Source organism: Hibiscus syriacus, unplaced genomic scaffold (assembly GCF_006381635.1).
Source record: "Hibiscus syriacus cultivar Baekdansim isolate YM2019G1 unplaced genomic scaffold, ASM638163v2 tig00110384_pilon, whole genome shotgun sequence".
NCBI classification, from domain to species: Eukaryota; Viridiplantae; Streptophyta; class Magnoliopsida; order Malvales; family Malvaceae; genus Hibiscus; species Hibiscus syriacus.
The window spans coordinates 2,741,964-2,814,052 of record NW_024062715.1 but is presented as its reverse complement, the minus strand read 5'-3'; the positions used below and the strand labels follow the sequence as shown (position 1 = coordinate 2,814,052).

Here is a 72,089-nt window from a genome sequence, read left to right as displayed (position 1 = left end):
AAATGCATCTCCATTTATATCATTTCATCCATTGCATCAGTGAACTTTTTCATGTATGTTGCCCTTGCAACCTTCCATAAAATGACTTTTAATGTCTTTCTCTGGTTGCTCCTTTTAGACTTGAAGTTATAATACAAAATGCCATACACAAGTCCTACCCTCAGCATGGGAAACATTTTCGCAATTGCCTTACTAAGCCCTAAACCAAATAATTAGTCAGTACTAACATATAAACATAAATCATAATTTAAGCCAAGAGATAATGATCGTTTACCTTCTGTTTGTCTGACATGAAGGTATAATGATGAGAGTTTGTAAGCTTCAAGTCTACTTTAAGAATTTGTAAAAATCAAGACCAAGAAAAATGATTTTCGCTCTCAATTCCAGCATAAGTCAAGGGATAAATGCAATCATTTGCATCCACCCCAACTGTTGCAAAAAGATAACCTTTAAGAAAACACCTACCAATGCTAATGATTGGCCAACCTGCCTTGAAGCCATCCTTACAAGCTTGGAGGCAAACATACATTCTGACAAATAACATATTATTTAGAAGACAAATGGTTGTTGTTTCATGATTTGTTTATCTCAATTCAACATGGTAATCATATATCCTTGAATGTTGACCATCTTGATTTGTTGAGATTTTTAAGGCTTGAATAACAAACAAATTACTAAGAAGGGGTGAATTGACATTTTGAAAAATTTTGGGTGTGGAAGGAAAAAGGATAAGAAAATAGGTACAAAGATTTAGAGTGATTCGACTTTATCAACCAAAGTTTACTTCCACTATCTTATCTTCACATCAAGGATTTCTAACAAAATCACTAATTTTCTCTTTCTTTTTCTAGGCTCAAGAGTAATCTTTTACAATTCCCTAGTTTTTCAATAGTTAAATTAGAATCACTTCCTTTTTATAGAAGGATAAATTTGTGTAAACAATAAAATCTTTATAGGTAGGTGTTTACAAATTTGAGCTTACAAGAATTGATACAAAAGATATACAATTAAGCTCAAAACACTATGTACAAGAGAAAATAAAAAAATAAAGAGTGAAAATGATTTTTCTCTTGAACTAGATTGCTTGGATAGGTGTTATAATCATCTACAAGAGTCCTTAACTTGTTTTTATATGTTGAAATGAGTTTGCAACTGTTTCTAATCGTTGGAGATGTTTTGAAGTCGTTGGGCATTAAATTTTTGCAAAACAAAACAAACTAGAACAAGATACTCAGGCTAGGAGTATCAATACTTCCTTTATAATTTTTAAATAAACTAGCTATTATCGACCACTGGGATTGATTAGTATCGATAATAGGGTTTCATGTAAAGTAGTATCGATACTCTATGTAACACCCCAATTTAGGGGCTAAATTTAAGAAATTATAAATTGGTGAATTTAATTGGTAATTTGGAAGAAAATTGAGTATTAAATTGTAAGATTTCAAAGTTGGCAGATCGTTTTAAGAAATACAGGAAATTCAGTGGCTGAACTCATGATTTGATCATTTTTCTTTAGGAGATAATATAAACCCCATTTTCCCCGTGTATTTCTGCAGAAAAATGTTCATATTTCCTCTCTCGGTCAACAACTTTCAACTCTGATCTACTCGCCGTCCGGCCTCCGATCGACGAACCGAGACCACCATTGTGTTCGTTGTCGACTGAGGAACAAAACCCCTCAAACCTTTCGTCGTGAATCGTCGCCGTTAATTTCAGTCGGAAGTATCGTCGGTAATAACTCAGTTTCAGTTTGTTTTTCGCCGATTCACGATGATCGTGACATCTGTTTACGACACCTCCCGGACCATCATGTTCCTTGCATCGTTCCGAGTCCACCAGTGTTCTCCGTTTCTCCTTCGTCATCGGCGCGTGGAGGAGTGAGACCGTCAAAGTTTCCGACGTTTTGGAATCGAGCTCTCCGTCGTTCAAAATTATGAACCGAGCTTTGTAAGTGCCTCAAAATCGCTTAAAATAATTGTTAGGAATTTTTTCGGGAATTTTCCGACACCGGGTTACTGTTCACGCGCCGAACACGCCACCCCCGAGAGTGGGCATCGTCTGGGTGTTAATTTTGTAATTAATTTCTGTTTGGGTGCTATTTCTGTAAAATTCGGATGTTAGTTTAGTAAATATTTGCAAAATGTGGCTAAGTTGGTAATTAATTTCTGTTAGGGTGATAATTCTGTAAAATGGTCGACTGTTGACCTTTGACCGGCATTGATCACAGTTGACCAGAACTTTGACCGACTTTGACCGGGCATTAAACGACCTTTGACTTCGACGTTCCGAATCTGATTCCGCAGTCCGTTTTTCGAAATTCAGACCCGCAGGCCTCGAAATTGCTAGTCAAACCCGTTGACTTTGATTTTGACCAAAAAATCTAAATTTTTGAAAAGTCATATTTTATGTTTTTGATGTCCCGAATCCATTTTTGGGGTCCGTTTTGCCAAACTCGAACCGGTAAGCTGTTTTTGACTGATTTATCACCCGATTCGATTTATTTATCGTAATTAAGCTCCATTTTTTTATATAATTTATGTTGATATGTATCTGAGAAATTATTGGAAGATGATTTCAAGATCGAGGGCGTTCGAATGGAATTTATATGGTCGATCAGTATTGCACAAAAATCGAGGTAATACTTTACTACCTCTTTATGCTTTATGGAACATGTGAATATTGGTAAATGCATGAATAAGATAATATTGGTCTCATATGTGTAGTTAATTAATTTATACACTCGATCCGAATACGATAAAAATTCGGTAACTGATTATGGTTCATATGACTTTTATAAGAAATTGATGGATTGTTAGAATTAAAATCACAAGTTCTGTGTATAGTGATAAAGGAATCAACTTGGATCTGTATCATATAATTTATTTCATCAAAGGTACTTGGATGGGAAATTATGAGAATATTCTGATAAGGTACAATTACGGAAATACCCTTATATTGTAAGGTGACAAGAATTGTCCCTGGAAGTTGATTAATAACTCTGAAAGGATACATTGATATGATAAAACTATAGATATGCATAAGAAATGCTAGTTTGCTTAGAAACTTTGGATAACCGGTTTTTAACCCAATAGGGTTTATGTAAGATACTAGAAGTCTGTTAATCAATCATTTCAAGATCTGAGAATGTTCGGGTAAGCAATTAAGAATAGAATCTCTGAACTATATTTATTTTCATTAAGAGATCATACTGAAATCATATGGTTAAGAAATTACGAAAATACCCTTGAAAGGTAAAAATAGCTCAAGTTGATCCTGAATGAGAAAGTACTTTGATGATTTGTACTTAACTCAATGAATTACATATTTAATTGTTAAGATCCTGTCTTTCTACAAAAAATTTCTGAAAATTCGGTAGTAACATTTGAAAAGACAATTAACCTGGAAATTACCAAATTGAGTAAATACCTGAAGAATGAGTTATCGAAGGTGCTCTTTGGTCAGAATTGTTTGAAAAGACTGAAGTAAGTGATAAGATTAAATTAAATAATAAGATGGGACGTAAGGAAATTATGGAAATACATTAGATCTGTAAAATGACCAAAATACCCTGAAATGGAAATGACTCAAGAATGTCACCAAGTTCAGGAATGAATGGATATACTCAAGCTTTGAAATAAATAGAAAAACGTTGAGCACCAAAATGACCAAAATGTTCGTATGACCTACAATAAGTAAATGTCTTATATTAATTAAGAAATACAATTAAACATGGATGTTGTGCTATTAGTAAAAGTTATGGAACGCATCTTAAGTGATCAACCAATGCTAGTGCTATATCATTACCCGAATGATATAGGTACCACTTGAATGTTTGTTCATCTTCTCAAATTTGGATCGATGATAATTCTGGAAGTACTTGGCTCAGCTAAACTCTAGAGTGCATACAATACTAATAAGTGGGTATTCGTGAGTCAAATCAACCACGAATACCAGAATAACTTTATTATATGAATAAATTGAACTGAAAGGAAGTACAACATGTATTTGAAATTCAGAAATGTCTGAATTATTCTAGAAAACTCTAAAGTAACCGGTATAGACTTGCTTACTAAATGAACTATGTAACCTCAATGACTGAGGATTAAATAGGTGATTGGATGAGTTTGGAAACACTGTTGAACTTACATGTTGAATTATCCTTATGGGTCATAAAACATGAATCAAGTACGTATGTATTTCCTGATATTGTTGAAATATGGAAATGAAATAAAGACTATTGGAAGATCTATTCAACGATGATTACGAAGATGATTTATGGACAAGAATTGTTGGTATTAAAGAGTAAATACTCTGAAAAGGCAGTAAATTGACGGGTCGACATGAATTAGTTATGAGAGATTGTTCAGTTCGAATTGTTCAATAAACCGATCGATTAACATGGATTATAAATGTCTTGAATCTTCGTTTCTCCTTTATTAGCTCAAATCACTCTAGGCATTCTGGAACACTTTCCTGATGCACCCGAAAATATAGTGGGATTCTAAAGTATCAACCTTAAATATCTGGCTAGATCGGTTAGTAATCAATTCTCCTCAATAGAACCTTGTTCTTGGAATCTGATCAAATTGCTTGAGTTTCATGTTGTCCTTACTGATAACGATAAATGCCTCTGAAAAATATACGTGGATACTCTAGTGTGTTCCAAATGAATAACATGACGGTTTTATATGTTTTGAAATGAGTTTAGTACAAGTATTGATTTACTGGTTTATGAACCATGGCAACATGGTAAGTGATTTATGATTATGGTTTTATTGAAAATATAAATTGTTTCTGATTTATGGAATCACAGAAACTACTGGTTTATGAATTATGGTTTTATGTTTCACTGGTTATACTCGAACCGTTTTACTGGTATATTATATGGGTAGACTGGAGATACATCTCTAATCAAGCTGGAAATTTCTTATGGATCTAAGGGGATCTTTGGGTAGGCTTTCAAGCCCAAGGTACTCCCTTGGGTTAATCATTTACTACTTATGGTGTACAGGTGGAAATTTGATATACGATTTATTCCATGATCACATATATGGTATATTACTGGATCACGATCCAAGTATTACGATTTATGGATATAACTGATTTCTACTGGATTTTTATATGGATAGGAATCTGGAGTATGGAGGCACAGCCCTAATCCGACTATAGGTCCTTACGGACCTAAGGATATCTTGGGTAGGCCCCAAGGCATATCCTTAGGTTGGTTCTCTTTGTTGTGTGCATAAGGTAACCCTACAGCCCTAAGGATATCTTGGGTAGGTCCCAAGGCATATCCTTAGGTTGGTTCCCTTTGCTGTGTGCATAAGGTAACCCTACGGACCTAAGGATATCTTGGGTAGGTCCCAAGGTATATCCTTAGGTTGGTTCCCTTTGTTGTGTGCATAAGGTAACCCTACGGACCTAAGGATATCTTGGGTAGGTCCCAAGGTATATCCTTAGGTTGGTTCCATGTGCTGTGTGCATAAGGTAACCCTACAAACCTAAGGATGTCTTGGGTAGGCCCAAGGTATATCCTTAGGTTGGTTGTAACCCCCTAGACCCGGCCTATACGTTTCGACTAAGTCTAGTGGATCACAAAGACATTTTCTAAAACCGTTATCCAATCAATGTAAAATCACATTATTCATGACATGAAATTATAATAAATTATACTATTAAAACTCATCTCTTAAATATAAAACCAATCAGTAATAAATTAATTTAAAACATATCTTAAAAAAATCAAAACCATGATAAACTGAATAGTAATAGCAAAAGTATCATCATTATAAAATCCAATACTTTAAAATAGGTCCATGTCACCAGAATAAAGTCAACTTGCAAGATTAAAATATTACAATCAGTTATACTTCAAGAGATATGTTGATTCTCCAAGTGCTCGTACCGAGGTATCTAACCAACAGTATCTGAAAGGGGAAAAACATTTTCGAAAGGTGAGCTAGGCTCAGTGTGTCCCAACATTTCCATAAAATCACAATAGGTACATTAAACAAATCATAGTCCAGTAAATCTCACAAATTCATAAAAGAGTTTAACTTTTGAAAATCATAGTTTAAACCCTTTTCTGGTACACCATCAGTAGTTCCCAAAATTATTTTCCATATAGCTTACTTTATGCACATAGCAAAAAGAAAGCCAACTTAAGGATAGGCTATGAAGCTTGTATCCTTAAGCCCAAGTCAATAAGTCCATATAGCTTACCCTAAGCACACAGCAAAGGAAAGCCGACCTAATGAAACATCTTGGGGCCCTCAAGAGTCACATTAGGCCCATTTAGCTTGATCAGAGCTATTCCATCGAAATTCAATTCCAAAATTCAATTGCACCGTGACATAAATTCCATAAATCCAAAAAACATGGTAATCATATACCATTTCAAAACAAAAATTAGATAGCAGCCATATTCCATAAATTGTCACATTAAATTGGTGCATCCATAAAACAATAACCAATGAATTCGGTGTACCACATATTAAAACCAATAAAACAGTTCAGTAATAAGTAGGGAACACACCTCGACAATAGGTTCAAATAGCAAATCTACTGATTGTTGGTTTCACCACGCTCTGCTACAGTTTTCGAACCTATTTTACAATAACACTATAATTCTTATGAGTAATATAAATAGATCTCTAAAATCATAAAATTTACGGATCTTACGGGTGAATAATGGCACACGTGGTTTAACTGATCTAGAAGAGCTGGGTCGAGCTGTCAAACGATCCGGAGAGTCTCTTGTACCTTCAAACAATAATAATTTATCAGTCCCAAATCCTATTTAATTGTTCAAAGCTAAACTTCTTAAGTATATAAGCATTTTTCGGGTTTGACTATCAATTTGGGGTATTTTGAGTCTGAATTTGGATAAACGGATTACAGAATCGGAATCAGGACGTCAAAAACCATAAAGTATGACTTTCCGAAAATTCAAATTCTTGGTCAAAGTCAAAGTCAACCACTTTGACCGTCGATTTGGAGACCTTCGGGTTCGAATTTGGCGAAACGAACCACGGAAACGGATTCGGCACGTCGAAAACTATCAGGATAGGTATACTCGGAAAAGATTAACGATCGTTTAATAGCCGGTCAAAGTTATGGTCAAAGGAGGTCAACAAACTGTTGAACATTTTACACAAATAGCACCCTTTTTAAAATAATTACCAAAATAGCACCCATTTCGAATTAATTACCAGAATAGCACCAAAACCGAATTATTTACTAGATTAGCACCAAAACTGAATTATTTACCAGAATAGCACTGGTCAACGGTCAACGATCGGGTCTGGTCAACGGGTCGGGTCGGGTCGTGACCGGTCAAACCCTTAAGAAAACCGGTTGAACCAGTCACTCACTCGCCCTACGGCGGCGCGTGTAGCGCGTGAGGTGTCATCCGGGGCTCTAAAAATTACGAAAAAATTTCTAAAAATTATTTTGAGCGTTTTCGAGATACTTATAAAGCTCGGTTTAAATTTTTGAACATCAGAGAGCTCGAATTCATCAAATCGGGAAGTTTGACCGGTTCACCTCCCCACGCGCCGTCGCCGCCGGAGAAAAAGAACACCGGTGGACTCGGAACGGCACAAGGAACACGATGGTGCGGGAGGTGTCGTAAACGGAGCAACGATCAGCGGTGAATTTAAGATTTTCTCGGCGATAGAGCTAATAAAAACGATGATACTTTGACTGTAAATTCCCGACGTTTGGCCGCGTTTTGCTTCAATTAATTTGAAGGGTTTGTTTCTCGCTCGATGATGAACACAACGGTGGTTTCAAAACAACGATCAGAATTCGGACGGCGTCGGAATCGAGTTTGGAAGTTGTGTGCGTGAGGAAGGATTTGTGAAATTGATTTCTGTTTTTCAAAACAGAAATCACGCATAAATAACAATTGCCTTCCTCATTTGATCTGCATAAGATTTCTGCCTATCAAATGCCTCTTTCAGACGGTCACACGGATTAATCTGACTGTGTCCTCCGTCTCTCGCACTATCTCAGGTCCCAACGTTTTCCTATCACGCAACTCAGTCCAACAGATCGGAGTGCGACATTTACGCCCATAGAGTGCTTCATAGGGTGCCATACGAATGCTGGTCTGATAACTGTTATTGTAAGCAAATTCAGCCAACGGCAAAAAGTTCTCCCAATTACCATGAAAATCGATTACGCAACCCCGCAATATATCCTCCAGAATCTGAATCACTCTCTCAGATTGACCATCAGTTTGTGGATGAAAGGATGTACTATAATCCAATCTTGTTCCCAAAGCCGTATGTAGCGCCTTCCAAAATCTCGAAGTAAATCTTGGATCTCGATCATAAATAATAGACAATGGAACACCATGTAATCGTACAATCTCTGAAATATACAATCTCGCTAGCTTGTCCAAAGTATAATATACCCGCACAGGAATGAAGTGAGCTGACTTTGTAAGTCTGTTAACAATCACCCAAACTGAATCCTTTTTCGAAGGAGTCATAGGTAAGCCGGTAACAAAATCCATAGTAATACGCTCCCATTTCAATTCCGGAATCTTGATAGATTGTAACAAACCTGATGGATGTTGATGTTCTGCCTTAACTTGCTGACAAGTCAAACACCTAGCCACATAATTCGAAATGTCCTTCTTCATGCCGACCCAATGATACCTCTCTCTCAAATTCCGATACATCTTATCTCCACCGGGGTGCATAGCATATGGACTACTATGAGCCTCAGTAAGGATAGTCTGCCTCAACTCAGCATCATTAGGCACACAATACCGACCTTTGAAGCATAAAACTTCATCCTGATCAAGGGTGTAATCTGAGTTTGTCCCTTTCTCTACTTGCTCTAAAATGGAAAGCAAGGAGCTATCAAAGGGCTGCTTAGCCTTGATCTCATCAACCAAGGTCGGCTTAACTTACAATTCTGCTAACAAAGTGCCATCGTCATATAAATTCATCTTGGCCATTAAAGACCTCAACTCCGATATCATCTTTCGACTCAAAGCATCCGCTACAATGTTAGCTTTACCAGGGTGATAATCAATCACGCAATCATAATCCTTTAGAAGCTCTAACCAGTGACGTTGTCTCAAATTAAGCTCCTTCAGGGTCAGAAGATACTTTAAGCTCTTATGATCCGTGAAAATGTAACACTTCTCTCCATAAAGATAGTGTCTCCAAATCTTCAAGGCAAAAATTACTGCTGCCAACTCCAAATCGTGAGTATGATAGTTACACTCATGCGGTCGCAGCTGACGGGATGCATAAGCCACCACCTTACTTTCCTGCATTAAAACACAACCAAGTCCTGAGTGTGACGCATCACTATACACTGTAAAATCCTTCCCGGACTCTGGTTGAATCAACACCAGTGCTTGAGTCAAAATCGCCTTTAATTTCTCAAAGCTCTCCTGTTGTGCCTCGCCCCAGTCAAACGGCACATTCTTCCTTAACAACTTTGTCAAAGGAGAAGCAATGATCGAGAAGCCCTCAACAAAACGTCGATAATAACCAGCCAAGCCCAAGAAACTGTGGATCTCAGATACGTTCTTAGGTCGTTTCCAATTCATAATAGCCTCTATCTTGCTGGGATCGACCTGAACACCTCTCGTAGAAATAATATGCCCCAGAAACGACACTTCTTGAAGCCAAAACTCACACTTGCTTAGTTTGGCATATAGACGATGCTCTCTCAAAGTCCGCAGAACGATCTTCAAATGCTCGTCATGCTCTGCCTCAGTACGAGAATAGATCAGAATATCGTCAATGAAGACCACCACAAATTGATCCAAATATGGTCGGAACACCCGATTCATCAAATCCATGAAAGCTGCAGGAGCGTTCATCAAACCAAAAGGCATCACTAAAAATTCATAATGACCATATCTAGTGCGAATGACCGTTTTTGCAACATCATTTCCTTTAACTTTCAATTGATAATACCCCGAACGAAGATCAATCTTAGAGAATACAGTAGCTCCTCGCAATTGATCAAATAAGTCATCAATCCTGGGTAGTGGGTATTTATTCTTGACCGTCATCTTGTTCAATTTCCGATAGTCAATACATAATCTTAGCGACCCATCCTTCTTTTTCACGAACAGAACTGGAGCTCCCCATGGTGAAGTACTATGTTGGATAAATCCTCGATCGAATAATTCTTGCAATTGGACTTTCAACTCCTTAAGTTCCTTTGGAGCCATACGATAAGGTGCCATAGAAATAGGTGAAGATCCCGGATAAGTCTCAATCTCGAACTCTACCTCTCTATCAGGAGGTAACCCAGGCAACTCCTCCGGAAAAACATCAGGAAACTCGCTAACTGTACGAATCTCCTCGATCGTGGACAATGCACCTTTGGTGTTCAAAATACAAGCAATGAAGGTCTCATATCCCTTCCGGATCATACGATCAATTTCCATCACTGAAACTATATTGGAGAGATAACCACGCCGTTCACCAATTAACACAACAGTCCGACCATCTGAAGTCTTCAGAGTAGCCCGCTTGTATTCGTAATCCAGCTTTACCTTGTGTTTATTCAACCAATCCATTCCAAGAATTAGATCGAACTCCTCTAAAGGAAGCTCCATAAGATCAGCGAGAAAAATTTCTCCCTGAACCTCGAGAGGACAACGCCGGAATACTTTATTCACTAATACCGCTTGTCCTACTGGACTTGTAACTGTAACAGTATTTTCAGTGTTCTCGATCGGAATCTGAAGGTTTCGAGATACTGAGCTCAATACATAGGAGTGGGTGGAGCCATTTTCCAATAGTGCAAAGTATGGAATGGAATAAATAGTAAATGTACCTGCAATAACCTCAGGCTCATCTCTGTCATCACGACGTCTAGTGGCATAAACCAAGGCTGGTTGTCTAGCCTCAGAAACTGTTGGCCCTCTACTTTGCTGAGGTCGGGCTCTACTGTCTGTCCTGGACGCTGATCCTCGAGTCTTTCCTTGACTATGATATCTAATTGGAGTCTGTACTGTAGTCTGCAAACGCACAGGAGTCTGGGTAGCAGTCTGCTCAAACGAAGCTAGCTGAGGACAATCCCTCCGAAAATGACCACTAGATCCACACTGATAGCAAAGACCCATCTTCTTACGACACTCTCCTGTGTGTTGTATACCACAAAACTCACAGAGGAACCCATGATAATACGACGAGGAACCGCCTCGACTGCCAACTAACGGTGAGGATGCTGCTGGCCTGAAACTTGTATTGCTTCTCTGAGGGGCTGAAGTACGAGTCCTCTTCCCGGACTGTGATGATGACTCCATCGGGCCTGAAAATTTCTTAGATCGTTCCTGATCAACACGCTCTCTACCAGAAGCTAAAACCTCTACCTCTTCAGCATCTTTGGCTCTGCCCACTAGCACATCAAATATTTCATCCTGATGGGTTACAACTTGCCTACGCAGCTCGTATCTGAGTCCAAGGGCAAATTTACGACATCAATCTCTCTCAGTAGGTACCATACTGAATCCATACTTCAGCAACTTTAAGAACTCGATCTCATACTCATAAACAGTCATGTCTCTCTGAACCAAGTCTTGAAACTGTTGTCGTCTCTGAGCTAAGTAGCGCTCTCCCAGAAAATGACTCCGAAAGCGATCCTTAAAGAAATTCCAGGTCAAACGATCGGTAGGAACACTACTGGTCACTGACTCCCACCAAGTGTAGGCATTACCATCTAACATTGCTACAGCACCCAGATATCTCTTAGTTGAGTCCAAACCCAACTGATCCATGCGTCTCTCTGTATCCTGGAGCCAATCCTCAGCTTCAGTAGGAGCTCCACCAATCTGTCCCCCAAAAGTTCTAACTCCATTGGCAATCAACGTCTGTGAAATAGGAACCTCAGATACAACACCAGTAGCTCTAACTGCTCCCTGTATTAACTGCAGAAACTGTCTACTAAAATTCTCATCCAATGCAACTCCAGTAGACTCTGACTCAATATCGGTCGCTCCTATGATCGGTGTAGCCATGCCAATACCATCGGTAGGTGGCATATTCGTTGGGGTCGTAGGAGCAGGATCACCTATCGGAGGTGGGGGATCTACTCGTATCTCATCAATCGGATCTGCAAATCTAGCCACTCGACCTCGTCCACGGCTAGTTCGACGACCACGTCTAGCACTCATTTTGGTAGATCTCGAGATTACTACAGAAGATAAACTTAAGGTTAGATAAGCACTTGGAGTCTCGAACATAGTTAAAATCTTAATAACTTTGTGACATGGCCTTAGTAACTCGTTTTGTAAAATATTTCAAAACCGTATTTTCAATGTGGACTCATACACAGTCCGAGGGTTAAAAACCAAAAGCTCTGATACCAATAAATGTAACCCCCTAGACCCGGCCTATGCGTTTCGACTAAGTCTAGTGGATCACAAAGACATTTTCTAAAACCGTTATCCAATCAATGTAAAATCACATTATTCATGACATGAAATTATAATAAATTATACTATTAAAACTCATCTCTTAAATATAAAACTAATCAATAATAAATTAATTTAAAACATATATTAAAAAAATCAAAACCATGATAAACTGAATAGTAATAGCAAAAGTATCATCATTATAAAATCCAATACTTTAAAATAGGTCCATGTCACCAGAATAAAGTCAACTTGCAAGATTAAAATATTACAATCAGTTATACTTCAAGAGATATGTTGATTCTCCAAGTGCTCGTACCGAGGTATCTAACCAACAGTATCTGAAAGGGGAAAAACATTTTCGAAAGGTGAGCTAGGCTCAGTGTGTACCAACATTTCCATAAAATCACAATAGGTACATTAAACAAATCATAGTCCAGTAAATCTCACAAATTCATAAAAGAGTTTAACTTTTGAAAATCATAGTTTAAACCCTTTTCTGGTACACCATCAGTAGTTCCCAAAATTATTTTCCATATAGCTTACTTTATGCACATATCAAAAAGAAAGCCGACTTAAGGATAGGCTATGAAGCTTGTATTCTTAAGCCCAAGTCAATAAGTCCATATAGCTTACCCTAAGCACACAACAAAGGAAAGCCGACCTAATGAAACATCTTGGGGCCCTCAAGAGTCACATTAGGCCCATTTAGCTTGATCAGAGCTATTCCATCGAAATTCAATTCCAAAATTCAATTGCACCGTGACAAAAATTCCATAAATCCAAAAACATGGTAATCATATACCATTTCAAAACAAAAATTAGATAGCAGCCATATTCCATAAATTGTCACATTAAATTGGTGCATCCATAAAACAATAACCAATGAATTCAGTGTACCAGATATTAAAACCAATAAAACAGTTCAGTAATAAGTAGGGAACACACTTCTACAATAGGTTCAAATAGCAAATCTACTGATTGTTGGTTTCACCACGCTCTGCTACAGTTTTCGAACCTATTTTACAATAACACTATATTACTTATGAGTAATATAAATAGATCTCTAAAATCATAAAATTTACGGGTCTTACGGGTGAATACTGGCACACGTGGTTTAACTGATCTAGAAGAGTTGGGTCGAGCTGTCAAACGATCCGGAGAGTCTCTTGTACCTTCAAACAATAATAATTTATCAGTCTCAAATCCTATTTAATTGTTCAAAGGTAAACTTCTTAAGTATATAAGCATTTTTCGGGTTTGACTATCAATTTGGGGTATTTCGAGTCTGAATTTGGCCAAACGGATTGCAGACTCAGTATCAGGACGTCGAAAAACATAAAGTATGACTTTCCGAAAATTTAAATTCTTGGTCAAAGTCAAAGTCAACCACTTTGACCGTCGATTTGGAGGCCTTCGGGTTCGAATGTGACAAAACGAACCACGGAAACGGATTCGGCACGTCGAAAACTATCAGGATAGGTATACTCGGAAAAGATTAACGATCGTTTAATAGCCGCCGGTCAAAGTTCTGGTCAAAGGAGGTCAAAAAACTGTTGAACATTTTACACAAATAGCACCCTTTTTAAAAATAATTACCAAAATAGCACCCATTTTGAATTAATTACCAGAATAGCACCAAAACCTAATTATTTACCAGATTAGCACCAAAACTGAATTATTTACCAAAATAGCACCGGTCAACGGTCAACGATCGGGTCGGGTCAACGGGTCGGGTCGTGACCGGTCAAACCGGTCAAACCCTTAAGAAAACCGGTTGAACCGGTCACTCACTCGCCCTACAGCGGTGCGTGTGGCGCGTGAGGTGTCCTCCGGGGCTCTAAAAATTACGAAAAAATTTCTAAAAATTATTTTGAGCGTTTTCGAGATACTTACAAAGCTCGGTTCAAATTTTTTGAACGGCGGAGAGCTCGAATTCATCAAATCGGGAAGTTTGACCGATTCACCTCCCCACACGCCGTTGCCGCCGGAGAAAAAGGAGAACACCGGTGGACTCGGAATAGCACAAGGAACACGATGGTGCGGGAGGTGTCGTAAACGGAGCAACGATCAGCGGTGAATTTAAGATTTTCTCGACGATAGAGCTAATAAAAACGACGATACTTTGACTGTAAATTCCCGACGTTTGGCCGCGTTTTGCTTCAATTAATTTGAAGGGTTTGTTCCTGGCTCGATGATGAACACAACAGTGGTTTTAAAACAACGATCAGAATTCGGACGGCGTCGGAATCGAGTTTGGAAGTTGTGTGCGTGAGGGAGGATTTGTGAAATTGATTTCTGTTTTTCAAAACAGAAATCACGCATAAATAACAATTGCCTGCCGACACTCCAAGGTTAAATTTAGGGCTTGGTCCCTGAATTTTCTTTAACTCTAAAACAAGCTCCAAGTTTTAAAATCTTTCAATTTAGTTCCAATTTTTGCCAAATTTTCACAATTAAACCCTCCAATTTTAATTAAATATTATTTTGAAAATTGGGTTCTTACATTGGTTCCCTTAGCTGTATGCTTAAGGTAACCCTACGGATCTCAGGATGTCCTTGGGTAGATCCAAGGTATATCCTTAGGTTGGCTCCCCTTTTTGCTGTGTGCTGAGAGCAAGCCCTAAGGATGCAGTTCTGGGGAACTGCATAATGGAGTTTGGTTGGAGGTTCAACTATGGTTTTAAAAGATTTATATCTTTTCATTGGTTTTGATTGGAGCACACTAGACATCCTATTCGATCTCCTAAAAAAGTCATACTATGAATGCTTCCTATGAACTATGATCTTCATGGTTTCTACTCGATGAACTATTAATGGAATCCCAGATTATCTTGCAAAATGTATACGTTTGATTCAATAAGGAAATTATGGCTTCACATTTATCTGCATGTCCTTTAGCATCACTTGGTAGTTCTGTATTACTGAGCTTTCCGAAGCTCACTCTATTACTCACCATTACAGGTTAAAAGAATTGTACCAGTGCATCTATCGAATTCAGTAAGGGAGCTCTTTTGACGTTGCTTGCAGAGTATTGTACATGTGATTATGGGGCATGTAATTGTATTTTGTTTTATATATGAGTTTGAAAAACATGTTTTATTTCTGAATAATAATAAATTTATGATTTGACATGTTTTAAGTAAAGTTTTAAAATTTCTTCTATTTTTATGGTGGGTCGCTCCGATGGCCCTAATGTAACACTCCAGATCGGATCGGGCTATCCGCATCGGTCTGAGGGGGTTATATTTAGTGGTATCAAAGCTATGGTTTGAGTCAAAATTTTTAAGTTAGACCGGCCGATCGAATCTCAAAATATGTCTGATAAGTACATGCCCCCATACTGCAATCGTACCTCTCTGAGCCGAAACTCATGGGCTGAGTCCCTACCTATAACGAGTAAACCGAAGTTTCTATCCATTAAGGCTATACTTGTACAAAAAGGAATACCAGAAACATATGTCTAAACGCTGTAAAGTACCCCGAGCCATGTGAGAATTATTCATCTGAGAAATTCTGACCTGACTTCGGAAATGAAATTGGGATATGCTACTGTTTATGAGTCTATTCTTGTGACCAATACTGAATTGATTACTCAATGAGATTTTCGTTCAGATTCTTTTATTGAAATGAGAGAAAATTCTGATAACAATGTATGCTCAGCTGATTAAGGATTAGTGGAGGATCCGTACTTTTGTAAAAGCCACTTAAAGATATGAAAGAACTGATGGAAGTTTCATTTATGTAATTATGTGACATGAATGAATTTCGAGGACGAAATTCTTTTAAGGAGGGAAGAATTGTAACACCCCAATTTAGGGGCTAAATTTAAGAAATTATAAATTGGTAAATTTAATTGGTAATTTGGGAGAAAATTGAGTATTAAATTGTAAGATTACAAAGTTGGCAGACAATTTTAAGAAATATAGGAAATTCAGTGGCTAAACTCATGATTTGACCATTTTTCTTTAGGAGATAATATAAACCCCCATTTCCCCGTGTATTTCTGCAGAAAAATATTCATATTTCTTCTCCCGATCAACAACTTTCAACTCCGATCTACTCGTCGTCCGACCTCCGATCGACAAACCGAGACCACCATTGTGTTCGTTGTCGACCGACAAACCTTTCGTCGTGAATCATCGTCGTTTGTCGTTAATTTAAGTCGGAAGTATCATCGGTAATAACTCAGTTTCAGTTGGTTTTTCGTCGATTCACGACGATCGGGACATCCGTTTATGACACCTCCCGCACCATCGTGTTCCTTGCATCGTTCCGAGTCCACCGGTGTTCTCCGTTTCTCCGTTGTCATCGGCGCGTGGAGGGGTAAGACCGTCAAAGTTTCTGACATTTTGGAATCGAGCTCTCCACCGTTCAAAATTGTGAACCGAGCTTTGTAAGTGCCTCAAAATTGCTTAAAATAGTTTTTAGTAATTTTTCCTGGAATTTTCCGACACCAGGTTACCGTTCACGCACCGCACGCGCCACCCCCGAGAGTGGGCATCGTCTGGGTGTTAATTTTGTAATTAATTTCTGTTTGGGTGCTTTTTGTGTAAAATTCGGGTGCTAGTTTAGTAAATATTTGCAGAATGTGGCTAATTTGATAATTAATTTCTTTTAGGGTGATAATTGTGTAAAATGGTCGACTGTTGACCGTTGACTATTGACCGGCTTTGACCACAGTTGACCAGAACTTTGACCGACTTTGACCGGGCATTAAACGACCTTTGACTTTGACCGAGTATACATATCCTGACGTTTTTTGACATTCTGAATCCGATTCCGCAGTTCGTTTTTTGAAATTCAAACCCGAAGGCCTCGAAATTGCCAGTCAAACCCGTTGACTTTGATTTTGACCGAAAATTCCAAATTTTTGAAAAGTCATATTTTATGTTTTCGATGTCCCGAATTCGTTTTTGGGGTCTGTTTCACCAAACTCGAATCCGGTAAGCTGTTTTTGACTTATTTATCACCCGATTCGATTTATTTATCGTAATTAAGCTCCATATTTTTATATAATTTATGTTGATATGTATCTGAGGAATTATTGGAAGATGATTTCAAGATCGAGGGCGTTCGAATGGAATTTATATGGTCGATCAGTATTACACGAAAATCGAGGTAATACTTTACTACCTCTTTATGCTTTATGGAACATGTGAATATTGGTAAATGCATGAATAAGATAATATCGGTCTCATATGTGTAGTTAATTAATTTCTACACTCGATCCGAATACGATAAAAAATCGGTAACTGATTATGGTTCAGATGACTTTTATAAGAAATTGATGGATTGTTAGAATTAAAATTACAAGTTCTGTGTATAGTGATAAAGGAATCAACTTGAATCTGTATCATATAATTTATTTCATCAAAGGTACTTGGATGGGAAATTATGAGAATATTCTGGTAGGGTAAAATTATGGAAATACCCTTATATTGTAAGGTGACAAGAATTGTCCCTGGAAGTTGATTAATAACTCTGAAAGGATATATTGATCTGATAAAACTAAAGATATGCATAAGAAATGCTAGTTTGCTTAGAAATTTTGGATAATCGGTTTTTAACCCAATAGGGTTTATGTAAGATACTAGAAGTCTGTTAATCAATCATTTCATGATCCGAGAATGTTCGGGTAAGCAATTAAGCATAAAATCTCTGAACTATATTTATTTTCATTAAGAGTTAATATTGAAATCATCTGGTTAAGAAATTACAAAAATGCCCTTGAAAGGTAAAAATAACTCGAGTTGATCCTGAATGAGAAAGTACTTTGAGGATTTGTACTTAACTAAATGAATTACGGATTTAATTGTTAAGATCCTGTCTTTTTACAAAAAATTTCTGAAAATTCGTTAGCAACATTTGAAAAGACAATTAACCTGGAAATTACCGAATTAAGTAAATACCTGAAGAATGAGTTATCGAAGGTGCTCTTTGGTCAGAATTGTTTGAAAAGACTGAAGTAAGTGATAAGATTAAATTAAATAATAAGATTGGACGTAAGGAAATTATGGAAATACATTGGATCTATAAAATGACCAAAATACCCTGGAATGGAAATGACTCAAGAATGTCACCAAGCTCAGGAATGAATGGATATACTCAAGCTTTGAAATGAATAGAAAAACGTTGAGCACCAAAATGACCAAAATGTCCGTATGACCTAGAATAAGTAAATGTCTTGGATTAATTAAGAAATACAATTAAACATGGTTGTTGTGCTACTAGTAAAAGTTATGGAACGCAACTTAAGTGATCAACCAATACTAGTGCTATATCATTACCTGAATGATATAGGTACCACTTGAATGTTTGTTCATCTTCTCAAATTTGGATCGATGATAATTCTGGAAGTACTTGGCTCAGCTCAACTCTAGAGCACATACAGTACTAATAAGTGGGTATTCGTGAGTCAAATCAACCACGAATACCAGAATAACTTTATTATATGAATAAATTGAACTGAAAGGAAGTACAACATGTATTTGAAATTCAGAAATGTATGAATTATTCTGGAAAACTCTAAAGTAACTGGGATAGACTTGCTTACTAAACGAACTAAGTAACCTCAATGACTGAGGATTAAATAGGTGATTGGATGAGTTTGGAAACACTGTTGAACTTACATGTTGAATTATCCTTATGGGTCATAAAGCATGAATCAAGTACGTATGTATTTTTTGATATCGTTGAAATATGGAAATGAAATAAAGACTACTGGAAGATCTATTCAGCGATGATTACGCAGATGATTTATGAACAAGAATTGTTGGTATTAAAGAGTAAATACTCTAAAAAGGTAGTAAATTGACGGGTTGACATGCATTAGTTCTGAGAGATTGTTCAGTTCGAATTGTTCAATAAACCGATCGATTAACATGGATTGTAAATGTCTTGAAGCTTCGTTTCTCCTTTATTAGCTCAAATCACTCTAGGCATTCTGAAACATTTTCCTGATGTACCCGAAAATATAGTGGGATTCTAAAGTATCAACCTTAAATGTTTGGCTAGATCGGTTAGTAATCGATTCTCCTCAATAGAACCTTGTTCTTGGAATCTGATCAAATTGCTCGAGTTTCATGTTGTCCTTATTGATAACGATAAATGCCTCTGAAAAATATACGTGGATACTCTAGTGTGTTCCAAATGAATTACATGACGGTTTTATATGTTTTGAAATGAGTTTAGTACAAGTATTGATTTACTAGTTTATGAACCATGGCAACATGGTAAGTGATTTATGATTATGGTTTTATCGAAAATATAAATTGTTTCTGATTTATGGAATCACATAAATTACATGTTTATGAATTATGGTTTTATGTTTCACTGGTTATACTCGAACTGTTTTACTAGGATATTATATGGGTAGACTGGAGGTATAACTCTGATCAAGCTGGAAATTTTTTACGGACCTAAGGGGATCTTTGGGTAAGCTTTCAGGCCCAAGGTACTCCCTTGGGTTAATCATTTGATTACTTATGGTGTACATGTGGAAATTTGATATATGATTTATTTCATGATCACGGATATGGCATATTATTGGATCACGAACTAGATATTATGATTTACAGATAAAATTGATTTCTACTGGATTTTTATATGGATAGGAATCTTGAGTATGGAGGCACAACCCTGATTCGAATATAAGTCCTTACAGACCTAAGGATATCTTGGGTAGGCCCCAAGGTATATCCTTAGGTTGGTTCCCTTTGATGTGTGCATAAGGTAACCCTACGGACCTAAGGATATCTTGGGTAGGTCCCAAGGTATATCCTTAGGTTGGTTCCCTTTGTTGTGTGCATAAGGTAACCCTACGGACCTAAGAATATCCTGGGTAGGTCCCAAGGTATATCCTTAGGTTGGTTCCCTTTGCTGTGTGCATAAGGTAACCCTACGGACCTAAGGATATCTTGGGTAGGTCCTAAGGTATATCCTTATGTTGGTTCCCTTTGATGTGTGCATAAGGTAACCTTACGGACCTAAGGATGTCTTAGGTAGGCCCAAGGTATATCCTTAGGTTGGTTCCCTTAGCTGTGTGCTTAAGGTAACCCTACGGATCTAAGGATGTCCTTGGGTAGATCCAAGGTATATCCTTAGGTTGGCTCCCCTTTTTGCTGTGTGCTGAGGGCAAGCCCTATGGATGCAGTTTTAGGGAACTACATAATGGAGTTTGGTTGGGGGTTCAACTATGGTTTTAAAAGATTTATATCTTTTCACTGGTTTTGATTGGAACACACTAGACATCCTATTCGATCTCCTGAAAAAGTCATACTATGAACGCTTCCTATGAACTGTGATCTTCATGGTTTCTACTCGATGAACTACTAATGGAATCCCAGATTATCTTGCAAACTGGTATACGTTTGATTCAATAAGAAAATTATGGCTTCACATTTATCTGCATGTCCTTTAGCATCACTTCGTAGTTCTGTATTACTGAGCTTTCCGAAGCCCACTCTATTACTCACCATTGCAGGTTAAAATAATTGTACCGGTGCATCTATCGAATTCAATAAGAGAGCTCTTTCGGCGTTGCTTGCAGAGTATTGTACATGTGATTAGGGGACATGTAATTGTATTTTATTTTATGTCTGAGTTTGAAAAACCTGTTTTATTTCTAAATAATAATAAATCATTTTATGATTTGACATGTTTTAAGTAAAGTTTTAAAATTTTCGCTATTTTTATGGTGGGTCGCTCTGTGGCCCTAATGTGACACTCCAGATCGGATCGGGCTATCCGCATCGGTCTGAGGGGGTTACACTCTAGGAGTATCGGTACCAATTTCACTTACTGGAATTTGAACACCTTAGAAAACAACAGGTAGTATCAGTACTATCATGGGAGTATCAATACTTCTCTTACCTTTGCATCGGTACTCCAAGAACAGTATCAGTATTGTTCATGCAATATTGATACTATAAGAACAATATTCATACTACTTACCCATAAAATTGTTTTGTGTTCAAATTCATTTTTAATGAACTTTGAATTATTTTTGAAAAAATTTGAATAAATTCAATCAAGTCCAAAAACATTTTGCCCTGGATTTGTTATATCAAAATAAGTTCAACAATCTCCCCATTTTTGATATAACAAAACATTTGAAAAATAGTTTTTTGGCAAAAACTCTTAGTAAAATATTCCATGAAAAAGAGAAATATTTTGGAAAATATTTAAGTTTCACCTTTTCATTTTTAAAATTGAATTTTTTTAATCCATACTTCCCAAACTTTTTGTTATATAAAAAACAATTCAACTTTTATGTTCAAAATAATAATGGAGAGTAAGAAAAAAACATAAATAAAATCATTTGAAAAATCTAAAAGCTCCCATCAACAGAGGCATTCTATAAAAAAGTTTTGACACGGAAACTTTAACAATTAAAGCCTATTGAATTTCAACAAAGATGAGTAAACATGTTAGAAACACATGAAATTCAATATATATTCAAGTCTATTATACTTTATGCAATATAAAAAATTGAAGCATATAACTCTCATGCATAAAGCATTCTACCAATGTTATGCATTCAACATAGATATCAATTGTTAGAGAGAGTCATACAGAATGAAGAACATATGTATAAACATCCAAATTAAGGTCAAGAAAAAATATTTGAAAACATAAAAACATAAATTTATCAAATATCATTATGATGAACTAAAACATTGATAAAAACATTTAACTTTAAAAATATGTTCTTCACAACACTTTTTCAACATACATGAGATAACAATCAACAAGTAATCATTCATGCTCAAATTCATGCATGCATAAAACAAATAGGCAGTTAATATTCAAAATAAAAAAGGTTTAAGGTTAGATGTTACCCACCCTTGTTTTTAGTGTGACTAGAGCATTTTAAAATTTTTACCTTTATCACAATTGCTCTAACACACCTTCAAGAGATATTAATTTGGAATTTGGTTCCCAAATTGCTTTGGGTTCTTGAGGGTTAGTACTAATGTTGTAGTTCTCAAGGGAATCCATATTTTTCCTCAATTTGAAATGTTTTGTTTTCTTTATAGGACAAGTGTGAACATTGTGACAATTAAAATGCAATCTAAGCATTTAGACAATTTTGATTCAGATGAATTATTTTTAGAAATGATTTCTTTTTCTTTTGTTTAGCATTCTAGCTTAACTTTCAAATAAAGATTTTCTATTTCTAAATCTTCAATTTTTGATTTTTGAAAGGTCAAAATTATTTTTCAAAACTTTATTTTTTTTCAAAATCTAATTTTGCTTTAAAAGAAAATCCTTTCAACTTTAAATTTTGAAATCAATTTCTTATATTTGGAATTTATGATCTTAAACTCCAAACATAATACATCATAGGAATCTTGTAACTCATCAAAAGAATAAGAATTTAATTCACTAGAGTTAGAAAATACCATTGATTTTGAGTTCGAATCGAGCTTAACAATTTTGATTTCGAGTTTGAATCGAGCTTAACATATTTGGAGTTCATGGTCTCAAACTCTAAAATTTTGATTTAGAGTTTGAATCGAGCTTAACAATTTTAATCTTGTGAGCTTTTGGGTCGACTTGAGTTCAATTTTAAAATTTTTGAGTCGAATTGAGTTTAGCAATACTTAAACTCTACCCAGCTCGTTTACAGCCATAACTATGTTATATTCAAGCATGTTAGCATATATAATTGATATGTGAAAATCATTATTTTTTAAATTATGTAACCTCTATGAATGGATCCAAATTATATGATTAGATCTCGTTAATCACATATATTAACCCTTAAAATATTTGGAGATTTAAAAATTGTTTAAATCGTATTATCCTAAGAATTTATTTATCAATTGAATAATATAGTATCCAACGTCCATTAAATAAAGTACTCTATAATATAAATGTATCTGTAACTGTAGAAATTCTTATAAACATCTCGTATTATATAATATCAATAATTTCACACACACATGTCTAAAGTAATACAATGAAGAACAATAGTAGCAAGAGTTCAATCATCCATATGTCGACTCTAAAAAGTCTACAATCTAAAAAGTCTTCAATCATCCATATGTCGAATCTCTATAATATAAATATTTATTTTTATGATTGGTTTTTGGTCAAAAGTCATATATTTCCTCGTATAAATTTTTTAATTGTGTATTATACGTTCAAATTATTCCGTCGCAAATGTAAAAAATTTGTATTTAAATAAGGTCATAAATAAATATATAAATATATGTTAAGTACAAATATTAATTTATTGAATGCCCTAACATTAATTAGAGATTCGATTATGACATAAATTACATATTATTTTTATTCTTATTAGATGGATTTTCCAATATCAAGGGAGAGAATAATCAAATGAATAAAAAAGTTAAATAAATTATTATTTTATATAGATTCTCAAATGTAGTGATGTAAATCAGAAATTCATAAGATAATGGGAAAACTGTGCGGATAATATCCTATGTTTTCGCTATGATCGAAATTGGTCACCGAAAAAATTATAGGGGAATGGTACCTAGCACTAAAAATCAGTTCGATTTTAGTCTCTAAAATTATCGATTCGTTCAATTTAAGTCCCTTCTCCATTAATTTCCGCTAACCCATTAACAAAATTATTACGTGGAAATTAAAAAATAATAAAAAATCACGTGGTCCTCACTGCCCTTTCTTCTTCTTCTATCATTCTTCTCCCCTCGTAGTATTAAATTACGACCGCAACGCAGCGTAATGCTCGCTTCGTAACGTTTTTTTAAGCTTACCGCGACGCAATACCGGTGCAACGCGATAAGGGAACCGCATCACAATTGTTGCGGTAAAAAACTGTTACGTAACACTGCAACATGCTATAAATTGCGCCGCAACACCGCAACAAACTTTAAATTATTTGAAATATAAAATTACATAAATGAATTGTTCTAATTTAATTCTTAAAACTGGATTATAAATATATATATCATTAATAATATCGTGATATTTATGTTTAAAATTAGTTACTTAAATTTGAATTAATTAGATTATTTATTAAAGTTATTTTAAAATTAAATTAAATTTTTCTCATATCTAAAATTAACGTGATTAATTTTAAATTAAATTTTTATATTAACATTAAGTATCATAATTATATGTTTATTTATTATTATATTGGAATATAATTGATAGACGATGGAGTAAACAACTTCATAATGATTTACATTTTGTTGGTACGTTATAAAACTTTTAAATTTAAATTGTGATATCTTGTTTAGATATTTATTATGCTATTTTTTATGTAAGATATTTATTATGCTATTTTTTATGTAGGATATTTCTAATTCCACAATTTCTATACGGAGGAAATTCCACAAGTGAAGTGATTCGTGAAACTATGAATGGAGTTAGAAATGTCATATAGAGGATAGAACCCAACTTGAATGATCAAATTCTTGCAATGAACCAGGTATGTATTTTATATACTTAAATTGTTTGAAAAAACTCATAAATTATCATGTTTAAACTACTAATTCATTTATTATTTTTTAGTTGTTATATCAAGACAAAATGGATTCTTTTAGAACACCATTATCTCAAGCTGCAATTTTGAAGACTAACCCTGGTAAACAAAAAGATATTTATATAAATATTTTATGAATTATATCTTAATATTTATGTTTTTTGTAGCTGAATGGTGGATTAATTATGGAAATTGTGCACCGCAACTTCAACGCATCGCTGTCAAAGTTTTGAGTCAAACAACTTCATTTTCAAATTGTGAGCGTAATTGGAGTACTTTTAGTTTGACCCATACAAAGAAGAAAAATATACTCAAGCATAAAAAACTTCAAAAATTAGTTTTTGTCCATTATAATATGAGGTTGAAGCTGATACACATGCAAATAAAAAGTGTACAAGAATTAGAAATAGGTTTTAATCCGATTAATCTTGAAATTGAAGAAGATGACCTATTAAATGTATGGATTGAATAAAGAGATAATGCTACACTTGATAGTGAACACAATTTCTCATGGTTGCCTGAGGAGTTACGTAATGAAACTGATGAAGAAACTCAAGGTGAATATATGAATAGTTCACCTACTCCATTTAATGAGAAAAACTTTCAACTATCGACATCAAGTTATGATGACGATGATGATGGTGGTTGTGATGATCATGATGGTGATAATGAAGGTACATATCAACCAGAATATGGACACATTTATTCTACTGCTTTTCACGGAGATCAAGGTACATCCAGGTATCCTTACGATGATAATTCAGGTTTGTATAGAACAAATATGTCACAAAATAGAAGAGATGATGATGATAGAACTCATAGGAAGATGGGAGAACACTTTTATGTTTTATTTTCAAGTTCATCATCATATAGTTCAACTAAAAATGATAATGAAATTAGTGAATCATCTCATGGTTCTCATTCTTAACAACCAAATTCATGTTATCCACCTTACCTTGAACAAAATCAAAGTTATGGATTTTTTGGTTATCATTTATCATACAACATGTTTCCTACTAATATGCATCTTATGATGCACATAATGTGATGTCTTCTTCACATGGAATAGGACACATGGAATAGGAAGGAATCAAAACCAAGACAATGACGAAGATGAAAATGCTTTAGATCTGTCACGCCAATTTTAGCGGTGAACTGTAAGATATAAAATTTTTAAATTTGTAGTTATGTATTTTTTTTCTTTCTATGTTATGTAAAATGAACATTTTTTATGTTACAATATAAAAAATTTGATATGGTTTTAGTGATATTGTTTATATGTTATTCATTAATATTATAATTGTTATTACCCATTATCCAGTATAATAGCACTTCTATGGTTTATATTTGTTTTTAATAATTTTTTATCTATGAAATTAAATTTTTATTTTTAAAATAAAATATGAAAAGAGTATATTAAAATATAATTGTAAAATGTATAAATATACTATTTTAGACGTATTGTGATTTTTTAGGAATAGATCACGCCCGTGATAGCCGCAAAACGTTACATAACGTCCTCAACAGCGACACCACAACAAAATTCGCAACAACAATTTGATATTATGTTTCCCCCATTAACCACCCACTGTCTCATTCTAATGTTAAAACCCCCATACCGCAGCTCTGGTTCTTGGTCACTCTCTGACGAACATTGCTACACCTTTTCCGATCGAAACGTCTACAATGTGGTGTAGGCCGGTGAAGGATTGGGATGAATCTGACAAGAGGTTCCTAGAAGAGAAAAGTGTATTGGTTCCATCTTTATTTCTTAACCACCATAACCTACAGTGATGATTATTACTAGTAGTGCATTTTCGGCCATCAAAACCAAGTGTTGAACCTGAACCCGAAATAATAAAAGGAGGCATCCAACGTTTGTGTTTTGGACAGCTCCAGCTTCGGCTCCGATAGTACTCGAAAAGAAATGCTTTACATTCAATAACTATGATAATCTTATCAGTTTTTCAACGCGACAATTCTGAAGTCGGTGACTATTATCTTGTTGGAGAGTAAAGAGCAACTTATCGACAATGTGTTGGGTTGTTTACAAGGGTTGTGGGAGATTAGAGTGTAGTGAGGTGGCCATAGCTACAAGGGTACTTCGTGGGGTGGTTAGCGACGGAGCTCCGTTTGTTATTATAGCAGCGAGTTTTGGTGGATATGGTGACGAAGACGGCATGGGTGGAAGGCTGTGGATATCTTAAAAAGTTTTTTTATTTTTTAATTGTTATGGGTTTAAGCTTAGGAAGAAGAAGAAGAAGAAAAATAAAAGATTTTTTTTAAATGCCACTTAAGATTTATGTTAAGGGGATGGAAGTTAACGACAGAGGACTTAAATCGGACGGATTTATAATGTTAGGTATCATTCCCCCTTAATTATTTTTGTGACCAAAGTCGATCATAGTGAAAACATAGGGGACTATCCGCATAGTTTACCCTAAGATAATTCATCAGAAGTCAACTGTTAGAAATATTTATTGACCTAATGAGAGAAATCAAGTCTTATATACCAACTGAAAATGCTCTATATTTGAATTGAAATACTAGAATGATAACATGTTTGAGAAAATAAATGTAAACCATACATGAAGCATGATAGTTATTTTTATACGAATAGAAGTGACTAGTTTTATTAAAAATGGGATAATATCCAACATTACAATAAACATATAATTAAGACATATCCATATAATCATTAACACAAGAAACTAGCCACTTGAGATTATAATAGGACTATACAAAGGAAAGGTTAAAAATCCATTTAAAAATTCGAACAAAAGATTGATACGCAAAAATCTAATTGCATTAATAAACGAACCATAAGAGGGGATTAAACTATTGAAAGATCACTGACAATCGTAAATCAGATTTGAGCATCGTGAGAAAACTATCTTCAAACACAAAATTGTGTATCCAATCCAGTCCAAGTGCCCAAAGTAGAGAAGATCAACACGGTAACAAATAAGTTTCATCTTGATCAGTCGATGTGTCGTCAAATCCAATCATGAGAAAATTAAACCAAAAAACTGATCAAATGACTGGAAATGTACCAAATGACATTGAAAAACGTGTCATAAATAAAGACGAAAATGTGATATAGAGACATAGTTATTGTAAATTAAAAACCCAAAATAAAAAAACAAGATGCAATATAAGAAAATAAAGAAAAATGAGGAATACAGGCGGTCGACAACCAGCACCAAGGCTAGTGTAGTTGCCTGCCAAACAAAGAATGGAAAAAAAGGGGAAAATAAGAACGACTAGAGAGAAAAAGCTTTACCTGAAGTTTGATAGTTAATTGGTTCTAATAATCAAAATTCTTGTAAATAAAAAATAGTATAAGATGATCACATATTGAAGGAAGGTGTTTTTAAAGAGAGCCAAAACATAGCTAATAATACAATTCTATATAAAGTTCAAGTACTTGAAAATGAAAACAATGAAAAGGTCTTTAATAAAAAAAAATAGCTGACCCTATTCCCATGTGTAATGGGGTAAGGGGGAGGTATGATAGTAGGTTGCCCCCAACGCCAGGTTGAGAGCAGCTTCCGTGGGAAACCTCCGGCAGTCAGAATTATGGATTGCCCACCGTGGGACACGATCCCACTACCACAAGGTTAAGAGCCTTGCGCTCTACCAACTGAGCTGGACGAGCAATTCTAAAAGGTCTTTAATAATTTATATTATTACAAAAAAAAAGAATCAAAACAGAAAAGTTATTAAAATTGATTTTATAAATAATATTTTTATAAAATAAAAAAATAAAAATGAGGATCTTGAATTTAACTCTATAAAAGAGTATATAGATATAAAAATTATTGACCAAAATAAAAATGCATTATTCAAGTGAAGTTAAATCAATTTTTAAAACATGGACAAATAGTTCCAAATACCTAAAAGTGTAATGAAAATCAGATATAATTAAATAATCGTAAGATACAAAATATGACTTGAATTATGAAAAAAATTATTCTTATATTTCATCTTCTTCTTGAGATAAATAATATATATTTTTCTCATTATTCTCCTATCTCTTCTTATTGATTTACTATTTTTATTTCACAATAGTTTATATCATTCTATTTATTTTTATATTATCTGTTCAATTACATTTAAAATTTTAAGGTTTAATATTAAAATAAATCATAAAAAAATAAATTTTGTAAATTTTATGTATTAAAATTTCTCATATATAGATGCAGTTTGGACCGGGAGTAGGGAGATGGGACACTACACTATACATGGTCCAAAGCAAAGAAAAAGATTGCACCTTTCGTCTTTTGCCATCCAAATAGAAAGGAAGGCAAAGCAACTATTATGAGAGGCCATTATAGTAATTTCGTAACATCAACATTAACAATGCCACTGCCAGAGTAATTCACCCCAGCAATTTCCACTCAGCCTCAATTCTTTTTTCATTAATGAGTTATAAGATAGTATTTTTTTTATAATTTTTTAATTAATTGATAATATATACATTTTACAAAAAATCAATGCTTTAATACATAACATGTAGAGATAACAATATTCTCTTTTATCGTTGAGATCACTTAATGGGTTTAAGTCATACAATTTTTTCATATAAAATATAAAATGTTGAAATATTAAAACTAAGAAAATAACGTTACAAAGGTTTAGATTAAACTATTATTATTAGTTAAAAGTTATATAAGCTTTAGTCAATTAAAAATATTAAAAGACTTAATTTAAAGGGTGGAAAAATATCCACTGAATATAGGACATTACTTTATTGAGTCTCTCAATTATTAAAAGTTACAAAATAGTCCGTAACTATAGGGCAATTTATTGAGTCACACGACTATTAAAGTTATAAAATGATCACTTGACTATTCACACGTTCCAAAATTGTCTCTTTTTAGTTAAAAAAAAAGGTGGTCGTTGAGACGTTAACATGCTGACTGAGATACGATAACATTTGATCATAGAATCGCGTGAGCTGTATTTTATGGATCGACTCTCCATTTACATTATGCCATCAAGGGAGTGCTTGAAGCATTATGTTATCGAGCTAGTGTTAACAACATTGCCAATAAACATCATTTAAATATGATTTTGTCATATCTCAATCAACAATTTAACACCCAACCACTACAACAAAATTGTTCTTTAGTGGAATTTTTTTCGGCGTTTTTAGAAACGACGCCACAAAATTTGAACAAAACACAGGGTTTATGGGCAAAACGCCACAAGACAAAGACATTAGCGGCGTTTTTAGTAATAAACGCCACAATAGTCATGCACCTTAGCGGCGTTTATCAATATTCATGAACCTTAGCGTCGTTTTTGTAATAAACGCCGTAATAGTAATGCTCTTTAGCAGTGTTTTTGTAATAAACGCCGCAATAGTCATGATCCTTAGCGGCGTTTTCTGATAAATGCCGCAATAGTCATGAACCTTACAGGCGTTTTTGTAATAAACGCCGTGATAGTCATGCACATTAGTGGCGTTTTTGTAATAAACGCTGCGATAGTCATGCACCTTAACGGCATTTTTGTAATAAAAGTCGCAATAGTCATGCACCTTAGCGGTGTTTTTGTAATAAACACGGCGATAGTCATGCACCTTAGTGGCGTTTTTCTAATAAACACCACCATAGTTATGCACCTTAGCAGCGTTTTTGTGATAAACGCCTCTATAGTCATACAATTTAGCGGCGTTTTTGTAATAAACGCCGCGATAGTCATGAACCTTAACGGCATTTTTTTAATAAACTCCACAATTTTACAATCATTTTAACCCATCAGGTTCTAAATCCCTAATTGTTTCATTCTCATTTTTTCTAATTTTCCTCTAACGCCTAGCCATCACAGTGAAGCCACCACCGTGCAGCTAACACCACAACCGCATCATCACACCACCGCCGTCAATTTCCGGTCACCAATAGGTATTTCTCTCTTCTCCTCCAGCACTTTCGATTTCTTCTTTGTCGCAGTCGAGGTAAACACCCCCTCAAATTTCATCTTCTGTTTTTCTTTTTTCTTTTTTAAATTAATCTAAAATCTTACTGAAAAGTGAGAACTCTCCCTTCTCTGCGAATCTCGTGCGCTCCAATGCTTGTGGTGTCCATGGCGATTGCAATGGCTTTTCATTATTGTATTCTAGTTCTTTTACTGCTCAAGCATATAGTATACATCTTATTGTATTCAAGTTGCTTTTAGTGCTAGTATATTGTTCTTTGCCAGGAATTCGCAAAATTTTCTCTCACAATCACATTTGTTTTCATTCACTCTTTGAATTGGTTAAAATAATATATCTATGCTTGGTTTGTCATTGCAGCACCTAAACAAAACAAAATTATTAAATTGTCTCATTAGATGTCAGATATTTCTTTATTCACGGTTGATTGCACACTTTGCTATCATAAATTGTTCACAGTCAAGTAGTTACCGGGATTTGAATTTGGGTTTTCTTTCATTTTTTATTTCTTTTAAATTTGTGATTTTCCTACCGTGCGTCTCCATCAGTGCCAACCATCATCGCGCAGCCACCACCTCCAGCAAAGCATAACGCTGCCGTTGCCAGTCTCCATCACCGTTCATCATTCTACCCAGTAACACGCTCTGCTTCTTTTCCTCTTTATCCATACACACAAGTTTTCACTTGGAGACCAAGTGATATCATTTGTCTATTTATGTTTCCTTAACATCAATTCCGTTGTTTTATACTATCAAAAATTACTCGCTACTTTATGTGTGAGGAAAAAACTATGTCTATAAAAATAATATGTCTTGCTAAAACTTTATTAAAATAAAAACTATCTGAGGAAAAAAATCTTAGTGAAGTAAAGAGTACACACATATTTAATACACATAACATATTGTCTCATTTATAATCTTATCATTTATATATGTTGATGTCGTCGAATATATATATTAATAGTATTGTTGTCGGTAGTTACTAATATTGTTGTTTGTTTATTGCAGATATTATGCCTAGGAGAAAATTTAGTGATATGCGGATTGTTCGAGATCCTCAAGAGGAGGAAGAAACAAATAATGAATAGTCGATTGGTGTTGGATCTATAGAAGTTCCGAATACAGTTGAAGAAACTGTAGAAATTGAAGGTAATTTTCAACTCTTTATTTAAAAGGTGAGTGATTTTCTTATTGACTTGATTTTGAAAACCTACACTAAATTATTTCTTATTTAGCTGAAAATGGTCAAAGGTGCAAGAGTAGAGGTCATACGATAATGAAAGAATTGTACCAACTTCCTCTTGGGGACCGCATGAGAGTTTCAAGTAACGATGTCGGTCAACCTATTGGGACAGAAGCACGTGTTCTATCATGTTACCTAGGCATTATTGCACGCAATGCAAGTCTTCTACCGATCAATTATGAGTCATGGCGTGAGATGCCGAATAGTAACAAAATCCAAGTTGTGGATTGCATTAAGGTAATAATTTCATTGTAATAAATAATTCATTGCAGTTCAATAGTAATACATATTCACTTTCAACACTTTTGTAGTTTATAGGAGAAATTTTCTTTAGAGGTCTCTGATGATTATTTGAAGCAATCGTTAGGAAAGAAATGGAGAGATCACAAGAGTTTCTTAAAAAGAACTATTTTAAGAACAACCTCAATCTTGAGGAAAAGCTGCAAAATATCCCATCTGGAATGCTCAGATATCAATGGGAAGATACAGTCAGGTTTTGGAGTTCAAAGAAAGGAAAGGTATGGTGCACTTTAAAAATAATATTATGTCACTATATTATTGACTTTATAAGTCATGTGGAGTTCAAATTGTAGGACCGAGAGCACATTGGTATTGCTAGCAGACAACAACAAAAGTTTACTCACACTGCTGGATCGAAGAGCTTTGCTCGTGTAGCTCATGAACAGGTAGGTATTCTTTGTTTTAATTATGATTATTCATATAGTCATTTTAAGTTAGTAGCATATAGTAATTAACATTTTTTCTATTATTTATTACTTTTTTGTAAGTATTAATTTATAATCTACATTGTAGGAAATCACGTCCGGCAATAGAGTTGGACGAATAAAGCTCTTCGAAATGACACATACAAAAAAAAAGATAGCTCTCCTATGGCTTCTGAAGCTGCAGAAATTATGGTATATTTACTGGGCATAAAATTTGCATTATGTTATATTTATAGTATAACATTTTTATTTTGAATAATGTTTGAATTTGTTCTAAATTCTTAACTGATTATCAGGAAAAAATTGAGCGACAAAAGGGTAGAGTATGAAGCTACGGCTTCATCCAATGCTTCTATTAATTCGGACGAGATTGAAAACCAAGTTATTGCTGAAGTTTTCGGTCCTAAAAGATATGGTCGAGTTCGCTGTCAGGGATCAGTCATTACTCCAACCAAATATTTTGGATCCAGCTCGTCTCAGTACATGTCATCACACAACCAGTCTTCTCAACAAGAAGTTAATCGATTAAAACGACAACTGAGTCAAATTGATGAAAAATTTGCTCAAATGAAAGTTGAAGCTGAAGAGAGAGAAGCAGAGAGAACAGCGAGAGAAGTAGAAAGAGAAGCATCATTTCAGAAAAAAAATATGAAGAACTTCAAAATCAAATTGAAGCTATGAAGAAGATGATGCAGCAGAATCAAACGAAAAATTCATCATCCTAGGTGTTTTCTTAGGTTAATGCTTTGTTTATGTTTGTATACAAATGTTGAACTATATTATATTTAACTTGGATGTTTGTAAACATTGATTTATTTATGTTTTTATGTATTATTACTTAATTTGAATCGTAATTAAATTTAAGATAGTTATTGGGTATTGTTACAGGTTAAATTTGGGTAATACAAAATAGGAAGAATATTGAAAATAATTTTGATTAACGACGTTTTAGGGGCAAAACGCCACTAATCGAGTGCATATTTGGCGGCAGTTTTCCTAGAAATGCTGCTACATGACCAACCTATTGCAGCATTTGTGACTAAAAACGTCGCTAAATAGCGAACCTATTATGGGAAAACGCCTATAACTATCAAACCTATTGTGGCGTTTGTGCCCAAAAAATGTCGCTATATGGCGAACCTTTTGCGACGTTTGTATACTAAAACGCCGCTATTTAACCTGACCTTTAGCGGCGTTTGAGATACAAACGCCGCTAAATAACCTAACTTTTAGCTACATTTATTAGTAGAAAATGCCACTAACAGTTGCGGCGTTTGTATTAGTGGCGTTTTTTGCGGTGTTTTTTTTGCGCCAGCAGCATTTTTAGCGGCGTTTTTAAACGCCGCAATAGGACAAAAAAAAGCTGATATAGACCACTTCAGTTGTAGTGAGCTCAGATGATCATCGATTTTTTAACCAAAAAAAGATGAATTTAGAACATATGAATAGTCGGATAACTATTTTGTAACTTCTAATAGTCGGAGGACTCAACAAAATAACGTCATTATAGTTGGAAGACTATTTTATAACTCTTAATAGTCGGGAGATGCAACCAAACAATACCCCATAGTTGGAGGACCATCGTGTACTTAACCCTAATTCAAATTACCAATTTTGAGGATTAAATATGGAATGGGCATTGAAAGGTATATTTACGCGGTATCTAAGAGTTGTGATTGCACCCACCACCAAAACAAAACAAATAACAAACAGAAGGGCACATGCAATGTACCAGGTCAAAACACTTTAAAAACAACAAACATAGAGGTCAAAGTTATACAATTTCCACACAGAGAAACATGCATACAATCAACAAAATTACCCCTTGACTATAAGAAAATAATACAATAAATATAGTGCTAAATCTATCCATTGCTATTATTTATTCTTTTCTTTTTTATATTGGGTGGACATGTTAATGGTTGGACCAAAATTATTTCAATTCACATTTTATTTAATTATTTATGATTAGCCAGTCTTTCAAAAACAAATTATGATTAGCCAGGAATATGCAGAAATTACGTGCAGACGCCAGGCAGAAACCACCACCTTTTGCACGTGCTTTTTTATAATTAAAAATGTCTTAAAATATGCAGCACATTTTCCTCGAGTTCCGGACTCTGACCACTGCTTTCTCCAAACCCAAACGACTCTTTTCCCTCACAACATTCTAAAATTATTTTGCTTCAATATAATTGTATTTAAGGGTGCGTTTAATAGCATGAAAAATGAATTACAGAGATTTTCTTTTATTTTTCGGTATTTGATTGGTGTAGTTGATTTTTATTAATTTAATATATTATTATAATTTCTTTATTTTACTTTTTGATTGTTAGTAAAATATTTTTATTTTAAATTTTTTAATTAATAGAGTGTAAGTACAAGTCAATATCTATTAAAAGAATACTCTCAACCATTTAACATTTAACGCTCACACCCTTGATATTCTTAGTGCTCGAATCCGAAACCTTGAGAAATAACAGCAATACTTTTACCACTAAGATCGTTTAGTTCTTGCTTATTTTAAAATGCAAACACACAAAATAATATTATTTTAAATATTTAATTTTAATATAACATTTTTATTTATTTTATTTGATATTTATAATAAATAATTTTATAAAAATTTACCAATCAACATAAAAATAATTTACATAACACCATTCAAATACTATAAAATAAAATTATTTTTCAAAAAAATATAATTCATTTTACAATCATTTTCTAAAAAAATAATTATAATGTACTCTCACCGTCTCATAATTTGTGTCTTATATTGATTATGCACATGGTTTTAGGAGATATATTTGACAAAAATAAATAACAAAATTATCATGATTGATAGATTTGGGTAATTTGTTTTGGTAGGGGTAAAAGAATGAGACATATAAGGATAAAAAATATAAGTGTTATTTGTTGATTTTTCTAATTTCTAATAGAACATTTTGAATGAGATAATTTTAAAAACTAAAATAATACATTTAGTGTGACAAAACGAGTATTAAAACCGACTCTAAATTTAAAATATTTAACAAAATCAGTCATAAATTTTTAAAATCATTTAATAATTACGAAAATTAAAATGATATCATAAATTTGTTTGAATTCTTCAAATATAATGTGTCATTGACTAAAAGAGATGGGGGTAAATTTTTTCCCATGTTAGTTGTGTAGATGATGAAAAGCAGAGACAAGGACAGAGATAGCACTACATGGAGTAGACCAATAATTTAGTCATTTTCTAAGCACCCAAAAAAAATCTCCAACTCCGCAGTCGGCAATTTTAATCCAAGTTGCAGACGTCACCAGTTCAAAAGATCCTGTATTTTACTCTACTTGTTAAATGGGGTGTTTGTTATAGGAATCCAAGAGAAAATGGCTCAATCAGGTAAACAAAGCAACTCTTTTTTTTTTCAACCCTCTTTAATGTTTGTAGCTAGATTAAATCTGATTTTAGGGATTTAATAATGATTATCTCAGGTTATGATATTAATAGCTTATTTCGAGAAGCTCAGTCCCGGTGGTTGAAGCCGGCAGAAGTTCTGTTTATCCTACAAAATCATGAAAAATATGAACTCACGGATGCGCCGCCTCAAAAGCCAACAGGTAAATCGTTTTCAACTTTTTCTTTTTTTAAATTTCGTTAAATCGCCATATTTAATCACTCCAGTATTTTGAAGTGTTTTGGGTGGCTCTTTGTATCTTTTCAACAAGAGGGTTCTTCGTTTCTTTCGTAAAGATGGTCACAGTTGGCGTAAAAAGAAGGATGGAAAAGCTGTCGGTGAAGCCCATTGTAGATGCTCGGTTTTGTCCGGAGCTAGGTAGGAGCAGACCCAAAGCAGAGCAGTTGTAGGCCCAAACCAATGACCCGGCAGAGCAGCCCAAATCAGTCCAAACAACATGTTATACTAGCATCCAGTCCACGTGAGTTCTGGAAAAACACAAACGAATATCCAGTGGGAAGGAGAGAAGTACTGTTTGATCGTGGGTGGGATACTAAACTGTAAGTTGGTTTTTAATTTGTAATTAACCACTGGAAACTAAAGGGGTGTCAGTTTTTAATGGGAAACTAACCACCAGAAACAGGGGGGAGAAGGAAAAATCAGACAGCAAAAAAAAACGAGCAGGAGATTACAGAGAGAACGAAAAGGAAAGAGGGGAATTTGTAAAAGTTTCTGGTTCAACATTTGAAAAGCAATAAAAAGAAACAATTTTTTTTTCTCTCCTGATTTTCACTCTCACAATCGCAAGGATATCAATCATTCACAAAAGGGCAGTATCATTCTTTCAAGCAAAAACAACAAAAAAAAAACATCAAGCATTAATAAGGAGGTATTTCATCTTATTTTGTTTATTTTTACTAACTATTCGTATATGTGGTATTTATTTAGGAAGAAAATAAAGGTAAGGAAGATAGAAATAGACAGTTAGATTTACCTCTGGTTCTGTTTTGATTGATTGTCGATGTCGTTGCTGCATCGAGGTTGGGTTTCTGTCCCGTTTGGTTCGTTTTTCTTTGGTGTTTAGAGGGCGAAGCTCTCGGGTTCGTAGTCTGAGATTGGTTCAACACCGAGTCATGTTGGTTTCATACGTTTTGAAATCTTGTTTAGACTAGAAGCAAAATCAGAAGAAAAGTTAAAAGAAATGTTCAGCTTAGCTTATCTCGCCGGTTCTGGTCCTCGTCGGAGTCCATAGGTGGTGTTGGTCGTTCGTTTTGGTTGAGGGCTAGAGAGGAAGGAGGCGTCTAGGCTCATTAGGTCGATTCGGGTGCTTCATCGCTGGTGACCACCACGGTGGTGGTCGGAAAGGTGAATCGTGCCTATATAGGGCTTTAGGGTTATCACAGAGGGTTGAGAGAAGAGGCGAGAGGGAGAGTGGAGAAGATGAGAGGGTATTACGGCTGGGAATGAAAGCAATTGATTTAGGGTTTAGTTTTCACCCTATATTTTGTATATATGAATTCATTGAAACGGTAGTGTATAGGGCATACATTTGACGCGTGGTTTATCTATGGGATGATCCATTCAATATTCCAATGTTATGCATTTTGGTCCATAAACCATGCTTCCGCGTTTCTGATTTTGTAACCTTGTTTTCCACCTATTTTATTTCGGTCTGTATACTTTATGCACATTTAATTCTCGTCCTAAAGTGTTTATTGTACTTAGTTTTTGCTCTTTAGATATTAGACCTTTAAATTCTTACATGTTGGATTTTAGTCCATTTGGTTTGTTAAATCGAATTTTGTATTATTTGTGTTTCTGGCCTATTACTTTGAAAGTTTATGCTTTGATCCCTTGCGAATTGTTATTTTATGGCCCCGATGTTTGTAATATTTTGTACGTAAATTCATTGATGCATGTTTAAGATACAAATGCGTGTAAATAAACATATATATATATATATTCAATAATTAGGTTTAAGTTTGAATTAATATACTTGAGTAAATATCAATTGTAACATGTTGAATATTTCTTTTTAATAATTACGTGAATTTGCATTGGGGATGTTTATTATATGCTATATTTAGATGCTATGGTTTTGTATGCTTAGACTTCGTATTATTTAATTTAGGTAAGATAGTATAATGCTTAATTTAAGTTCCATTTTATTCATTTGCGTACATGTAGGACTAGTCATTTTATCTTGATTGAATGTTGTATGATATTTTTAATTATAATATTTGTTTAATTAATTTTTGGCATGTGACATACTTTTTGCATAATTTGTATGATATCCTCATGTGCATAACTCGATTTATAAATACATAATCGGACTAAGGGTAATACCCTTTTAATTTAAAATTGTCTTGAGCGGCTTGTCTTAACTGATTAGAGAGTCGTTTTGACTATTTTAAATTAAAAGCGTATCCCGGAAGTGAAACCAAAAAAAAAATGATTTGTCACCTAAAATTTGGGAATGGAAGAAAAAGAAATGTTCGGTTATTTAAATTTATCGAGAAAAGGTTGTTATATCTTTTAAGATCTAGACTCGATAGTTGTAAATAATCGAACATTCTTTATCTTTCTAAAATGACTTGGCAATTTTAATTTAATTCGTTTGAGTGTTCTTGAATGTTTTAAATTTACATTTTTGTTTTATGGGATCAAAAATCAAATTAAGTTCGAATTTGTAAAGTTCATTGCAAAAACGTTAATTAATCGACTAGGTACCGATTTAGGGCGTTGTGGGGGTGCTAATCCTTCCCCACACGTAACTGACTCCCGAACTCAAATTTTGGTAACGCAGACCTCAATTTGTTGTTTTAATTAAAATTAATTTTTATTTAAAATGACAAAGCATTTTTGGGTGCCCAATCACACCCTAATCAAAGATTGGTGGCGACTCTTTGAACCGTATTTTTCGATCTTAAAGGAAATCCAAAAATTTTCGAAACGAGAGGTCTTTTAAATCGCATTTGTTTTTAAATTAAAAAGAGATAATTAAGAATTAATGTGGTTTTTAAAATCTCACTTTTTTCACCTTTTAAGAAAAAATCGTTTCGACAGCTTGGCGACTCCGCTGGGGACTTTTTTTTTAGAGAGTCTGGCCGATAGTCGATTAATTAATTGTCTTTGCAATTGAAAATTACAAATTCTTTTTAATTTGATTTTTGATCCCTTGTTTGGTTTTTAATAAGTTTTGTTTGTATTTTGATTTTTTTTTAATTTAATTCGATTAATAATTAAATAGTTGTACTAATCTGTTTGCTAATGGTTTCAAAATAATTGTTTGTTTTAGGAATTGATTTTGAGTGTTTTTATTGATTGTTTTTTCGCTTTTCCTCACACACTGCACAGCTGCATTATCATAACATGAGCTAAAACCCAGCTCCGTCCTAATTAAGTAGAAGTGAGAGACTATGCCCTCGTGTGGTTTTCACCTCCGCATGGGATAGTGGATCGCTCCTGGAGCTCACGCCTTATGGTCCTCGTGATGGTAATCATCTCCGCATGGACATAAGGAGGTGTGTTCCCTCGAAATTGAACTCGATCCCCTAAAGCCTGTGATGGGCCAGGATTGAGGGTTCGGCAGCCCAAGGGGGCACCGACAAGGACAATTCGAGAAACTATTACTTTAGAACCTAACCCGACATATAGTGAACATAGAGCCCGAACTTAAGTTGAGCCAAACCCGAACCTTAAGAATCCCGTGAGGAGGGTACACAAGGAAAAGCTTTTTTGAGTAATTTATTTTCGTTTTTTCGAATAAATGCATGCGAACTAGATATCATGCGGTTAGGTTTATTTTTCGAACAAGCATGCGAATTAGATATCATGCGGTTAGGATTTCTTTTTGTGGATAACAAAGCATGGGGGTAGATATCATGTTGGGTAGGATCTGATAAAGCATGATGGGGTAGTCAGCATATGTGGGTAGGATTTTTGAACAAATTATTATCCTGAATTAATTGCTTCATGTTTACTAACCGATCTTTTGTTGTTTTTGCCTTGTTTCTTTTCTGTTTTGCATTGCATTGTCCATTACTTGGTGTTGATTTGGGGTTGATGTCCATATAGAAGGCCAGTAATATGGAACGAACGGTTCAGAAAGAGGTTGAGGACAATGTAGATGTTCTGAGGTGGTCGGAACAGTCCCAATTGACCAATGGAGACAACGTGATGCCTGGATATGTGTCAGAGTTATTTGGTTACACTCACATCAACGTACGTCAGAATGATCTGAGTGAGCTAAGAGAGATATGGGGAAGATGGGAAGCAGCCGATAAGGAGATGTTTTATCAGTTGTACGGCGATATTCCTTATCTTCTGGATATTCCTATTGACCGAAATCTGTTTAGAGCATTGACGCAGTTCTGGAATCCGGCTTATGGCTGTTTCACATTTGGTAGAGTGGATCTAACACCAACAATAGAGGAGTATCAAGCATTGGTCCATTGTCCGAGGTCCCAGATAGATAGAATATATACCAAGCTGCCAGTCACTCCTTCATTTAAGAAGAAATTACGATTGATGACCGGAATGAGTGAAGATTGGGTAATCAGAAACATTAAGAAGAAGGGAGACAGTGAGTGCATCTCTTGGGCTGCTCTGAAAGAAGTAATTGCTCATCATCCTGATAAGAGAAAGAAGCTTGACTTGTTTGCTTTAGGGATTTATGGGCTCGTTATTTTTCCAAAAGTGCTAGGATATGTAGACGTATCAGTTGTTGACCTGTTTGAAAGATTAGACAAACGCGTGGATCCTGTTCCAGCTATTATAGCTGAGACGTTCCGGTCTTTGAGTTCTTGTAGGCGCGAGGGAGAAGGACGTTTTATAGGATGTGCGCCTTTGCTGCTAGTGTGGATTCTGAGTCATTTCAAACATGTTGAAAGGGCACCAGGACGAGTATTTTTAGACGGTTTCTCACCTTTGAAGGATTTTCTTTCTAAAGAGTGGCCTGGGGGTTTTACCGAAGAAAAATGGATGGTCATCTTCAAGGATATCAGAGATGGAGATATTTTATGGCGAGCTTCATGGAATACCTCTTCGGATATACTTTACCGATGTGGAGAGCGAGATTGGGTTCCTTTGTCAGGTATATGGGGTTCTGTTGGCTATACACCGCTACTAGTTTCCAGACAGTATGGATTGAGGCAGTTCATTCCAGCCACGTGGGACTTGGTAGGATTGGATTTTGCATTCAAAGGAGATCAGTATAAGGGTAAAGTTAAAGGGGTTGCTGAGGCCTGGAAGCAAACTCATCGCGTGAATTTGTTCACCTATGATCTCGAGTTATCTCAAGAGTACGAGCAGTGGAGAAGCAGTCGAGTAAACGACAACATCCCAATAGTGAATCCTGAAAATATTCAGCCGGTAGAAGAACAGTTAAGAGTGATGCCATCTCCATTAGAGTTAGCCAAGCGCGATTTCGAAGCAGAACGGAGACAATGGAGAATGACTTTACATAAGCTAGAAGATGAAGTGTATCAAAAGGGATTGGAGATTGACATTCAGAAGAGTAGAGCAGATCGAATTGAAAAAGTAGAGAAGCAACTTCGGCTGGATTTTGACGATCTTCGGTTAACTTATCAGCGAATGGTAAAAGCTCAAGTAGGTTCTAGCTCGAGTAAGTCTGTCGAATTGAGGGAAGAGGTGGCGAGCCTCAAAAGAGTAGCCGGAGAGAGTCGAGAAGAGCTCAAGCAAAGCAGGCACCAAGTTAAGATTTTATCGAAGGAAAATGATTCTTTAGAGCAGCAGTTACAAGAGAGTCAAGCCCAGAATGAGAAGTTGAAGGGGAAAATTTCAAGTTTAGAGATTGCATTACGACGATACCGAAGCGGGGAAGGTAGCTCGAGCCGTGGGGAGGTTGAAAGTTTGAAGAGACAAGGGAACAAGCTTGAAGTCATGGTTCAAGTGTTTCAGAGGCAAGCAAGTGAGCTATCGATAGTTCCCTATGAGGGGGATATACAGTGGCGTTTTCGATGGGAGCGAGCTCAGGCGAGAGTTAAGCAAATAGAGGACTTTATTGCTTGTTACCTAGAACACGCGCGGGGAATAGCTCAATATTTGGTCATTCTATTTGAGGAAGCTGCTGATGTGACTGAAGAACTAGATCCTGAGGCTGAAGAAAACCAGAAGATTGCAGAGTTACTAGCACACGTACAAGAAATAGGAGAGATGGTGCAGATTTATTTGTGATATGTTTCAACTTTGTAATTGAACGTCGTTCTAATATAAAGAGTTGTTCTAAGGAGTCGTTCCAGGATCAACACCCTGCATTTTGCATATGCATTTTTAATGCATTTAATTTTTGCATCGCATTTTATTCATTCATAATCATATATTTCATATTCATTAATAAATATCAGCGATAACAAAATGACTCTGTGACAGAGTAATACTGGAAAATCCCAAGCATATCTACAGAACCAGGAAGAAAGTTATAGAAGACAAACTTGCCCAAATTGAGAAGGCTCAGTTGGAGTTACAAGATAATATCAAGAAAATACAAGAAGATATGATGAATGCTCAAAAGGAGATGTTTGCCAAGTTTGCGAGTATGTTGGAAGGAAGAAATCCAGAACATGGGAAAAGCCCTATGCCAGAAGGTGTAACTGAAGACCCACTTCATCATCCAGGGTTAACCCCAGAACAATCTCAGAATGTTCAAGTGACCCATGTTCATGTCGAGAAGGTGCACATTAATCCATTCGGTGCTTCTGTTAACGTACAGCCTGGATCTAGTTCGTATCAGGAAGAACATCAATATCATCAAGTTCCGGACCTTGATGAAGAAGCCAAGAAGGACCAAAACAATCTGTTGGAAGAGAAATGGAAGCAGTTAGAAAGAGAGGTCAGAGCCATGAAGGAAGATACCAGTGTCTATGGATTTGACGCAAAGGAATTAAGTCTAGTTCCTGATCTGGTCTTGCCTCCAAAGTTTAAAGTTCCTAACTTTGAAAAGTTTGATGGTACTAGGTGTCCCTCTGCGTATATCACGATGTTTTGTAGGAAGATGACCGGATACATAGGGGACGATCAATTGTTGATACACTGCTTTCAGGAAAGCTTAACTGGCTCGGCAATCCAATGGTATAACCAGCTGAGTAGAGCTAATATTAAATCGTGGAAAGACTTGGCTAAGTCCTTTCTTGAGCAATACAAACATGTGAAAGATGTTAGGCCCAACAGGATGATGTTGCAAGGAATGGAAACGAAGTCTAACGAGAGTTTTAGACAATATGCTCAAAGATGGAGAGATGTAGCAGTGCAAGTCCACCCACCATTGGAAGAGGATGAAACAAATATGCTTTTTGTCAACACCTTAAAGGCTTATTTTTTCTCGCATCTTATCGGTAATCCTTATCAAAGTTTTGATGATGTGGTTACAGCAGGAGAAATGATTGAAATGGCAATTAAGAGTGGAAATCTTGAAGGAGGAGAGTCTAGTAAGAGGCCACCAACGAGGAAAAAGGAAAGCGAAGTCAATAATGTGAGGCAGTACGATTCTAATAACATCACTGTTTCCCATCCTCAAGGAGCAAGGTCGTCAACACAAAATGATAATAGACAAGGGGCAAGGGACCAGAGGAGAGAGAGGCCTCAATTTGACCCCATCCCGATGACTTATAAGGAATTGTTTCAGATTTTGTATGATCGGCATGTGGTTTCACCGTATCACGTGACACTAATGCAACCTCCTTTTCCCAAATGGTATGATGATAGTGCTCAGTGTGAGTACCATGCAGGGAACCTTGGGCATTCCATTGAGAATTGTACTGCTTTTAAGAAGGTTGTCCAAGCTTTGAGAACGAGGAATGTCATCAACTTTGGTGACAGTGAGCAGCCAAATATAGCTCAGAATCCGTTGCCAAGCCATGCAGGGGCAGGAGTTAACTCAATTACTGAAGAGAAAAGAAAGAGAATTGTAAGGAATGTTAGTGATGTAGTATCACCCATGAGTTGGGTGTGGTGCCAGATGGTCAAGGTACGATTGTTGAAACCCAGTTTGACAGGTGAACAGTTTAACAATGGAGAGGTATGTCTGTATCATAACAGTGAAGGAAACAATATTCAGCAATGTCCTGACTTCCTATCTTTGGTACAAGACATGATGGTCAGTAAAGAAATTGAGTTCTTTAGAGAGATTGCTGAAGAAGAGGAAGCGGAAAGGATCGTCTAAAGGGGTATACAATGTCAGTTGTCCCCTAATTATTACTCCCAAAAATCGAGTTGCTGAGAAGGTAGCCCCGAAAGTGGTTATTACACCTCCATCTCCATTCCCATATCGGGATAATAAACAAGTGCCTTGGAGATATGATTGCCAGATGGGAGATGTAACAAAAGAGAATGAGGAAGTAGATGAGGTGGGACGCTTTACTAGAAGTGGTAGGTGTTATTCTCTTAATCCACCTAAAGAGTCTGAGAAGAAGGTTGCAGTTGATAAAGGGAAAAAGGTTGACGTGCAGATAGAAGAATATAAGCATGTTATCAATGAACCAGTAACCGAGAGTGAAGCGGTAGAATTTTTGAAGTTTCTGAAGCACAGTGAGTATAGTGTTGTGGAACAGTTACACAAGTTGCCTGCCCGTATTTCGGTTTTATCATTACTTTTGAGTTCAGAGGCCCATAGAAATGCTCTGTTAAAGGTTTTGAACCAGACTTTTGTTCCGAAAGAGTTGCCCCTTGAAAAGTTGGACCGGTTAGTTTCCAATATACAAGCTGATAATTTTTTATCTTTTTCTGAAGATGAGATCCCTTCTGGGATGATTGGTGGTCATAAAGCTTTGCACATTACAGTTAAATGTAAAGGGTATGTGTTGTCTCGGGTCTTGGTTGATAATGGTTCAGCTTTGAATGTGATGCCCTTAGTGACTCTAAAGAAGCTTCCATTAGATAGTACACTTATGAGAACCTGTCAAAGTGTGGTTCGAGCTTTTGATGGGACTAAAAGAGAAGTGTTGGGCAAGATTGATGTTCCTCTGAATATTGGTCCAGCAACTTATGAAGTGGAATTTCTCGTAATGGACATTATGCCTACGTACAATTGTTTGTTGGGAAGGCCTTGGATTCATCAGGCTGGTGCAGTTCCGTCCACATTGCACTAGAGACTGAAATTTGTAATTGACGGAAGGTTGGTATGTATTCACGCTGAAGAGGACATTATTGCTTCTGTTTCTACTACTGCTCCGTATATTGAAGTTGATGAGCAAGCCATCGAGTGTTCTTTCAGATCGTTGGAGTTTGTCAATGCTACATTCGTGGCCGAGGGCAGGAAGATACCAAAGCCTCGATTGTCAAACTGTACCAAGATGGGGCTTAAATTGACTCTTGGAAGAGGAGCGAAAGTTGGAAAGGGTTTAGGTTGACAGTTGCAAGGACCGGTGAATCCCATATGCCCTATTACTAAAAAAGATCGATTTGGTTTGGGGTATCAGCCAACTTCGAGGGATAAGATGAGGGGAATTAAGAAGGGCCAAGAAATTAGAAAGGCCAGATTGGCTGGTGAAGACCTTAGCTGGGAACCCATGACCTTCCCGCCGTTGAGTAGCATTTTCATGTCTGGGGGACATATGTTTCAAGGGGATTCAAGGAACACCGAGGTGATGGTTGAGGATGCTTTGGGAGATTTAGGCATTAACGTTATAACTGATGATGAATTTGAGGAAATAAGAGTTATGGGCATTTATCCTGCACCGCCGGGCTTCGTGTTGAACAATTGGACCGCAGAAAAACTGCCTGTAGTTTACAAATTTTTTACAGAGTAATACACTGGAACTTTCTCCCTGTTGTTCATACCCTGGGGAAATAGGTGATTTTATGTAAAGGGTTAAGCTGTTTGTTTTTTCTTGCTTTCAATAAAAGATGCATTCTGTTAGCTCCAAATGGAAAACATTCTCCCATGCATTTCATTCATTCATTCTTTGTTGTATATATGTATGTATTTATTTCTTTCTATTTATTTATATGGGAAAAGATCCTCCCATATGTATATATGTATATATATCTTCTCTTTCATTATTTTTTCAGGAGCTCAGATATCAATAATATGAATGCCAATGACTCTGACCCGGAGATTGATTTCGAGAAGCCTATATGTCAAGGAGAAATCGAGGATTGTGATGATGATGAGGGATATGAACTACCTTCTGAATTACTGAAAATGGTGGAGAATGAAGATAAACAGATTCTGCCTCATAAAGAACCTACTGAGATTTTAAATTTGGGGACGGATGAGGATAAGAGAGAAGTAAAGATTGGTAGCACTCTGTCAGTTGGAGGTCGACATGATTTGATAAAATTACTTCAAGAATACAAGGATGTGTTTGCTTGGTCATACGAAGATATGTCGGGTTTAGATACAGAGTTGGTTGTTCACAAACTGCCAATAAAGCCTGAATATAAGCCGGTACAACAAAAACTGAGAAGAATGAGACCTGAGATGCTACTCAAGATTAAAGAGGAAGTGAAGAAACAATTTGATGCCAGGTTTCTTAAAGTGGTCAAATATCCTGAATGGGTGGCAAATATTGTCCCAGTACCGAAGAAGGATGGGAAAGTTCGAATGTGTGTCGACTACAGGGATCTCAACCGAGCTAGTCCAAAAGATAATTTTCCTTTGCCACATATAGACACGCTAGTGGATAATACTGCTGGAAATTCTTTGTTCTCTTTTATGGATGGTTTCTCTGGCTACAATCAAATTAAGATGAATCCTAAATATATGGAAAAAATGATGTTCGTTACCATGTGGGGAACGTTTTGTTATAAAGTAATGCTGTTTGGATTGAAGAACGCCGGGGCAACATATCAAAGGGCCATGGTGACGTTATTTTACGACATGATGCATAAAGAGATAGAAGTTTATGTCGATGATATGATTGTCAAAGCCAAGACAGAGGAACAACATATTAGGAATTTGAGAAAGCTTTTTAAAAGACTAAGGAGATGCCAGTTAAAACTCAACCCAAATAAAATGTACTTTTGGGGTGACATCTGGGAAGTTATTGGGATTCGTAGTAAGCCAAAAAGGAATTGAAATAGACCCAGATAAAGTAAAGGTTATTCAAGACTTGCCAGCCCCATGAACACAAAAAGAAGTCAGAGGATTTTTGGGGAGATTGAATTATATAGCTCGATTTATTTCACAACTGACGGAAAAGTGTGATCCCATATTCCGTCTTCTTCACAAGAATAACTCAGGGGAATGGAGTGAGGATTGTCAAAGAGCTTTTGAAGCAGTGAAAAGTTATTTGTCGAGCACTCCAATCTTAGCGCCACCCATCTCAGGCAAACCCTTGATTCTTTATTTGTCAGTTTATGAAAATTCAATGGGGTGTGTGCTGGGGCAACGTGACCAAACTGAGAAGAAAGAAAGGGCTATCTATTATCTCAGTAAGAAGTTCACTGAATGTGAGACAAGATACTCACCCATTGAAAAGTTGTGTTGCGCTTTAGTATGGGCTACCCGAAGGCTTAGGCAATATATGTTGTATCATACTACTTGGCTTATATCCAAGCTTGATCCCTTGAAATATCTAATGGGTGTGCCTGCATTATCTGAAAGATTAGCTCGTTGGCAGATCTTATTGTCCGAATTTGACATCCAGTATATAAACCAGACGGCAATTAAAGGAAGTGCTATAGCGGAATTCATTGCAAGCAGGGCTTCGGAAGAATATGAGTCATTGAGCTTTGATTTCCCAGATGAAGATTTAATGGCTATTTCGGTAGAAGAAGCAGTTGCATCAACTAGCAAATATTGGAAGTTGAACTTCGATGGTGCTTCAAATGCCTTGGGACATGGAATCGGGGCGATTTTGGTATCACCAGAGGGAGAGCATTATCCTTTCACCAGTCGGCTTAATTTTGATTGTACAAACAATATGGCCGAGTATGAAGCTTGTGTTTTGGGTCTTAGAGCTGCTGTTGATCGCAAAATAAAAATGCTCAAAGTGTATGGGGATTCAGCTTTGGTAATTTACCAACTTAGAGGAGAATGGGAGACAAAAGATCCTAAGCTTGTAGAATACCGTAAGTTGGTTATGGAACTTATTGAAGAATTTGAAGAAGTAACTTTCAATTACCTCCCCAGAGAAGAGAATCAAATGGCAGATGCCTTAGCCACACTGGCAGCAGCGTTTAAGATGAACGAGCATTCAAATATGATGCCCATTGAAATGAAGGCTTATGAGTATCCAGCCCATTGTTTTAATATTGAAGAGGAAGAAGATGGAAATCCCTGGTATTATGATATCTTGCAATATATAAAGTATCAGAGTTATCCAGAACAAGCCACTGAGAATGATAAGAGAACCATTAGAAGAATGGCATCAGGGTATGTGCTTGATGGTGAGACTCTATACAAGAAAAGTCTGGATCAGGTCTTGTTAAGATGTGTGGATGCGAAAGAAGCCAAATTGATTCTTAAAGAAGTGCATGAGGGAATATGTGGTACCCATGCTAATGGGCATGCTATGGCCAGGCAGATTATGAGATTTGGGTATTATTGGTCAACTATGGAAACAGACTGTATCAATTATGCCCGAAAATGTCACAAATGTCAGATTTATGGAGATAGGATACATACTCCTCCTCATCCGTTGCACGTAATGACAGCGCCGTGGCCATTCTCAATGTGGGGCATGGATGTTATTGGACAAATTTCGCCCAAAGCTTCAAATGGTCATCGCTTCATTCTGGTAGCCATAGATTATTTCACCAAGTGGGTAGAAGCAGCTTCTTACGCAAATGTTACCCAGTCTACAATATGCAAATTCTTAAAGAAGAAAATCATTTGTAGATATGGTTTACCAGAGAGGATTATCTCCGATAATGCGTTGAATTTAAACAATAAGATGATGGACTCGGTCTGTAAACAGTTCAAAATAAAGCATCATAATTCCACCACTTATCGCCCAAAGATGAATGGGGCAGTAGAGGCGGCTAATAAGAACATCAAAAGGCTCATAGAGAAGATGACTGAGACCTATAAAGATTGGTATGAGAAGTTGCCATTTGCTCTGTTTGTCTATCGAACTTCTGTACGAACGTCAACTGGGGCAACTCCATTTTCTCTGGTATATGGGATGGAAGCTGTTTTACCTATTGAGGTGGAAATTCCCTCACTTCGGATTTTGTCAGAGGTAAAGCTTGATGAGGCAGAATGGGTCCAAGCTAGGTATGACCAGTTGAATTTGATTGAAAAAAAGAGATTGAAAGCTATTTGTCATGGTCAGATGTACCAAAAACGTATGATACAGGCACATGGTAAGAAAGTTCGCCTTTGAGAATTCCATGAGGGAGATTTGGTGCTTAAAAGGATTTTGCCTATTCAGAAGGATTTCAGAGGAAAATGGATACCCAATTGGGAAGGACCTTATGTTGTCAAGAAGGCCTTTTCTGGGGGAGCTCTAGTCCTAACTGAAATGGACGGATCAGAATTACCATATCCAGTGAATTCCGACGTTGTTAAGAGATATTTTGCTTGAAGAAGAAATAAAAGAGAAAAAATGAAAAAATGAGAAAAAAGAAAAATGATGGAAAAAATGAAAAGAAAAAAAAAAGAAGAAAAAATGGAAAAGGGGAGAAAAAATGAAAAATGAAAAAAGAGAAAAATGAAAAAAAGAGAAATTAAAGGAGGGTTCAAGATGAAAACCCGAAAAGGGTGTCTTGGAACCAAAGGAGGTCTCAAGTTGAAAACCCGCAAAGGGCGACTTGAGTTGAATTTGAAATTCAGAATTCGTGCATGGTGGAGGTTCTAAATCAATTTTGGAAGTGAAAAGAGCTCCTGATATGGATAGTAACAATGACAGTTGGTGATCAGGGATGAGACTAAAGATTAATGAGTCTCGATTGAAATAACCAAGAGAAATTGAATGCACATGAGATTCAATACTGGTTTAGGGCATCCAATGATAGAGATCTGGGAGTTTAGAAGCAGCTTCATACTCTTAAGCATCACAATTTTGGAGATCTTTTTGACAGAAGCTACACTCGAGACATTCTAACGGCGTGCCAGTTCAAAAGCATTTGCATTATTGATATTTGAAGACGCCTACTCTTTTGTTCTTTTGCTTTTTCCAGTTAAAAGTTTTCCATGAAATTACCTTAAAATTCTCTACATTTTATAAATAAAGAGATGTATTTTCTTGTTAATTTCCCTCTTGCAAACATCTTATTTTGAAAGGTTAAAACATATAGCTTAACTTGAAGTACATGAGATCATTTTGTATTATTGTGCAAAAGGTTTTGGAAAATGTAGGTATTCTGAAGCTGAAGATGGTTTTAACATGTAAGCTTGTGTGATTACGGGAAAATAAAATCTTGAAATTCATAGAAAATCTCAGCCATGAGAAGAAGACCTAAAGAGATTGTCATTAATTAAGAAGTTGGTTATGGGTACTGGTGGGTTTTCAGGAAAGAAAGAAGTCAAGGCCCTGTTAAGCTGAGAAATATGGAATTGAGATTGTTAGCTGGGGTGAACTGGTCAAACGTTCTGTGCCCAAGATGAAGCCGAGTTCCATTGAGATCAAAAGGAGATAGTGTTCCTTCGAAGAAGAAAATGCATTAAATTGCATAATTGCATACATTTTAGGCATGAATAGGATCATGGAATTCATAATTGCATGATGACTTAAATATTTATAGGTTTCACAGGGATAGTTGAAGATTGAAGATATTGAAGCATCGAGATGAACATAACTGGTTTTGAGATTTTGAAAAGAATGATGTTTATACGAAAACTGAGCCAAAGTAGATTTGCATATCCAATGGCTTCCAGACAAGTTTTCACGATGGAGATGGATTTTCAGAAATTTTCTCAAATTCTAAATTTTTGAGTATAATATTTTTCAAACATATATTAATGATTGGTAATGTTTGATTTTCAGGTTTGACCTTCGAAGCAAGTCAATCTTAAGCCTTCACGGAAGAGTAGTGAAGCAAGTCAATCTTAAGCCTTCACGGAAGAGTAGTGAAGCAAACTTATTTTATAAAGATCGAGCCCTATACTCTCTGAAGGAATAGGGAGCGGACACGTTTGTTGAAGATCGAGTCCTATACTCTCTGTAGGAATAGAGAGTGGACCCGTTTTATGAAGATTGTTCGAGTTCTATACTCTCTGAAGGAATAGAGAGCGGACCCGTTTATGAAGATTGTTCGAGTTCTATACTCTCTGAAGGAATAGAGAGCGGACCCGTTTTATGAAGATTATTCGAGTTCTATACTCTCTGAAGGAATAGAGAGCGGACCCGTTTTGTTGAAGATTGTTCGAGTTCTATACTCCCTGAACGGATAGGGAGCGGACCCGTTTTATGAAGATTGTTCGAGTTCTATACTCTCTGAAGGAATAGAGAGCGGACCCATTTTGTTGAAGGTTGTTCGAGTTCTATACTCTCCGAAAGAATAGGGAGCAGACCCGTTTTATGAAGATTGTTCGAGTTCTATACTCCCTGAACGGATAGGGAGCAGACCCGTTATTTGAAGATTTTTCAAGTCTCGCTTATCCTGAAGTAACAGAGAAGCGGATTAATCTTTTGAAGTTCTAATGGTCGGACAAACTTGATCATCTATTCTTCTTTGCTCTATTTTCGTTGCACGACAATGAGCAAAGAGGGGCAGCTGTAGATTCTCGGTTTTGTCCGGGGCTAGGTCGGAGCAGACCCAAAGCAGAGCAGTTGGAGGCCCAAACCAATGACCCGACAGAGCAGCCCAAATCAGTCCAAACAACATGTTATACTAGCATCCAGTCCACGTGAGTTCTGGAAAAACACAAACGAATATCCAGTGGGAAGGAGAGAAGTAGTGTTTGATCGTGGGTGGGATACTAAACTGTAAGTTGGTTTTTAATTTGTAATTAACCACTGGAAACTAAAGGGGGGGTCAGTTTTTAATGGGAAACTAACCACCAGAAACGGGGGGGAGAAGGAAAAATCAGACAGCAAAAAAAAACGAGCAGGAGATTACAGAGAGAACGAAAAGGAAAGAGGGGAATTTGTAAAAGTTTCTGGTTCAACATTTGAAAAGCAATAAAAAGAAACAATTTTTTTTCTCTCCTGATTTTCACTCTCACAATCGCAAGGATATCAATCATTCACAAAAGGGCAGTAGCATTCTTTCAAGCAAAAACAACAAAAAAAACATCAAGCATTAATAAGGAGGTATTTCATCTTATTTTGTTTATTTTTACTAACTATTCGTATATGTGGTATTTATTTAGGAAGAAAATAAAGGTAAGGATAGAAATACAGTTAGATTTACCTCTGGTTCTGTTTTGATTGATTGTCGATGTCGTTGCTGCATCGAGGTTGGGTTTCTATCCCGTTTGGTTCGTTTTTCTTTGGTGTTTAGGGGGTGAAGCTCTCGGGTTCGTAGTCTGAGATTGGTTCAACACCGAGTCATGTTGGTTTCATACGTTTTGAAATCTTGTTTAGACTAGAAGCAAAATCAGAAGAAAAGTTAAAAGAAAGGTTCAGCTTAGCTTATCTCGCCGGTTCTGGTCCTCGTCGGAGTCCATAGGTGGTGTTGGTCGTTCGTTTTGGTTGAGGGCTAGAGAGGAAGGAGGCGTCTAGGCTCATTAGGTCGATTCGGGTGCTTCATCGCTGGTGACCACCACGGTGGTGGTCGGAAAGGTGAATCGTGCCTATATAGGGCTTTAGGGTTATCACAGAGGGTCGAGAGAAGAGGCGAGAGGGAGAGTGGAGAAGATGAGAGGGTATTACGACTGGGAATGAAAGCAATTAATTTAGGGTTTAGTTTTCACCCTATATTTTGTATATATGAATTCATTGAAACGGTAGTGTATAGGGCATACATTTTACGCGTGGTTTATCTGTGGGATGATCCATTCAATATTCCAATGTTATGCATTTTGGTCCATAAACCATGCTTTCGCGTTTCTGATTTTGTAACCTTGTTTTGCACCTATTTTATTTCGGTATGTATACTTTATGCACATTTAATTCTCTTCCTAAAGTGTTTATTGTACTTAGTTTTTGCTCTTTAGATATTAGACCTTTAAATTCTTACATGTTGGATTTTAGTCCATTTGGTTTGTTAAATCGAATTTTGCATTATTTGTGTTTCTGGCCTATTACTTTGAAAGTTTATGCTTTGATCCCTTGCGAATTGTTATTTTATGGCCCCGATGTTTGTAATATTTTGTACGTAAATTCATTGATGCATGTTTAAGATACAAATGCGTGTAAATAAACATATATATATATTCAATAATTAGGTTTAAGTTTGAATTAATATACTTGAGTAAATATCAATTGTAACATGTTGAATATTTCTTTTTAATAATTACGTGAATTTGCATTGGGGATGTTTATTATATGCTATATTTAGATGCTATGGTTTTGTATGCTTAGACTTCATATATTTAATTTAGGTAAGATAGTATAATGCTTAATTTAAGTTCCATTTTATTCATTTGCGTACATGTAGGACTAGTCATTTTATCTTGATTGAATGTTGTATGATATTTTTAATTATAATATTTGTTTAATTAATTTTTGGCATGTGACATACTTTTTGCATAATTTGTATGATATCCTCATGTGCATAACTCGATTTATAAATACATAATCGGACTAAGGGTAATACCCTTTTAATTTAAAATTGTCTTGAGCGGCTTGTCTTAACTGATTAGAGTCGTTTTGACTATTTTAAATTAAAAGCGTATCCCGGAAGTGAAACCAAAAAAAATGATTTGTCACCTAAAATTTGGGAATGGAAGAAAAAGAAATGTTCGATTATTTAAATTTATCGAGAAAAGGTTGTTATATCTTTTAAGATCTAGTCTCGATAGTTGTAAATAATCGAACATTCTTTATCTTTCTAAAATGACTTGGCAATTTTAATTTAATTCGTTTGAGTGTTCTTGAATGTTTTAAATTTACATTTTTGTTTTATGGGATCAAAAATCAAATTAAGTTCGAATTTGTAAAGTTCATTGCAAAAACGTTAATTAATCGACTAGGTACCGATTTAGGACGTTGTGGGGGTGCTAATCCTTCCCCACACGTAACCGACTCCTGAACTCAAATTTTGGTAACGCATACCTCAATTTTTTGTTTTAATTAAAATTAATTTTTATTTAAAATGACAAAGCATTTTTGGGTGCCCAATCACACCCTAATCAAAGATTGGTGGCGACTCTTTGAACCGTATTTTTCGATCGTAAAGGAAATCCAAAAATTTTCGAAACGAGAGGTCTTTTAAATCGCATTTGTTTTTAAATTAAAAAGAGATAATTAAGAATTAATGTGGTTTTTAAAATCTCACTTTTTTCACTTTTTAAGAAAAAATTGTTTCGACACCTATGAAAGGCTTAAGGTTTTCGCAGATTCTCCCTTTCAAATTTGTGAAAAAAATTGTGTGCTTTTTGGTTATTTAGAAAACGAAGGAGTCCCCCTGGAAATTCTGGGAACTTATCGTATTGTTGAAATATTAGCTAATTGGTTCGTTTAAAATGGACTATGTTTTGTTAAATGTCGAATCCATTTTGATTGTTCTAATATCGATAGAGCTCTGAGAATTGCTATATATTATATGCATGATCAGGTTGGTAATGCCGAAACTCTGAATTGTTACTATGCTCATGGCGAGCAGAACCCGACTTTTCAGAGACGTAGCTATTGGATGCTGGACCCGTAAGTTTGCTCCGTAGGCTATTTATTTATCGAACTTTGTCGCTGTACATATATGAAATATTTGCTAATAGTTTAGTACTTTGGCAGAGCATATGAGCATATTGTTCTTGTTCATTATAGAGAGACAAATGAGGTATTTCACATCACCCCTTTATGAATTCATCCTTTTGAGCCCCATGTGCTCTCTCGAAGCTAGGTTTCTGAGCAGTTTTGGTTTAATGTACTTACTCTGTGGCTGATAGTGTCTGATATAAATTCATGCCGTTCAGCATGAGAGTTTAACATACTTTTAACTTCAAAACTAGTGTCATTCTTCATGATTGTATACAGGCGAAATCCACTCCGGCATCCATCGTGCAGTCACCAGTATCCTCCTCACTCTTAAGTACAAGTCCGAACTCTTATACTTCTCAAAATCCTGGATCCAACACTCTAGCCCATGATCTAGACAAAACATATCAGAACTTGTCTAGTCCAGGTTCTGTTGAAGTTAGCTCTGATATAGTTACTAGAGAAGCTTTAAAGAGACTTGAGGAGCAGTTAAGTTTGACTGAGGACAGCTTCGAAGAGGTTAGTCCTTTCTGCAGCCTTGGTGGGAATAGAGATGAGTCAAAATTTCTGGAATATGGAAGGGAGATTGCCAAGCCGGACCGACAAGCAGATCTATTGTATGAGCCTGGTGTTGTTGCTCGAGGTTGCCTTTATTCTCAACCTGCTAGGGTTGAAAAAAATTATTCAAATAGTTTCTCGCTGCTTTCCGATGGAGGTCTGTACATTTGTTATTTCTTTGGTCATCAAAAATGTCAAAATCAGCTTGTTGATGTTCTCAATTTTTTTATCTTTAGCAGTCGCATGAAGATGCTTTTGTTTTGGTGGACTTAGAAGTAGGTTCTTAAATATTTGATTAACTATCCAGAGAAAATCAATTTGTTGAGGTGAAAGGCGAACTTTTTTCTCTTGATGTTTTTTTATAGTTTGAACTCACATACCCTTGAACCCGGTCACTTGTATGGAAGGGCTGCCCAGCAACCAACGGCACTATCATTCGTGTAACCCTTTTTGCTCTTGCAGAGACTCAAACCCTTGTCCTTTGAGGCAAATAACAACATTGTAACCAAACAGGCTACAACCGATTTTTACTCTCTTGATTTTTGTTGGTCAACTGCATTTATAAGTGCAGTATGCTGTTGTTTGTTTGAACATCATAAGGACATACGGTTATCGAGTTTAATGGCTAACCTCTGTTTCTGTTTTTCTTGATTGATTCTTAAATATGATGTATGCAAGGAGGAAGCTGATGAGAGTTGCTACTATTTCTCTGTAGGTAACATTGGTGAACATTGTCAAGCATATGGCAAAGACAATTCAGATGGAAGTCAGGAATCTCTATATTGGAACTGTGTATTAGACTCATACACGAATCAATCAGGTGTTTACTCCCAGGTAAATGCTTCTCTATGTGGCTCCAACTTCATTTTTCTATAATTACTTATATTTGACACTATTTTTCTACACGAGTTTGGAAATATGGTCGTCCAACTACATGGAAATACTTGAGAAAAATTAAACATGCCTATGTTCGACACATCCATATTTGACACACCCCTGCATGAGTGACAGTTTTTCTCATAAATATCAAAGAATGGCAAGTGTTTTACCATTTGCACGTTAATTGTCCTGTATAGTATATTACTTGCCACAGCGTAAAGATTCACGTCTGCTCTTGCGGATTTGTTCCCAACCACATATTTCATTGCTCTACGAGCGTAAAGCAACAATACCTGTATAATAAGCTGTTATATGTCATTTTCTAGCTATTCAATTCTCAGTTACATTTTAGCCAAGGTTATATTGCAATATCTGGGGTTCCCAGACCTACTGCAACTCCCCTTCTGAAACGCGGGTACCTGACCAGTATGAGACCAATAATTTTTTCCCCTGCTATAAGGAGAATTTGTTTGTCCTAAAACAGGGAAAGCTTTTATCTTCTTCAAGGAAAGAACAAGCCGAGCATCTGGAACAGTCTGGTTGGCTGAATTTCAATGCATCTAACTTCAACGACTGTATGATCTCCTGCTCTTGACAGTAATTTTGACACTAGAAATTCAAGTTTTTAGTTTATTTTGTCAAGGTCTGACCATTTCTTTCTCTCCCAGCTTCTGTATTTCAACATAAAGAAGTTAAAAATGTTGAAATCCCTTCGGGTCCTGCTGCAATACAAGATCTTGGAACCGTTTCCGATTTTGATAAGATATTCAACCAAGACAAAATTGGAATTCCTCTTGTAACAAGTCCGAGCTCGACTGTTCCACAGAAGCAGAAGTTCACAATTCAAGAAATTTCTCCGGAGTGGGGTTATACCAGTGAGGTTACGAAGGTGAGCCAAGGATTGTTTATCACTGGAACTCTATTTTTTCATGAGGTCCTTTGACTTTACTGCTTCTGTTAAAGCGTAAACAAATTTAAAGTATAATTTGCACGCGTAGGTTATCATTGTTGGATCTTTTCTCTGTGATCCATCTGAATCCACCTGGGCATGTATGTTTGGTGAGACTGAAGTTCCTCTTGAGATCATTCAGGACGGTGTTATCTGTTGGAAAGCTCCTCCGCACCTTCCCGGAAAGGTCTCACTCTGCATCACTAGCGGCAACAGAGAATCCTGCAGTGAAATCAGAGAGTTCGAGTATAGAGTCAATACTAGTAGATGCTCTCGGTGTAATTTACCAAACACAGAAGCTTCTAGAAGTCCAGAAGAGCTATTGTTACTGGTCAGATTCATACAGGTGCTTCTATCGGATTCCTCTTTGCAGAAAGACAGCATCGAGTCAGGAATACATCTTCCAAGAAAGTTGAAAGCTGATGATGATTCATGGAATAATGCCATAGAGGCTCTTCTAATTGGGAGTGGGACTTCCTCTGGTACCGTTGATTGGCTTCTGCAAGAGCTTTTAAAGGACAAGTTGCAGCAATGGTTAGGCTCTAGATCCAATGAAACACTTGATCAGTCAGGCTGCACCATGTCAAAGCAGGAGCAAGGAATAATACACATGGTTGCTGGATTGGGCTTTGAGTGGGCCTTAAATCCAATTTTAAACAGTGGAATCAGTATAAATTTCCGAGACATCAATGGGTGGACTGCGCTCCATTGGGCTGCTCGATTTGGAAGGTAATCAAGATTATAACTTTTAAAGACAAAAATTGCATTGATGAATCAAACTGATTAATTGTGTTTAACAGAGAAAAAATGGTTACTGCTCTTATAGCCTCCGGTGCTTCGTCTGGGGCTGTGACAGATCCAACCTCACAAGACCTGACTGGCCAAACCGCGGCATCAATTGCTGCCTCCAGGGGACATAAAGGACTTGCAGGTTATCTTTCAGAGGTAGCTCTGACTAGTCATCTTTCATCCCTTACACTTGAAGAAAGTGAGCTTTCCAAAGGAACAGCTACACTTCAGGCTGAAATGGCTGTGAATAGCATCTCAAAGGGGAGCTTTGCCAACAGTGAGGATCAGCTTTCACTTAAAGATACCTTGGCTGCTGTCCGAAATGCAGCTCAGGCCGCTGCACGTATACAAAATGCTTTCCGAGCACATTCTTTCAGGAAACGACAAGAGAAAGAAGTTGCTGCTGCTAGTGTAGATGACTACGGTATATGTTCAGATGAAATTGAAGGTCTTCCAATTATGTCAAAGCTAGTTTTTCGAAATTCCCGTGATTACAATTCAGCGGCTTTATCTATTCAGAAGAAATTTCGAGGCTGGAAAGGTCGCAAAGATTTTCTAGCGCTTCGCCGGAAAGTTGTAAAAATACAGGTATTAACTTCCCCAGTGTTTCGCTCGAGAGTTGTACAAATATTCTTCTCTCCCCCTGTCAAATCCTAGGTATCAGGTTGGTGTATAAGATGGAATGTTTCAAAATCCTTGACTTTGCCTTTTGTATCAGGCTCATGTGAGAGGTTATCAAGTCAGGAAGAATTACGGGGTAATCTGTTGGGCTGTTGGTGTTCTAGATAAGGTAGTACTGCGTTGGCGGCGTAAAGGTGTTGGCTTGCGAGGTTTCCACAGTGAACCAGATCCCATTGGTGAAAGTGAAGATGAGGACATCCTCAAAGTGTTCCGCAAGCAGAAAGTGGATGGAGCTGTTGACGAGGCCGTTTCACGTGTGCTGTCCATGGTTGATTCTCCGGATGCACGTCAACAATATCGCCGGATGCTTGAAAGATATAGTGAAGCTAAGGTAAGTAGACTGACTGCTTTGAAAGATCCGTTACTTGTTTTCGAACTTCTTTTGCAGTCGGATTATAATTCTGAATCTCTTCTACTGTTCTTTGCAGGCTAAACTGTCCAACACAAGTGAACAAGTGGAATCAACTCCTACAGGTGATATTTATGATATGGAAAGTGATGATTTCTTCCAGTTCTAGTAGGAGCACTTTGTGACCACCTTAACTAGCCTTCCTCCTAAACCTAATTTCATAGTTGTCTAGAATTGTTTTATAGTCTGCATTTCACCTTAGTAATGGTGCTGTATATGCTTCTTGTAACCAGTAAACACTATACTTATATCGATACAAGATAGGGTTGAGTCAGCTGGTATTATGACCAATAAATTTCCATGCCTTCCTCTTATTTTCCCATATGTATGCAGTTACCAAACCCAGCATCAACAAAAGAAAAACAATCTGTCCTCAACGTAGTTAATCGCATCGCCAACTAATAATTTTATTAAAATTAATATAATTTTAATAATCGTACGTGTTACTAGAGAAATATTCATATTATCTTATTTTATGTATATTTAAATTTTAATACTGTTTTTGTCCCATTAAATCTGTTCATAGTTGATATTTTAGTCAAATTTACCTTTGACTCATTATTATTTAAAATTTATTATTCATAAAAATATGAGAAATATATTTTTAAAACCTTAAATCTAGTGTTTTTAAATATATTTTTTTATAAAATTTAATTATTTAAAATATTTAAAATAATTATAGTCAAAGTTTAAATTTTTTAACTTGGATATATTTAATAGGATGGAAGGAATATTTATCTTAAAATAATAAAATTATAATATATCTCTTCTTAATAAAAAGTTAATATATCATTTTTTTCCACCGGAATGGATAAAACAGATGAATTCAATTAAAAGACGTTTCAATGCGCTATTAATGTCCGCTCTATCTATCTATGTGTGTAGCGCGGGTGTTTCTATTGTAGATCTCAATTTTGCTGATTTATATTACTAATGTTTGATCGTGTATGCTCTTAAACTTCAAAATATGCGAATAATTTAGCTCGACGAACCTTAATTTAGCTGTGTTTTTTATGCAAAATTTAATCGCATCAGTTCTTTAAGTAGTAGTATCTTTTTTTTTTTTTACTTCGGTTCATATTTCTCCTCCTTTTCAGAGTTGAAAAAAAAAAGAAAAAGAAAATGTAACTCTCTGGATGAGGTCTGATTCTTTTTATCCAATGTGAATTGTGATAAACTTTTATTTGGTTTACTTGTACATATGAAATTCGGATTTTGTTTTAATTACACCTATCAAACAAGTCACTTTAAATAGATTTATTTGTTATCACTTTGGGTTCGAGCATATCGTCACGTGTTTGAGTTTTAATTGTCAAATATTTAATAGTTTACTCTTTTGAATAATAAAAAAAATAAAAAATAAAAAGTAATGGTATCGGTGGAATGTCAAACAGAATCAAAATCAAAGTATCAAAATTTCATGTAAAATTACACATTGAATTATCACCTAAAAGCACTTCTCCTTTCTATGATAGTAAAAAGCTGCTTTAAATTTTATAGGGAAAAAAGATAACCCATTTACATGATGTGCTTTTTTCTTATGCGTGCAGACAACATCAAGGCGCCTTGCAGAGAGGAAGGTGGAGAAATTCCAGAAGAACATAACAAAGAGAGGAGAGGAGCTGTGCCTGAAACGTCCACAAAGAAAGGGAATGATTATCCTGTAGGTCCTATACTGCTTGGGTTCTTCGTGTTCGTTGTCATTGGATCATGTAAGTTAATCAGCAGCTAATCCTTTCACGATCATATTTCCCTTAGATAACCCAGAGTGACTTTTTGAAATGGCAAAGGCAATACATGAGTTTTGCCTTAATATGGTCGACATGCCCTTGATAATACAGATAGAAGTACATGGTGTACTATTATGTCTGTGCTTATGCCTGCTTCTTTAGTAAATGGTGTAATATGTTTATGCAATGTTTAGGGTCGGGTAAGAAGTAAGAAAAGGGAAAGAAAAGTATGGAGACAATAGAACCTTTACTTTTTCTTTTTTTAAAGTTAAGTTCTCGGGTTGCAATCTTCAAAGGGAATTGCTCAAAACTCCTATAGCTACAATTTAGAGGTATATTTGTTTGGTAACGAGTGGATAGCACGGACTCTTGAAGTTCATATCTTTATTTGTGTTAGATACGGGTCTACAATACATATACTTCAAGAAAAATGAAACGTCGAAATAATAGTGATTTTTTTACTCATTCTTTATAACAGCTCTCTTCCAGATTATCAGGACAGCGACCAGCGGAGGCTTTGCATTAGCTTGTGTAATCCATTTTAAGAAATTGCAGAGGATATTTGTCTTTCCATGTTTCTTTTTTTTTCTTTTTAAATTAGTTTTGTAGGAAACTGATGAAACATTTACTACATGTGATAACTCATGAAGTATTCAGAATTTCAATAAGATCTCACTTTCTTGTCTCAATTGTTGTTATATTTTATATGCTATTTTTTATTTTTAATGTTTCATTTGTAAATGAGTAATGGCTAAAAAAATATTCTGAATTAGAATATTCTAATTGTTGCGTTTCCTAAACAAACGCCACTAAAGTACGGTGAAACCACGACGTTTATTAAACAAACGCCGCAAATGTATGGTGAATGGCGGCATTTTTTTTTACAAAAACGCCACTAAAGTACACGATTGTATAGTGGATTGTGGCATTTTAAATTTCAGAATTTAAAAATTGTGGCACTATGAATGAATCCTATTTCGACGTTTGTATAAAAACACCGCTAAAGACTACTCTGCAGCGGCATTTGTTGAAAAAACGTCACTATTGAAAAAAATTACGATGTCTTTTAAACCAAACGTCACTATAGAACAAACTATTGCGACATTTTCAAACAAAACGCCAATAAAGGTTCAACGTATTGCGGCGTTTGTTTCAAAAATGCCACTAAAGAACGATTCTTTGGCGGCGTTTATTTTAAATTCCACTATAGTACTAGGATGTAGCTGCGTTTGTCTAAAAACGCCACAATATATGTACCATATTGCAGCGTTTGTCCAAAAATGCCACTAAAGAACAATTCTTTTGCGGCGCTTGTTTAGAAAAGCCGCTAAATTAGGATTATATGGCAGCGTTTATTTAAAAATGCCACTAAAGTACTTATATGTAGCGGCGTTTGTGAAATAAACGCTACTAAAGTTTGAGTTTTAGTCGTGTTTATGGAAAAACGCCGTTAATGTTATTATTTTGTGGCATTTTGGATATAAACGACGCGATATGTATAAATTTAGTGGTGTTTTCAAAGAAAACGTCGCTATATACCTGTTTTGTTGTAGTGAATGTGGCTCCAATGATTTAAGAACGAAAACCTTTATAATACAAAAATCTTGATAAATACCCTAAAATAAGCAATTGAATATCGGACGGCACATAATCAAGCAATGAAACTCAATAGTGATTAAGAATGGGTATCTTCACCCGTAGCTAGCCATCATGTTGCATTCTCATGTGATCTAAAGAAACTCCATAAACCATGCTTGATTTCAAATAGCATAGATAATTTTTACCGGTGAGAGAGGATCGAAGTCTGCTTTCGGGAGGCTTTTGCATAGTCTAATTGCATATGGAGGCATTCAAAACTAAAAACTATGGGTCCATGCCATTTGAAGACCAATGTAAAGACTCCACAGCTCGGCTCGAAGAGGCGTGACGATGCCGAGAGTTTTTCAAAATCCAACGATCCAACCATTATCGTTAGAGCGGTACGCACCTCTGATAAAAGCTAAAACCAGTAATAAATAACATCGAGGCATCGGTATTCAAACAAATCCCGTCTTACAGAGGAGTCCACCTAAAGCATTCCAGTCGGGAATGATGAGGAGCGGCATCCCGGAGGTTCCAGGCTAAAAGAAATATGAATAATACAATTTTAGTATATATAAACCAGACTTCACCATCTCGTGACCTACAAGATTAAAATTATCTTCGCTCCACTATTCACTTGTGTCCTTAGACTTACCTAATCTTTGTTCTACTCGTCTCACTATCCATTTTATATAAATATTTTTAAGTAATAGTTAAGTAAATATAAATCATTTTTTTATTAAAAAATATATATATGACCTTTGGACTCTCATATAGGGATGATCATGAGTCAGGTCAAATTTTCGATTTATCTAAACTATATCCGAAAATGAAATCCCTCCACTCACATATGATCTGACTCGATATCCGACCAAAATTTTAGATTAAATCCAACCCAAACCCAAAATCTCAAAATAAAACCTAACTTGATCGAGTCGGGTCGGGTTGAAACCTGTTATGTCCAGGTGAAATGCCCATTTTTACCCCATCATACGTGACATTATTTAAACTGCCACCATTTAGAAAAAGCACCACGATCTTTTAATTAATAAATTAAAATATAATCCCAACATAAATTTAAGTTTTTAAAAAATATTTTTTTACATATATACAAATACAAATAATATAGAACAAATAAAAATGAGACGAGACAGATGAAATTAAAACAAATATAGAATTATAATCGGTATGCACAAAAAATCTAAATTTTATCTCCGTCCCATCAATGAAATTTATACTCGTCTCCACCTAATTGATGGGGATATGAGGGTAGGGGTGTAAAATGTTAGACTCGACTTATAAAATTAATTAAAATCGATTTGAATTAAAATTATTTTTGACATACGTTGTGGCGATTCGAAACTGACTCGAGTTGAAACTGGTGTTGACCTGAACCTGAGTTGGACCTGAAAATTGTGGATCTGAACCTGACCTGAGAACAACCTGAACCTGAATCAAACCGAAAATATGATACCCGAACTATATCTGACTGATATGAACCTAAACCCGAGATTGACCTGGTAAATAACTGGTATTACCCGACCTGTTTTCAACCTGACCTGTTATGAACCTGACCTGTAATTTACTCAACCTGTAAATGATCCGACATGTTGTTGAATTGATCTGATATTTACGTGACTTATAAGTAATAAATTACAATTAATATAATTATGTTATTTTAAATTTATAATAAACTTATGATAATTAAATTAATATGATTACTTTTTGAAATTTAGTTTTTATATTAATTTCAATTCTTTATATTATTTATAATTCTTATGTTATAAATTTTATTTATAATCATTAAATTAAATTTAGTTATTGTCATATTGAACATGATATTATTAGATTATATAAATTGAGTTAAAATATTCATAAATCTAATTTACTTTTAATGTGAAAATTGATTAATAATTTAAGTATAAATTGACTTAAAATTTTAAAATAAATATCTATAAGATAAAATGATGAACTTATTAAAGATTTGAAACTTGAATAATATAACAAATACTAAAACAAAAAATTTATAAATGAATATGTTAATTTTATCACTTTAATACACTAAAATTACAATAAAATTAACTAAACAAAATAAATTTATGTTAAAATAATTTCTCTCAGATTTTATAGCTAAGGTTTTACAAGGCTAAAAGCCTAACTTTACTACCAAAAATTTTATCATCAATTATTTATACCTAAATGCTGCCAACATGTTTAATTATAGGCAACTTTCTAACTTTAAAAGCCAAAATGCCACCAACATTATTTAACATGAGTAACTATTTAGATAAGAATTTACAAGGTACAAAAATTGATTTTTCAGACCAACAATAATAATTTACAATGCATCGGTGAGTAATAGACAACAGCAACCGGCAAGCATCACTGTATCAATTCAGCAAGCATTATTGCTTCAATTCAGCAAGCATCATTGCATCAATTCAGCAAGCATCCTGCATTCGGAAAGCATAAATCAATGGTAAAGCCAAAGGGAATTCGATGACCAACAGTGCCAAACATTTCCGACTTTACCAAACTCTTACAAATATCAAGTAGAATCAAGCAATATCAAATAGAAGCAAACAATATAAAACATAATCAAGCAATATCAAGCAGAATCAAGCACCAACTATTGCTTCTTGTAAGGCATCCTACAAAAAAATAGAATTATTAATGAACTATTTGAAACTTTTATTAAATAAACATAATAAATATAAAATATTAATTTACCTTTGAAGGGAAGAAGCAAGACAGGATCTCCAATTCTAATGGCTTCAGTGACCGTTAGACACCCTAAAAATTTAAAAGGAAAATTAAAATAATTAATAAACAATTTGAAATATTAATGACATTAACATAAAAAAATAATTTGACATACCTTTACATAAAAGACTCATTAACCACAATAAGGTATTCTTCATCCTTGTTCTCCGACTCAAAACCATACAACCAATTACGGTTGTTACAAAAATCTCAACATTTTTAGGTAAGAGTTTAGCTCTTAATTTGTTCAAAATTCGACCCCCCCCATACTGAATGACGATTTAGATGCAACTGAAGTAATTGGAATAGCCAATATATCTCTCACCATACGAGAAAGTACTAGATATGAAATACTTTGATTTTTTTCAATACTCCAAAATATCAAAGTCAGCTTCTCCAGTATGAGGGACAAGAGGCAAACTGATGTAAGAATCAACATCAGATCGTCCACTCCTTGAAACAACTAAATTGACATCAAAATTATGAAAAATAAAAGACAAAAATTAGTAAATGAAAACAGGAAATAAATAAGATAAAATTCAACTCAGAATTGTAATAACTAACCTGAAATAAATATGATTTTCTAAATGTTCAAGGTCGATTGGAACTTGAGTCAATTCTGTCTAAGGATGTGTTACTTTGGACAGAAGAAGAAGAGGAAGAACCACAAGATGCACTTTTTGAATAAAATACATATAACTCGAGAAACTCATTATAAATGAGACTTACCCTATGTTAAAGCTCATCCTCAACATAAAGAACATTGTACAACTCTTTCAGAAGTTGTAATTTATATCGAGGATCAAGTAAAATGGCAAAAGGTAGAATCATTGAGTGATCAGACCAATATTTCTCATATAGTTCAAGCATGGGTCCTACCATTGTAGAAATACCTTCACAAGGATCATTATGAGGATCACATAATAATTTTTCAATTGCAACAATGTTATCCAAATACAAGTTAAAAGTGGGATAGTTAGAACCAGAGAACAAAGTAGTAAATCATAAAAAATCTCAAGAAAATCACGGATTGTTTGAACAATTTCCCACTCATGATCAGTAATGAAATCCAACTCATTTTCCCTATTAACAAACAAGTTAATTGCTAATCAAGCCTCAAGTGCCCTATGAATCATCAAGTAAGTAGAATTCCATCGAGTAGGAACATCCAATACTAACTTACCAGAGAAAGAAGAATCACGGTCTTTAACAGTTAATTCAAATGCACAAAGTCAAGAATCAGAATAATCAATAAACTTAACAATCTCACGCAGTTTAATAACAGAAGAATCAATTACATTCAAACCTTTTTGAACTATCAAGTTCAAAATATGGGCAACACATCTTATATGGAAGTACTTACCATTGTAGGGAAGAGGAGAAATGACATTTAAATCATCTTTCAGTCTTCTAACCATTTTATCATTTGCAGAAGCATTATCAAGTGTAATGGTAAATGCTTTTTTAAGACCCCACTCACATATCATCTTTTAACAAACTTAAAAATTGACTCACCATCATGAGGAGGAGGAAAACAACGAAAATTAATTATTTTAGAATAAAGTTTCCAGTTATTATCAACATAATGAGTAGTAAGAGAAAAATAAGAACATGAAGTGCAGGCAAACCAACCATCACATGTAAAACAAACATGACTTGAAACAGTATGCATTGAATCAAGTAACAATTTTTTATGTTTTTCATGCTCCAACATGCAATACTTAGTAACAATATACCTGGATATATCCTTGACAAAATAATTAAGATAACGATTCAAATCCCTAAGTTTTTCATGCTCAACAATACTATATGCATAACCATGACACATAATTGCCTCAACAAACAATTCACAGTATTTGTTTTGATCAAAAGAACTTACCAAAGAAGGATTTTCAGCAAGATATTCCTTATAAGATTGACATTTCTTAGTATGCCTTCTAGGGTTAGATGTACCAATATAAGAATCGGCTTTATACCTTTTATTTTTTCAATACTTACACTCGGGCATAAACAGAACCATCGACAGGTTTGATGAAGGTGTAATGCTCCCAAACAGGAAAAGTTTTTCTCTCGAACTCGGCTGAACATTTAGTCTTCTTCTTAGATGATTTATTGATATCAAGTGCTTCTCAGAGTAGATCATTTACATCACCTTGCAAAAAAAAAATAGGGTTAGTATACAAAATTTAAAATATGTATATATATATATAAAGCATTTACAAAAAAAGGAATAAGTATTTTACCTCTTTTAGAATGTTCTTCATTCTGATCTATTGGGTTTTCTCTTACAAAACAAATAAAGAATATATAAATTCGAATATTAAAATAAAAATAAAAAAAATGAAAAAAAGGAATGAAAATACCTGGATAACTCAACTCATAAGATAAACTATCCATGAAATAGTAAAAAAATAAAGGTTTCGAATAGTTTGGATTCGAGCTTGGATTTGGGTTCGGATTCGGATTCGGGTTTGAGTTGGGTTCGGGTTCGGGTTCGGGTTCGGGTTCGGGTTTGGGATCTGGATCGGGTTTGGGTTTGGTTTTAGGTTTGGTTTTGGGTTTGGGTTAAGGTTAGGGTTAGGGTTAGGGTTAGGGTTTTATCTAAATAAATAATTTTTGTTTTGGTTTTAGGTGTTTGTAATAATCAAATAAGGGGTTTGGGATGAACAATGATGAACTGATATTTGAGTTTGGTGTTTGATAAATAAAAACAAGTTAGTTTTAAGTTTTGGGTGTTTGTAAGGGTTTCAGGAAGAAAATGGATGAACACGAATGAATAAGGGTTTAATTTTTGGGTGCTTGATCGAAAAAACATGAATGGGTTTAGGTTTTGGTGTTTGTGAAGATCAAATAATGGTTTGAGGAAGAACTAGGATGAACATGGATGAACAAGGGTTGATTTTTTTGGTGTTTGATAAAAAACACAAAATGGTTTGGATTTTGGTGTTTGTGAAGATCAAAGAAGGGTTTTTGGGAAGAACAATGATGAACAAGGGTTGAAATTTTGGGTGTTTGATCGGAAAAAAAACACAAAATGATTTGGTTTTGGTGTTTGTGAAGATCAAATGGGGGTTTTTGGGATGAACACATATGAAAAAATATGAACACATATGAATTTCTAAAGAGAAATTAGAGAATTTTGAGAGAATTGGAGAGTCAGAGAGAGAGAGAGAGAGCAAAATAACAAAATGAGAAAAAGAAAGGAAAATGACTGAAAAATGAAAAATTTTGCCTTTAATACGGGTTCGTTTGGGTTTTGACCTGCGTGTTTTTTAACTTCATTTTGCATTGTAGCGTTGTCTCCTAGTTTTAAATTTATTCAATTTAGTCCTAATTTAAAGATGCAACATATTAATTTAAGCTTCATATTTAATTTTTTTTTCAATTTAGTTCAAATTTAATGTTACAATTTATTAATTTAAGCATCATATTTTAAAAAAATCAATTTGATCCTTATATTTTTCCAATTCTTTTAATTAATATATATGTTTATATTAAAATTAATATATATGTTATATATATATTATATAGTTTATATATATTAATGAACTATATAATGTATAGTTTATATATACTATATAGTTTATATATACCATATACTTTATATATATAGTTTTTATATATAGTTCATATGCAAAAGTATATAGTATATATAAACTATATATGTAGTATATACTATATAAATAGTTTATTAATTAATGTATTCAACTATATAGTTTTCATACATATAATATATACTTTGAATTTATATAGTATAAATTATATTATATAGTATATAAATATCAACTATAGTATATAGTTTTTATGTATAGTTCATATGTAAACTATACTATATAGTATATATAGTTTATATATATAATATATAATATATAAATATCAACTATAGTATGTAGTATATAAATATAAACAATAGTTTATATACATAGTATATACTATATAAATAGTTTATATAGTTCATTAATAAACTATATATATAGTTTATACGTAAACTATATAGTTTATATATATAGTTCATATGTAAACTATTAAACTATATATATTATATAGTTTATATATATAGTTATATATAGTTTATACATATAGTTCATATGTAAACTATATAATATATATAGTTTATATATATATATATATATATATATATATATATATATATATATATTCTAGTTGTTTCAATTTTTTCTCAGCTTTTGAAATGAATGTAATTTAGTCCATTTTATAAATTTTTCTTCACATTTTACAATCATTTCGATTTGATCCCTTTGTGTTGTTTAATTTATTTAAATTTTTATTTATAATTTCATATTTATTCAATTTAGTCCTTAAAATTATATTTGCATTTGAAATTGGCTCATACTTATTACTTATTTATATTTTTTAAACTGACACATAACTTTTTAAATGGGTATAATTTAGTAATTTTTTGTATTAATTTCAACCTCATATTTTAAAAGTATTTCGATTTGATCCCTATTCAATGCATGTTGTTTAATTTATTTAAATTTTTATTTTTAATTTCATATTTGTTCAATTTAGTTCTTAAATTTTTATTTTTCATAAAATGAATCCATGATTATTTATATTCTTAGTAATTTACTCTAAATCATATACAGTTACAAATTGCAATTCAACATTCGCGAAAGACGAAAATAATTAATCCAAAAATAAAAATTAACCCGATTTGAACTTAATCCGTTTATAATAGAGATCCGACTTGAATTTTATCTGCCAATAATGTGACCCGATATGAACGAGATCCGCTTGAAGTCCATCCGAGCCTGAATTAACTTGGTCTTTAACTGTTCCGAACCTGAACTGACATCGATCCGATCTGAAAGTAACTCGACCTGAACCCGAACTGCACCTGATGTCAAATCAACATGAAAATGACCCGACCTAGACCTGACCTGATCCGAGTTGAAACATCAAATTTACTTGACTTGACATGTATCCAATTTTACCCGACCTAATAGGATCCAACTGAAACCTGAACGATTACCCTATTTTACATCCTTAGGGGAGGGGAGGGGATATCCATGAAGCATGTCCACTAACCAACATAGGTAAGGAAGGGACTAGGAGCAAAGAGGATGTCTCAAGTGCAACAGTGTTAATATATAGTTAAAGAAAAAAGTTACTAGAAATATTAATGTTTTTTTAACATTTATGGTAAAATGCTACCTAAAATATTATTTTTTACTAAAATATTAATATTGGACGCTACCTAAAATGTTTAATATTTTCGATAAAACACTACTTAAAATATTATTTTTTATCAGAAATGTTAATATTGAGTTCTACCTAAAATTAGGTAACAAAATTAACACTTCCGGTAAAAAAATAATGTTTTACATAGCGTTTCACCGAAAATATTAAAAAAATATTAACATTTTTTGTAGGACATTTTTTTAGATGTATATTAAAATTGTAGTATAGTATAACTACCTACAGTAAAACAAGAACAAAATTAAACATTAAACAACATCTACTAATTAATTAATGATAAATTGAGTTTACTTACTTTATAATTAATTCATTTATTTAGATACGTTTGGTGGAATGTTATAAATTAAATTAAACTAAATTAAAAGAAGCAAACAAAGTGTGGAGCCCACATTACTAGATTCACCAATCACCAAATGCTACGTTGCTAGACAAGATAAGACTTCAAATTCAAAACATAATATCGCGGACAGATGTTCTATGAGACAGTGTTAACAACATCATAATTAATTAATTATTTTAAAAAAATTAAATAAAAATATAAAAAATATTTAATAAAAAATAATTTTTTATATTACAAGTCATTTTCAAAGCAAGTTATAACATATATAAGTTAAAAATCATAAAATCAAGTGAAACAAAATGATTCAAATTAACTACAACAAAATATTTAAGGTAAAACATATTAAACAATAAATATAATTATATAAATATAATTAAAAAATAAATTTGGGGCTAAAAAATCATAACAAACGATGTTGTTTGGTTTAATTTAAAAAAAATCCCACATTGCTAAGAAATATAGAAGAGTATCACAATATTCTAAAGAGTAAAAATCTGAAAACAAAATAATTCTACATGGCTAAGAAACATAGAAGAGTATCCTAACTGACTTCTATAAATAATAGAGGTAATTTAACATTCAAAATCATGGAGCCTTTTGGTGAACACATAGCGAACTATTCTTTCGCTTCAATCGAGTTCGAATTTCATGCTTCAATCGAGCTTCTAAATTTTTTTTGAGTTCGAGTCTTTTTGAGTTCAAGTTTCAATATTATATTTCAAGTTCGAGTTGAACTTGATAATTTTTAGCTCGTGAGTTTTTGAGTTGAGTTGAGCTTACTTTTAAAGTTTTCAAGTTCGACCCGGCTCGTTTAACAAACAACGTCGTTTGATTTATTTTTTTTTAAAAAAAACAAAACCGATTTTCAACCGGTTCACGGTCCGGTCCGATTCAACGGTTCACAGCCGGTTCAACGATTTCTTCTGATTCACTAGTAACGATTTAACTGATGTAAAATGAACCGGATCAAACAGTAATTTCCGATTAAACCGACCAATCTAATCCGATTTTCAAAATATTATTACCACTACCCCTAGGAGCTCCTCTAATATAACCTTCTTCTTCTTTTTTACTTTTTTTTTTAACTTTTTTCCCTTCAAGTTGAATAAAATCATAAAAAAAAAATTTCTTAAATATTTGAATTTTATTGCGTTTCTTAATTAAAATAAAAAATTCCGTACTAATTAGATTAAATGCTTAACTATAATAATTCATATATTTTAATAATATTAAGAGAAACTCATAATT

The 72,089-nt window shown here is 34.8% G+C and overlaps 2 protein-coding genes, 1 long non-coding RNA gene and 1 pseudogene across 3 annotated transcripts; all 4 read left to right on the top strand.

Moving 5' to 3' along the window:
* The first annotated feature begins 32,097 nt into the window (after positions 1-32,097).
* Positions 32,098-33,408, top strand: LOC120122172. Its single transcript, XM_039141390.1, has 5 exons — positions 32,098-32,315; positions 32,432-32,582; positions 32,878-32,981; positions 33,086-33,209; positions 33,364-33,408. Exons 1-5 carry the CDS (start codon positions 32,098-32,100, stop codon positions 33,406-33,408), a joined length of 642 nt encoding a protein of 213 aa, XP_038997321.1.
* A 2,695-nt stretch (positions 33,409-36,103) lies between these two features.
* Positions 36,104-36,938, top strand: LOC120121961. Its single transcript, XR_005516029.1, has 3 exons — positions 36,104-36,177; positions 36,270-36,395; positions 36,504-36,938. It is a non-coding gene; the product is annotated as an uncharacterized LOC120121961 (long non-coding RNA).
* A 17,762-nt stretch (positions 36,939-54,700) lies between these two features.
* LOC120122171 (calmodulin-binding transcription activator 4-like) lies at positions 54,701-59,313 on the top strand. The gene is made up of 10 exons (XM_039141389.1): positions 54,701-54,888; positions 54,976-55,021; positions 55,219-55,582; positions 56,213-56,331; positions 56,861-56,951; positions 57,045-57,265; positions 57,375-58,054; positions 58,126-58,702; positions 58,833-59,126; positions 59,224-59,313. Exons 1-10 carry the CDS (start codon positions 54,788-54,790, stop codon positions 59,311-59,313), a joined length of 2,583 nt encoding a protein of 860 aa, XP_038997320.1. The 5' UTR covers positions 54,701-54,787.
* A 1,432-nt stretch (positions 59,314-60,745) lies between these two features.
* Positions 60,746-61,582, top strand: LOC120122170 (annotated as a pseudogene).
* The last annotated feature ends 10,507 nt before the right edge of the window (positions 61,583-72,089 follow it).

Bases quoted from the DNA above. Each gene is read 5' to 3' on its own strand.
- LOC120122172 (XM_039141390.1), top strand. From the start codon at position 32,098: ATGAAAGAATTGTACCAACTTCCTCTTGGGGACCGCATGAGAGTTTCA. The intron at 32,982-33,085 runs GTATATTTACTG...ACTGATTATCAG, and splicing joins CTGAAGCTGCAGAAATTATG to GAAAAAATTGAGCGACAAAA. The intron at 33,210-33,363 runs GTTCGCTGTCAG...CTCAAATGAAAG, and splicing joins GTCCTAAAAGATATGGTCGA to TTGAAGCTGAAGAGAGAGAA.
- LOC120122171 (XM_039141389.1), top strand. From the start codon at position 54,788: ATGCATGATCAGGTTGGTAATGCCGAAACTCTGAATTGTTACTATGCT. The intron at 55,583-56,212 runs GTTGCCTTTATT...ATTTCTCTGTAG, and splicing joins GCCTGGTGTTGTTGCTCGAG to GTAACATTGGTGAACATTGT. The intron at 56,952-57,044 runs GTATGATCTCCT...TTTCTCTCCCAG, and splicing joins TGCATCTAACTTCAACGACT to CTTCTGTATTTCAACATAAA.